Here is a 72,089-nt window from a genome sequence, read left to right as displayed (position 1 = left end):
TCTTAAATTTACCAAGGCTTGATTTGTGACCCAAGATATGATGTATCCTGGAGACTGTTCCATGAGCACTTGAGAAAACCATGTATTCTGTTGTTGTTGGGTGGAATGTCCTATAAATATCAATTAAGTCCATCTTGTTTAATGTATCATTTAAAGCTTGTGTTTCCTTATTTATTTTCATTTTGTATGATCTGTCCATTGGTGAAAGTGGGGTGTTAAAGTCCCCTACTATGAATGTGTTACTGTCGATTTCCCCTTTTATGGCTGTTAGTATTTGCCTTATGTATTGAGGTGCTCCTATGTTGGGTGCATAAATATTTACAATTGTTATATCTTCTCCTTGGATTGATCCCTTAATCATTATGTAGTGTCCTTCTTTGTCTCTTGTAATAGTCTTTATTTTACAGTCTATTTTGCCTGATATGAGAATTGCTACTCCAGCTTTCTTTTGGTTTCCATTTGCATGAGATATCTTTTTCCATCTCCTTACTTTCAGTCTGTATGTGTCTCTAGGTCTGAAGTGCATCTCTTGTAGACAGCATATATATGGGTCTTGTTTTTGTATCCATTCAGCCAATCTGTGTCTTTTGGTGGAAGCATTTCGTCCATTTACATTTAAGGTAATTATCGATATGTTTGTTCCTATTCCCATTTTCTTAATTGTTTTGAGTTTGTTATTGTAGGTCTTTTTCTCCTCTTGTGTTTCTTGCCTAGAGAAGTTCCTTTAGCATTTGTTGTAAAGCTGGTTTGGTGGTGCTGAACTCTCTCAGTTTTTGCTTGTCTGTAAAGATTTTAATTTCTCCATCAAATCTGAATGAGATCCTTGCTGGGTAGAGTATTCATGGTTGCAGGTTTTTCTCCTTCATCACTTTAAATATGTCCTGCCAGTCCCTTCTGGCTTGCAGAGTTTCTGCTGCAAGATCAGCTGTTAACCTTAAGGGGATTTCCCCTGTGTGTTATTTGTTGTTTTTCCCTTGCTGCTTTTAATATGTTTTCTTTGTATTTAATTTCTGACAGTTTGATTAATATATGTCTTGGCGTATTTCTCCTTGGCTTTATCATGTATGGGACTCTCTGTGCTTCCTCGAGTTGATTAACTATTTCCTTTTCCATATTAGGGAAGTTTTCAACTGTAATATCTTCAAATATTTTCTCAGTCCCTCACTTTTTCTTTTCTTCTTCTGGAACCCCTATAATTCAAATGTTGGTGCATTTAATGTTGTCCCAGAAGTCTCTGAGACTGTCCTCAGTTCTTTTCATTCTTTTTTCTTTACCCTGCTCTGCAGTAGTTATGTCCACTATTTTATCTTCCAGGTTACTTATCTGTTCTTCTGCCTCAGTTATTCTGCTATTGATCCCATCTAGAGTATTTTTAATTTCATTTAGTGTGTTGTTCATCATTGTTTTTTTCATCTTTAGTTCTTCTAGGTCTTTGTTAAAGGTTTCTTGCATTTTCTCTATTCTATTTCCACGATTTTGGATCATCTTTACTTTCATTATTCTGAATTCTTCTTCAGGTAGACTGCCTATTTCCTCTTCATTTGTTAGGTCTGGTGGGTTTTTATCTTGCTCCTTCATCTGCTGTGTGTTTTTCTCTCTTCTCATTTTGCTTATCTTACTGTGTTTGGGGTCTCCTTTTTGCAGGCTGCAGGTTCATAGTTCCCGTTGTTTTTGGTGTCTGTCCCCAGTGGCTAAGGTTGGTTCAGTGGGTTGTGTAAGCTTCCTGGTGGAGGGGACTAGTGCTTGTGTTCTGGTGGATGAGGCTTGATCTTGTCTTTCTGGTGGGCAGGTCCACGTTTGGTTGTGTGTTTTGTGGTATCTGTGGACTTATTATGATTTTAGGCAGCCTCTCTGCTAATGGGTGGGGTTGTGTTCCTGTCTTGCTAGTTGTTTGGCATAGGGTGTCCAGCACTGTAGCTTACTGGTCATTGAGTGAAGGTTGGTCTTGGTGTTGAGTTGGAGTTCTCTCGGAGATTTTTGCCATTTGATATTATGTGGAGCTGGGAGGTCTCTTGTGGACCAGTGTCCTGAAGTTGGCTCTCCCACTTCAGAGGCACAGCACTGACTCCTGGCTGTAGCCCCAAGAGCCTTTCATCCACATGGCTCAGAATAAAAGGGAGAAAAAGTAGAAAGAAAGAAAGGAAGAAAGGAAAAAAGAAAGAAAGAAAGAAAGGAGGGAGAGAGAGAGGGAGGAAGGAAGGAAGGTAGGAGGGAGGGAAGGAAGGAAAGAAAGAAAGAAGATAAAATAAAATAAAGTAAGGTAAAATAAATAGTTATTAAAATAAAAAATAATTATTAAGAAAAAAAATTTTTTTTTTAAAAGAAAACACACACACACACACACAAAAATGTATGGATAGAACCCCTAAGACAAATGGTATATGCAAAGCTATACAGACAAAATCTCACACAGAAGCATACACATACACACTCACAAAAATAGGAAAAGGGGAAAAAATCATAAATCTTGCTCTCAAAGTCCACCTCCTCAATTTGGGATGATTCGTTTTCTATTCATGTATTCCACAGATGCAGGGTACATCAAGTTGATTGTGGAGCTGTAATCCGCTGCTTCTGAGGCTGCTGGGAGAGGTTTCCCTTTCTCTTCTTTGTTCTCACAGCTCCCAGGGCCTCAGGTTTGGATTTGGCCCCTCTTCTGCGTGTAGGTCGCCGGAGGGTGTCTGTTCTTCACTCAGACAGGACGGGGTTAAAGAAGCAGCTGCTTCAGGGACTCTGGCTCACTCAGGCTGGGACGGGGGTTAGGGAGGGTCACGGAGTGCGGGGCGGGCCTGCGGTGGCAGAGGCCGGCGTGACGTTGCATCAGCCTGAGGTGCGCAGTGCGTTCTCCCGGGTAAGCTGTCCCTGGATCCCGGGACCCTGGTAGCGGCGGGCTGCACAGGCTCCCTGGAAGGGGGATGTGGATAGTGACCTGTGCTCGCACACAGGCTTCTTGGTGGCGACAGCAGCAGCCTTAGCGTCTCATGCCCGTCTCTGTGGTCCACGCTTTTAGCTGCGGCTTGCGCCCGTCTCTGGAACTCCTTTAAGCAGTGCTCTTAATCCTCTCTCCTCGCGCACCAGGAAACAAAGAGGGAAGAAAAAGTCTCTTGCCTCTTCGTCAGGTCCAGACCTTTTCCCGGACTCCCTCCCGGCTAGCCGTGGTACACTAACCCGTTCGGGCTGTGTTCACGCCACCAACCCCAGTCCTCTCCCTGCTCTCCGACAGAAGCCCGCGCCTCAGCTACCAACCCCGCCCACCCTGGCAGGTGAGCAGACAAGCCTCTCAGGCTGGTGAGTGCCGGTCGGCACCAATCCTCTGTGCGGGAATCTTTCCGCTTTGCCCTCCGCACCCCTGTGGCTGCGCTCTCCTCCGCGGCCCCGAAGCTTTTCCCCTCCGCCACCCAAAGTCTCTGCCTGCAAAGGGCCTTCCTAGTGTGTGGAAACCTTTCGTCCTTCATAGCTCCCTCCCACTGGTGCAGGTCCCGTCCCTATTCTTTTGTCTCTGTTTATTCTTTTTTCTTTTGCCCCACCCAGGTACGTGGGGAATTTCTTGCCTTTTGGGAGGTCTGAGGTCCTCTGCCAGCGTTCAGTTGGTGTTCTGTAGGAGTTGTTCCATGTGTAGATGTATTTCTGGTGTATCTGTGGGGAGGAAGGTGATCTCTGCATCTTACTCCTCCACCATCTTCCCCTCATCCTCCAGTCTTCATTCTTGAACTTCTTTTCTGAGAATTCTGCTCAGTACCATTTTTTTCCTCTTTTTTCCAACTTGGAAAACTCTATTTGCCTCACAGAGGGTAAATGACATCTAAAACTGTGGTCAGTACCTGTTATGAGTCACACGATGCTCACTGATTTTTGGAAATCACACATGAGATCAGCCAGCTTGATTCCATTCCCACTTTATTTGTTTGAGATTGAGCTCTTCTATCAGAGCTTGGATGGTGGTATATGTGTTCTTTTGAGAGGTATAAGTATTTTCGAAAGAGGTTGTTTTTACTGTTGCAAGGCATGTTTGTGTGTGGGGGGTGGCAGGGTCCGTAAGTTTATGTTTGATTCTGTCGGTCCACATAACAAGGAGGGCAGCTCTGTATGCCTTTGTAGCCATGAGATGTTTGAGAGCTTAGATAACAAAGGTGACTGTCCTGCAAGCACAGTCCTTTAATTTAGGTCTTTACATAACACTGTTAAGGGAGCAGGAAGAAAAAATCATTTCCCCTGCCACACAGACACACAAACTAAAGACAAATGCATGAAACTTTCAATAAAGGAAAGAAAACAGAAACAGAAAAATATACAAGTAAGTTTCATAAAAAGTGGATATCCACTCAGTGCAACAAATGTTTTTGAAATTTTTCCAGTTATTTTTTGTCACTATAAAAAATAACCAAACTTTAGTACTGTATAATAATGCATATTTATTTTCCTCTTGAGTCTATGGGACAGCTGGATGATTTTGTCTGGGTGTGCCCATGCACCTGTAGTCAGTTGGCAGTTCAATTTTGCTCCATGTGGTCTCTTATCCTCCAGGAGGTTAGTCTGGGCTTATTCTTATAGTTGAAGCAGGGGTCCAAGAGATAACGGAAGTGTGCATGTTCTCTTGAGACCTACACTTGGAACCCCCACAATGTAATTTTTGGCATATTCTATTGGCTACAGCAAATCACATCACAAAGCAAGTTCAGATTCAAGGGTTGGGTAAATAAACTCTGTCTCTTGATGGGAGTTGGTGCAAGGACATATTGAAAAGGGCATGCATCAGGAAGGGGTAGAGAATTGATGCCCATTTTTAGCAATCAATATGCACAGGGATTTTGAAAAATAAAAGTTCCCACCTGTTGATAACACTGATGAATACAGGCTCTTCTTAATTAATAGATTGGCCATTTGGCTATAAGATTTCCACAGTTTTTCACTTCATGTTTCAGAAAGCTGAAGTCTACTCAATGAATTGTGTTCATGGTATATATTTGTAGTCCTACAAAAAATAAGAGGAGGTAATGTTCTAATTTCCCAAACATAACTTTGTGCTTGGTTAAAAACAGTGATGATGTGTGAAGTTAAAATGGTTTTAGCTCTTTCTCTCTAACATTGAGAAATGTGCACAATAATAGAATTAAATAATAGGAAAGGATCTGAGATTCCAAATTGCCCAATTTCATCAATGAAAACACTGCACTAGGACCCAGAGGTATGTGACCATATCCATGACTTTATTTTTCAAAAATATTACATCCAAAAGCATAAAATAAAAGCTCCTAAAAATATAAGAAAAAAGAGATTTAAAACAAGATTATGGTGATATACTTACAGATAAAGTAAAACTACAAGTGAGCAAAGGCATAAAAGGTCTGAAGATTATAGTCAAAAGCTCAATTGTTTTTGTCAATTATCTCTAAGCTTTCTTTGTGTTCTACTTCATTATTTTCTGTTTTTTATCTTTATTATTTCCTTCCTTTTTCTTTATATTTACTCTATTTTTCTTTGTCCAGCTTCTTTAACAGAATTTTTAGCTCATTAATTCCCAGTCTTTCTTGTTTTCTACAAATATGCATCTAAGGATATAAATTTTCTTCACATTTTTTTAATATGTCCCACCACTTTGTGCCATGTTTTGGATGATTTTTCTCACATCTATATTCTGATTCACTAAGTCTTTGTTCAGCTATGTCTAGTTTACTCTATAACCATTTCATTTTCTAGTATTTTAGTTTTAAAATTTAGAATTTCTTTTTGGCCTTTTAAAGTGATATCCTAAAAAAAATGACATAATGGGTAGTCTCAACTAGTGTATGTAATTCTTGAATTGAGTTTGGAAACTGTGATCCTGGTTTGGCTTTGTTTGTTTTCTGATGAGAACTTCTTAATATAGTGAATAGCCAAATCTAGAATTAGAGTCAGCCTAGGCCAGAAGGATACTTGGATTTAAAAGCTGTTTGAAGTTTTTGGGCTATAATGCCAGCCTCTGTTGTGATTAGCTATGAAACTAGGTCTCACAACTTAGAAGTCTCTTGCTGTTATTATTAACTTTTAAATGTTTTATTCTAGGTTTTATTTTTTAAAATAATAATATTTTAGAAGTTGTACATTCTCTTTCTTCTCACGTAGTGGTTTCTACTGAGCTAGACAGTATAGATGTAGACCCATAAACCTTAAAATCTGATGAGGTCAGTCTCACAGCTATTATAAACCTCTGTTCCATGGAATTTCACCATTCACCTGTTGATAACACACCATGCCCCCATAAGAATGGAGAAATAATTACTTTCATGATAATTATTTGTGGGCTACAAGATATAGGATAAGGACAGAATGAAAGGTGAAACTTATAGCAACTAGAATGTCTATTGTGGAGTGGGCAAAAAGTCCTGTTCTTACTTTATAAATTCTATTATTTCCTATGTCTTTAAACATTTAAAAACATATTTATTTTAAAGACCCTTTAAGATTTAGTTTTATGTGCTCTAGTTCTTCCCTGGTGAATTCTCCATTTGTTCCATTTGCTGATTATCTCTAGTGATGGTGTGTTTCCTTTGTGTGCTTTATTATTTTTATGAATGAGCTCATTTCTGGTGAAGAATATTTTACTCAAGACCTCTCTGATTGACCTAATTTGCACAGGCATCCCTAAGGTGGTTCCACTATGGTTTCTGCTGTAGTTCTGTTGCATTTACTGACTTCAAGTTAGTTTGTATACTAGTGTTTATACTTAGATTTTATGTACCATTTAGCTTTGCATATATGTGCAACATGGCTAAGGGCTTCAAAACTCTCTCTGGCAACTCTCCCACCTCCCACAGCCTGGACCATAACCATAGGTAGTGGCTGAGTTTTGTTGGACTCTGTTTAAGGATGATGTGTCTTTCCTGGCTCCTGGTTTTATAACTAAACCCTAAAGCATCTTTTTGGCCTACACGTTTTCAAAGGCCACATGGTTTCACTTTTGCTCAGCCCCGTGGCTTTGGGTATGAATTTTCTTCTCATTTATGGCACCTGAATTTTTCACTCTCCTGTTTTTAGACTCATATATGTTTTTATTTTTATTTTTTAAAACATATTTTAAATATCTGGAGTAAGATGGGGTTTTGCTATCAAATCCTTGTGCTAATTGCATAGAAATTCTATTGATGGAATATTTACAGAGAATGTTATTGGTCAAAACTATAATATATAAGTAGTATTAATAGTGGTGGAGATAAAGTGGGTAAAGGGCTAGGGAATTGGGGGTTTATTTTAGAGGGCCATCATAGACAACACTTCTGAAAAGGTAATATTTGAACAGAGGCCTGAGTCAAGGGAGTGAGATATGCAAAGATCTCAGGGAAGGGCGTTCCAAGCCGGAAGATAGCACATGCAAAGAGCCTGGGTCCAAACAAGCTTGCTGTGCTTGGGAAGCAGCAAGATATTCTAGTGTCCCACAGCAGCATGAGCAAGCTGGACAGTGCTAGGAGATGAAGTCATAAAGATGGAAGATCACGTAGAAACTTGTGAGCCATGATTGTTTGGGAATTTGGATTTTATTCTTGTATGATGGGAAGTCACTTAAGGGTTTTTAGGAGGGAAGACGTATGATTCTATTTATTTTTGTAAAGGACATTTTTGATGTTATTTGGTGAAGAGACCGTAAGGGCACAAATTGGAGATACAGAGATTCATTGGGAGACTATCTTTGTCCTACACGTAAGTGGTGATGGCAGCTGAGATCAGGATGGTAATGGCAGAGATGCTAAAAAAAAAGATGGTCAGATTTGGGATGCAGTCTGAAGGGATTGACTGGACATGAGGGGTATAAAGAAAAGAGTAATCTAGGATGACTTTTTGATTTTTTCCCTGAGCAACTGGTTGACTGGTAGTGCCATTTGCTGAACTTTGCAAGGGTAAAGGATGTAGAGTTTAGTGTGTGGCATGATATACTTGAAATATCTATTAGACATCCAAGTAGAGATGTTCAGTAGACAGTTCCATACACAAGTATGACACTCAGGAGAGAGGCTGGGGCTAGAGATCTATGTTTAGAACCCATCAGCTTATAGCTAGTTTTTAAATTCATGGACTGCATGAGATCACTTAACAAGCAGATATTAAATAAGGCATTCTTAATATGGGATCCATGGATCCCTAAGGGGTCTGTGGATAGAATTCAGGGGGTCTGTGAACCTGGGTAAAAAACTACATCTTTATTTTCATTACCTTCTGAAATTAGCATTTCCTTTCTTTATAAATGTAGCCTATAAACCATAGCAATATTTGCAGTACGTGTGACTTTGTCACCAATAGAAATCAGAGACCTTTTTATAGCATATTTTGGCAGTTGTAGATATCCTAAAGTATAGCTTCCCTGGAAACTCATCATTACTACTTTGAGATTGCAATGGTTATGGAACCTTCCACTTGATCTCATAATTTAATGCTTTAAAAAGAATGTCACATATCATAAAATAGTTTTTAAGGTATTTTGACAACTGTATTTTGATGTGATTTTTCCCATTATAATTCTATAAATTTTATTTTATGCCTTTAAAAACATCATCCTAAGAAAAGGTCCAGAGTTTTTACCAAGGTGTTAAAGGGGTTCATGGCACACAGGAGTTTAAGGATCTCTGGAGAACTCCAACAGTTAGTGGTTAAACATCTAAGGAGGAAACAGCAAAGGACACTCAAATGATTGAGTTTACATGGAGCCAGCTGGATTATATTTTGTGTCATTAGGCAGAATAAGTACTCAAATAGAAACTAACTTTAGTTATAGATGAAAAAAAATTAAATTTACATTTTTGCACACCATAGGTTATTGCCCATGAACTATTGGAGCATACTATAACAGGATACTTTGATGCTAAAGGAAAATATATTTCAAGGAGAGAGAGGTCAGCTGTATCAAATGCTGATGAAATGGACACTTGTATTTGACTAGATGGGAGGTAAGTTGCTCTTAACTGAATAAGAGCAATTTCAGTAGATTTTTGTAAACCAAAATCTGGTTTGAATGGGTAAAGAAGAAAATGGGAGATGAGGAAATAAAGAAAGCAAGTAAAGGTGTCTTTTGGGGGATAGTTTTGCTATAAAGGGGGACAGAGACATTTCGAGAGATTGAAAGGGTATGTGGAGTCAAGCGAAATTTAAAAATTTTTTTTAAAGATTGGTGATATTACATCAGACTGATGGGAATGATGATGAAAATGATGAGGCAGGAGAGAGATGTATCACTGAAGAAGAGATAGGGGATGGAATCTGGTGGAGGTCTTGGTTTTAGATTGAAGCAGGAGCAGTCCATCAATTATGACAGGAAATCAGTCAGTACCATTAGTTAGGTTTGTTATGGCTTTCTGATTGTGTATATCTTTTCAATGAAATGAGAGATGGTGTCATCAACTGAGAGTGACAGGTGTGGAAAGGTTTTGAATGTTTAAAGAGAGCAGGTGTGGTTTTTGAGATTAGAAGAAATGTAGTGGAACTGTTGAGCAGTACCAAAAGCCCATTGAAGATCTGTGAGTATAAATTTCAAGTGAGGTAAGTGTGCACACTTGTGAGGTTTCCTTCAAAGGTAGCCATGGACTAGGCAGAGGTGAGTTTGGGGTTTGATTTTTCGAGAGGCTACAGGGGGAAATAGAGAATAGGAAATTGTTTTAGTCAGTTCAGGCTGCTATCACAGAGTACAATAGACTGAATGACTTATAAACAACAGAAATTTATTTCTCACGTTTCTGGAGGCTGGAAGTCTGAGGCCAGGGTACCAACATAGTTGGGTCTGGTAAGGCCTCTCTTCTGGGTTGTAAGTGTGACTTCTTGTTGTATCTTCACATAGTAGGAAGAGAGCTATTCTGGGTTCTCTTTTACAAGGGCACTAATCCTGGTCAGGAGGGCTCCACCCTCATGACTAAATCACCTTCCAAAGGCCCCCACCTCTTAATATCATGACACTGGTGGTTAAGATTTCAATATGTGAATTTTAGAGGAAGACAAACACTCAGTCCATAACAGACATTGAGGGAATTGAGTCTATAAGGGAGTGATTATGATGATGGCATGGGCTTTAATTTGGGTAGTAAGAGAATTGGAAACATGAAGAGGGTGATAGACTGTAACCTAATGATAGGGTCAATGGATTGAAGAATTAATGGAATGGAAGTATTACATGTAAGGATATAGAAAGATAGGAAGTAGTTATCATTCTGGGGTGTCATTCTAGAGATCTTTGTTTTGGAGGCAAAGCAAATATTGCTTGTGACAAGTTCTATGAAGTCATAGATGTCATAATGAAAGGTCTGGGTGACTGAGGTAGAGAAAAACATTACTGGAAGTGAGAAGGTCATGACACAGAGATGCAGGGCAGAATGAATCACCTACCTGGATGGTGAAGCCCCTGAGAATAATGAAATGATAGTGGTGGAGGGAAAGAGGGTGTGAAAAGTTGTGAAATCTATAAGGAACGAGCAGAGATGACTGGGAGGGTGATTGTTGACTGATAATGAGGAAGGACTGTAGATGGAAAACTGTTGGCAGAGTCACTGGGTGTTTTGAGGGGGGAGGGAAAGTGTTTAGAGGCAACAACCTGAGAAGTAAGAAATGTCACAACAAGGTCAAACTGTAAAGAGGAGGAAAAGCAAGTTCATAAAGATAAAAGCTGATATTAATTAGAATGAAACCAAAAATGGAGTAAGAAGGATACATAAAATGAAAAATAGATTCCTACTATATAACTTCCGAAATAAATCAACCAATGGCAAACATAATTAAGGAAAAAAAATTTTAAAGTGCAAAAATAAGGATGAGAAACCAAATATAGTCATGGATATAGAGTAGAGTAAGAGAATAAGAAAATATTATGTGTAACTCTCTGGAAATATTTTTTAAAAATCTAGTGGAAATGCATGATGCCTTAGCAAAATATCAACTAAAATTGACCAGAAAGCAAGTAGAAAACTTGAATTGATTAATTGCCATATAAGTGTGTGTAAGATCATGATATACCATTAAAAAAGGCAAGAGGTTCAAGCAATTTTACAGCAGATTTATATATCCCTTAAAGAAGAGTAGATTTCTTAATTGTTTAAATCATTCCAATTATAGAAAAAGCAGGAAAGTTCACAGATTCATTTTATAAAGTTAGCAACATCTTAATACCAAAAATTGATAAAGATAGTTCGAGAAAAGAGAACAATGGGCAACTTACACTTAGAATAAACTTGAACAAATTCTAAGTAAAATATTAGTGGGAGTGGTATTTTTAATGTGTAAGACTCATAAGGTAACTGCAGGAAATGATTTACTCTTTCCTCACTGTGGTGCTAGGATTTCTCCTGCCTCTTGAGAAATATCCAGCATGTCCCATGATTTTTTAAAAAATTAATTAATTAATTGATTTTTTAAAAAAATAATTAATTATTTTTTTGGGCTGTGTTGGGTCTCCATTGCTGTGTACGGGCTTTCTCTAGCTGCGGTGAGCAGGGACTACTCTTTGTTGTGGTGTGCTGGCTTCTCATTGTGGTGGCTTCTCTTGTTGCAGAGCACGGGCTCTAGGTGCATGGGCTGCGCCAGTTGTGGCACGCAGGTTCAGTAGTTGTGGTTCACGGGCTCTGGAGCACAGGCTCAGTAGTTGTGGCACACGGGCTTAGTTGCTCTGTGGCATGTAGGATCTTCCTGAACCAGGGCTCAAACCTGTGTCCCCTGCATCGGCAGGCAGATTCTTAACCACTGTGCCATCAGGGAAGTCCATGTCCCATGATTTTATAGCTATTTTCACATAATAAAAACTCCTTATGCCACTTTTGACTCTAAGAATAGTCTAATTTCTATAGTTAGAAGTTTCAGACTTGTATAATAATAAAACCTCTAAACCCTATTTGAAGTGAAGACTACTCTTCTTCTCAAACTTGGGCTACTCCAGACATCTATGAGGGAGGACAGTGGTAGGGCAGACACACAGCCGACTTTCCTTCCTCTGGTGCCCTTCTTCCCTTCAACCACCTCTGCTCTGTGGTCATAGGGCACTTCTTTCAGGTTCTTGCTCCCTGCATTTTTCAGGTGTAAGCCAAGGTTAAGGGCACACATACCAAGCAATATAGGAATGTATTTCTCTTACAGAAATACATTATTAATGTGTACTCTAATAAAAAAATATACAACAATAAAGGTAATTGTTAGGGATCTTGTAGTTATTTGTACCATAATTTCCATTAAGGCAAGAACTTTGGTTGCATTTTATATCACTGAGTGAAGGATACAAAATAATGTGTGTTACTATTATGATCGTCAGAGAACATCTAGTGAACATGCACCTATGTTCAGAACAGAAAACAATGTTACTCTATGGTAAACCAGATGAATTTAATCCCTGAGACACTAGTTCATGCTAGGCAATTAGCAAAAAGAGTGGATAGAACATATAGTAGAAGCTAAGATTCATGCATAGTGCAGAATTATTCAATAGCTAGCAGAGTTGGTGAAGATACATGGAGAGCCACGGCAGTTGGGGGAAGCCATTAAGCAGGTAAGGCTTTTATTTTCAATGGTGTGTGTGACTGACTAAGTGTTTTATATCCATCATATCAAGTATACATTAATGTTTGTATTCATAGTATTTGCTTTGGTTTGGGCTTACACATGGGCAATGAAAGTCTTCTCTTAAAATGTAGCACATGTAAAAACCATGCAGTTTGATTGAAATTTTGTAGTGCAATATAAAACAGTACTCAGGTTGCCAGTAGATGGAACCATAGATTTTAGAAATTCAGATTGAGATTTCCTTCTTAGTAAACAATGATAATATGACAGCTTTAAGAAAGCATAACTTAAAAAAAAAATACACTTTCCTGGACCCATATCAGTCGACTAAAGAGCAGCAACAAAAGTAAATTTGTAATAAGGCAATTCAACTTTTGAAGTTATCTCTTTAAAGGTAAGTCTTGGGAAAAAACATTAAAAATTTTTGTACCTATAATGTAATGCAAATGTTAAGGTCTAGAAAATAACTCTTTACGTATCTGTCAAATAATATATGTGATTCAGGTAGTGAAGTTGGAAGGTAGTATTTAGCAATTTAAGTGCAACATTATTATGGGTCACATCACTTATTTTCAAAATTTTAAGTCCTTCTTTGCTTGACTGAAGAGTAGGCTGATGACTTATGTGTCTGGTATAGTTTTCATGCTTAATTTTGTATTATCTCAAGTCTTACATGATCAATACAGTTTAAAAGAAGTGAGTTATAGAAGAGGCTGTTATGTCAAATAATCTGATTTCAATGGAGATTGTGTCTTTTAGTGTCTGAGGTTTTGAAAGATGATGTGTGGGGAGGGGCTGGTTGCCTCCAAGTCCAGTCCATAAATATCTGGTCAAGATGTGGGAGAGCTGATTAAATGTGATATTGCTGACCAAGTGTTTCTAACTGCAACATTGTCAATTGAGTCACATGTTTCCCAACTGGCCTCTGGAGTATCCTCACTTATTTAAACTCATGACTTTTTACCAGCTCTGTGTTATTCATCCTCCCTCTGCCACCCCATTATCTGAATATGATTCCTAGTCTTGTGACCTTCAAAGGCAGGTGGAGACATGTCATCTCTTACATTCTCTTTGCCCAAATGGTGATATGAAAAGTCACCTGGAACCTGGCTCTTTTGGTTTCAAGGGAGACCACATCCTTGAAAAATAACTGAGTTAGTAATAACAGTAAGAAGGGTAAATGTTTAGAAGGCAACTGTGTTTAAACAAGAAAATTAAAAGCTTTTTCCCACTTTCTTCTCCACTGTGATCTCTACATTCTTTCTCTAATTTTCTCCCTATAAAGCACAGTTGATTTTCATTCACGGTACCTATGTTCTAGAAGACTCTCTATGAACTCTGAATTAGCAAATACTGAATCATTACTCTGGGGAAGAATATAGGGTTAGGTTCCTGTGACCTCCTGGTCATATTTTCAGCAACCCATCATTACATAACCTTGTTTTATGTGCATTTTTATTTAAAGACATTTGTTTAATATACAGAATTGATCCATTAACATTGAGCTCATGGCTAACAGCACTAAACTCATGCTGGAATGAGGTTTAACTGACACATGTATTTTCTCCAGAAGGCACATCACAGCCTTCTTGCGATTAGGAATACAAGACACCACTTCAGCGCTATGCTTGGGGGGCATCTTAAACAGGGAAATCTCCAACAGGAAGCACAAAACTGTGAAAAACATGGCACACTAAATAAACTGAGAAAAGAACACTTGTTTGCAGTATTTGAGCTGAAACAAGAAGGTTGATTTTTTTTTACTTTAGCTGGGAATATATGGGCTGGATAACTCAAATATTTTGCTGTTCTGCACATCTTAGCACATGACTGTGAAAGTGCTGTGAGTATTGATTTGGGGGTTACAAATAAATTCTAGTGAGTAGGTGAAATTGCAAATATGGAATCTGTGAATAATGATGATCAATTGTACCCTTATCATTGGTAAATCGCTGCTAAACATCTCAGTATTCTTGCCTCTAAATTGTCACAGTGAGTTTTTGGTTTTATATAACTATAATGACACTCTCTGTCCCACTCACCTGTAAAACAGATGAGGCATTTGGGACATTGATAGATTAGGAATAGGTTTTACAGCATGTCCATGACAAAGCCAGGACTAGAACCCAGATCTCAAGATGTGTGGTCCAGTGATTGTTCAGTCAGGTCACATGACTTTGAATGCTTCCAGTATGTGGGAGTTTCCTTTCTTCTCTATCAAGGGGGTGTCCTGAGCCTGATTTTCATTGTCTGGGTGCTCTGGTAGAAGAAAAGGGAAGTAGTAATTTGAGGAGCATCCATAAAACCCCCATTCACCTTCTGACTTTAGTGTATGAATCCCTTTGTAGATTAAAATGTAGATTCTGCCCATTAAAAATTCAAATGGGTATGATGTTGAGCAAAATTAAGAACATGAGAATTAATGAATATACCATATGAGTTAGCTCTGGGGTAATTAAATTGAGGCCAGGTGAAGCTGATTGAGAGGTGGCCCTTAGTAAAACAGGCAGTGGGGAAACTTCAAGAGACTAACAACCTGGAAGAGAGCATGGCAACTCCTACACAGTCTTCTTCCCTGGCTGTTACCTAAATGAGACAAAAGTGGAAGCCACTAGAAAAACTGTCTTATCAAAGCTCAGGAATTCTTAACATCTACTTGAAGAAATAACCCCCTCTGGGATTTCCTTTCCAGTTTGGCAGCATCTACCGCATAATAGTTCTATTTGATTCTTATCCTTTTCTCTTTTTGTGAGGATCTCCCTCTTCTGCCCCTGGCTATGGGCTTCTTGGTTTGGGATGTAAACCCTGTTTTATCTTGTTTGGATATTGGTAACCTCATTGCTTGGAATTTCTTTTCTACTTTTTGGATAAAAGCTCACCTCTTATATGGAAGCAACTTTTTATAATTAGAATGTTATTATTTCTCTAAATTTTCTCAAAAGCCAGTCTCCTACTGAGATTATTCAAGATGTGTGTGTGTGTGTGTGTGTGTGTGTGTGTGTGTCATACGTTTAAAACATGCTTCCTAAATTTCTCTAAAAGGAAGTACTGAACATTACCAGTAAATGTGCTGTGCTGTGCCCCAACGGCTATTGGTTTACCTGGAACAGTCCTGGTTTATGCCTATTGTCCCAACATAATTATTCATAACACCTCCTCTCACTTATGGATGACAAATTATATGGTTATGCTATAGATAATACCAATGTAAGAAATAAAACAAGGAAGTACAAATAAAGTTGGCATTTCCAAACCTCCTAGATCAGGTTTACACGCAATATCAATTAGTGTTTAATTGGCTGTAGTTTGTGTCATCCTAAATTATAAAAAATATCTTTGTTTCCTTTAGAACTTCTTTGATTTCTAAGACTAATTGTGTTATAAGACTACTAGACCTTTTAGTACTTGGTGACTTATTCTATGCTTTAAATATATTTTTTTAACTTCAAAAGTAACATAAGTTTATTGCAGAAATTTTAGAAAATGAAACAAGCTAAAAGGAGAAAATAAAAACCACCTATCATATTTTCACTTGAATAATCACTGTTAACATTTATATTATATCTTCCATGTTCTTTTCGTCTAGAAATCATATGTCAGACATATTGTATCACATAACCATATGTATCTTATAGTTAGAAAAACAGAATTTTCGGGGTCTGCTGATTTTTAACTTGCTTTTCCACTAACAATATATTATGATTGTTTTTCCATGTTATTAAATATTCTCCTACAAGAGGAAATTGATCAGAGTGTTGAAAAGTATTCATTTGAATTTACCATTATTTACTTACCTAAGTGAAATCTTAGACTTTTTGAGATCCTTCCTAAAAGAAGGTAGAACAATGGGGCAAGAGCTTAAATTAACATTGGCTGGACTTTAGATGGTCATAAGAAAGAGCTTTCATGCTGGGATTGCACTGGGAGACAGTCCTAGATGGTTGCATTGTTTACTTGCCTGAAGGTAAGGGGCCTAATGAAATGATTTCTTGAGATTCATTTCCCTCCCTCATTTGTTATTTCTGTGATGGTTTAATACTTATAGGTAGGAAACTTATGTCCGATTATTTTTATTTAAGATCAGCTCTATTATTATGCTTCTTAATAGCAGCAGTACATGTTTTGTGCATCCTTAATGATTTAGTACAAATTTAATTAAATGCTCCCTTTATTAACTATATATCTCAAATTGTGAAATTGTTGGCATTCACTAAGTGATAGGTTACACAAATATCAGAATTAGTTATTTTAGGCAATGAAAAGATTGCTTCATTTTCATCATTTTTGTTTGGCTTCTAGTTATTTTACTATAGTTTATTATTTTAAGATTATTAAAATAATACAAAAATAGTGAACTTAAAAATTCACTATAAATAGAAAATAATACACCCTGTATATTCAAATCCAGGTCCAACAACTATCAACTTTCCCATGGTACTTGTTTCATCTAGCCTCTTTTCTGTCATGAATATTTGATGCTATTGAGGCATATTTACAGATAATAAAATGCACAAATCTTAGTGTATGGCTTGATGAATTTTGACAAATGGAGCCACCACTGCAATCAAGGTTTAGGACATTTCCATAACCCCAGAAAGTTCCCTGGTGCTCCTTCTCAGTTAACTTCTACCTGTCCCTCCCCCCTAAGCCCCCCACCCCCAACCCACACGAAACAGGCAACCACTATTCTGAACTATCACTGTGGATAAACTATGTCTGTTTTTAAACTTCACATAAATAGAATCATATATGTAGTGTGTGGTCTTTGTGTCTTGCTTCTTTTTGCTTAGCATAAGTGTTTTTTTTGTTTGCTTTTTTTTGGTTTAGATTTATTCATGTTGTTGGGTGTATCAATAGTCTGTTTATTTTTTATTGCTGAGTAGCATTCTGTTGTGTGGATATATCACAGTTTTTGACCCATTCCTCAGCTAATGGCTATTTGAGCTCTTTTCAGTATGGGGCTACTTTATAATAAGCTGCTCTGAACAATTCTGTACAGATTGTTTTGTGGACTTAAGCTTTATCTCTCCTGGGTGTCATCTCCTTTGTTGGCACTATTTTTTTCTTATATAATTTCTTTCATTTTTGCTTAAAGAGATTCTAAGGAGTGGGTAGAGGACAAATTTTTGGCAGGTAGGCATTTACCAAAACAACTTACTTGAGTTACTTTTTATATCAGAAAGCACTTTGTATTGAGATGATAGATTATTCTAATAATAGTCTATGATCAAAACTTAGGATTTTGTGTCAGCAAATTACTTTTGGAGGTTTATGAATGAAATGCCCCCTGTGAACATCTTCTTAGCTGAATTGGCTTTAAGAGAATTACCAAACAGCTCAAGCGTTAAACATTCATTAAAGGAATTCATTAAAGGATGGGAAATTCATTAAAGGATGGAAAACTCTATATAAGTACACAGAGTCTCTATTTGTGGATCACTATTCAAAGCACCAACAAAGTTTAGTGTCAATTTATGTACAGAAATCGGTCTTTCTCAAGTTTTTCTTATCCATGATTTTTCTTTTAGCTTAGTGAACTTTCAAATAAATAGCTATCTTAAATATTTGAAAAATGGTCTCTATTTTGTTTTATTTATTTATTTTTAATCAGGAAGTAACTTAGTTGGTCCTTGTTTCCTTGTTCTTCTTTCATGAAGTCTTCTTTCTCCATACACCACTCTCAAAGTTTTCCTCTTTCCATCTTTTTCCAGGGGCCTTTGTAAAAATTTGGATATTAATTAGGAAGTTTAAACATCTGTCTTTCTGAGAAATATTTCTATTTCATCAGGGGTCAACATATTTAGTCAAAGGAACCCCAGGGATGAAAACTTCAGGGTGATGAAGATGATCTGTTTAGGAAGTGTCCAGTAAACACTTAGTTAATTTCAGTTAGTGTGTGGGAGTGTCACTGTCTGGTTCTGCTTTTTAAATTAGACCAAGTAGATGACAATTGTGACCACAGACCACAGGCAGCCCTGCAGGCGGCCTTGCATCAGAGACCCAAATGTTAATCACTATTCTCTTTTTCATCATTACTTATGTACATATATTAAAAATATGAATATGGGTGGAGATCATCTTGTGGATATTAACAATAAATAATAAAAGATAAACACATAATATAATTTAAGAAAGTGATACTGTGAAGAAAACTAAATCAAGGAAAGGGGACAAAAAGTTTGAGATGAGGAGTCAGGGATCTCTCTGGGAAGGTGGCATTGAGCCCCTGCTGAATGCAGTGAGGGAGCAGGCTTGTAGAAGTGAGTAGCATACTCTTCTGAAGTGTGAATGCACAGTGTGCAGAGGGAGCACACCCAAGTGAAATGTGGGAATTAATATGAATTTCTGGTATAAGAATGAATGAAAACAAAGGCTGTGAGATGAAAACAAGTTTTCAGAATTTCTGGGTTTTTAAAAATTACTTCTAGAATACATTCCTGTATTTATATGCCAATACCTGTAGCTACAGAAATATATGGTTTTGCTTGTTTGTTTTAACATAAAAGGTTTTCCTATCAATATTTTTCTGCAACTTGTTTTACTCATATCTATATTGTGGATGTTACCATGTTAAGATTAATGCATAAAGATCTACCTCACTCTTTTTTAGCTACTACATAATATTTGATAGAATAAGTATACTATAATTTATGTATCCATTCCTGTATTGTAAGTTTGTATCAGTCACAATACTTGTAATAGATAACTAATTGATAAGCTTTCCAGATTAAAATACAGGAAACAGGATTAAATTTGAATTTAAAATAAACAATGAATTTTTTTAGTATAAGTATGGTTCAGATACTTATTATGTGTTTGTATGAAATTCAAAATTAACTGGGCATTCTGCATTTCTATTTGCAAATCCAGCAACCCTACCATTGGATTGTTACCAGCTTAAACAATAAAAGGAAAAAATTTTTTGACTTAAAAAAAAATTGAAGTATAGTTGATTTACAATGTTTCAGATTTTCAGCAAAGTGATTTACCTATATATGTATATAATTTTTATATATTTTATATATTTTTATATAAATAATATATTATTATATATTATTATTACAAGATATTGAATACTGTTCCCTGTGCTGTCCAGTAGGTCGTTGTTGTTTATCTGTTTTATATATAGTAGTGTGTATCTGTTAATCCCAAATTCCTAATTTATCCCTCCCCCCTTCCCCTTTGGTAACTATAAGTTTGTAAAAGGAAAATTTTAACTCGCGTAATTAAAAAGTGCTAAAGCAGTGCAGGGTTCAGGCCCAGTTTGATGAGAAATTCAGCTCTTTTAATTTGAAAATCTCTCAGCTGTCTCCTGTGTTTTGGCTATATTTTCAGGCTGAACTTTCTTGTGCTAGCAAGATAGTTTCAATGGTTTCAAGCCCCATATCTGGAAACCATGCCATTTAGAGGAAGAGAGGATGTCTGTGTCCTAGACTTCCCTGGGAACATCCTGAGATTCACTCCACTTAGACTGGGTTAGGTCACATGCCAACCTGTCAACTAAGTACTGTGACTGGAGAGATGGAATATTCTGAATGGCTTAGGTTATGGTTTGCCCTCCACACCTAGCACTATGGGCAGAATGAACTTACTCTGAATCACATGAAACCCCAAAGGAAAGGGAGAGTTAGGGATTTTGGATAGGTAACCAAGAGGTTCTCACTGTGGTCTATCCCTTTGGTTACCCAATATCTATTTGTACCCTTCTTCTCATATATATTGATATTTTCAAAGTTCTTAAGACTACATAAAATGAACTCAACCCATTCCTGAAGTAAACAACACAAAATCTGTTCCAATAACTACATCATCCTCCAAACCAGGATCTGTAATTGATAAGCAGAGTTCAATATCAAGCCCATATCCAGCTTTTCATGGTTTGGAGACCAGTAACTCACAGTGAGACATGCGTCCTAATGCAGCCAGTATACAGTAGATAGTGATGTAGAGAGAACAGCATAATTATGGTAAAAACTCCCATTCAGAATAAAGAAGGATGGGAAACGATGAAGTGGCATTGCATATATTCTCACCTGCTTTTAAGGAATAGTATGGATTCCTTTCCTGGCATTGGAGTGACTACCTTGGTTAGCCAATAAGGCAGGCCATAATCCTCTCTGAAAAGACTCTGCTGTCCCTTGTCTTCTATGGTGTCTAGTCCTGTCTTTTGGGAGGATGTCTCTAAGCCATTATTATTTCTAACCATAGCTCATATGGATTTCTGGAGGCTGTAACATTTCAGTAGCCCAGTTCTACTTGCTGCCTTTGCCTTAAGGACTAAAAATGCCCTAAGATAGAAGTGGAGACAGGAGCCAAACTCCCAGTGTGAATCTGGGAGAGTGGTGAGGCTTCTTCAATTAGGTAAAGAAGTTTAAATATAAAATGCCACAGATCACTCCCAGAGTAATTCTTATGGCAGCCCTAGGAAACTACTATAAGTTTTATACTTTTATGTAATACAATAAATAATATTTTATTAATGTGACATCTTTATTGAACATAAACATTTCTCACTGAATTCTCTGCAAATTCATTAACTCATCAAAATGTATACTTCTAAAAATTTCATTTTCAATTGATATAAGTGAAAGCAACATCGATTGCTCTTGGCAAATGCAAGATTGTAAATAAGTTTTGATAATTTCTCATTTTGAGGAGGATATTTTGTTGATGCAATGGTCACTGAACCTGTTAAGAGTATTTTAATGCTGTGAAAACATTGGGATAACTTCTGGTAAATTACCTCAAAGTATAAATTTTTGTGCACCTATTAACTAATGATTCTGAAGGAACATTTTTTTCTAAGTAGGTTTAACTCCTTGTACAAATCAGTTTTGTGTAACTCTGAATTTAGTTTTAAATGTAAATTTATACAATGGCATTTTAATGTTTCCTCTGTTATTTCTTGGGCTTGTGGAGGCTGAGCAAGAAACTGAAAGTGGTTTCATGATTTGTACATAATTCAAGATGACTTCTTAAGCACTGTATCATTGTATATTCAATTTCAAGAAAAAAAATATTTAAAAAATTGTCTTCACGTTTAAAAATTTGTTGTCTGAAGCTTTGTATGAAAATTGTGCTTTTTCCCCCATTAAATGTGACAATCTTTACATTTAATTTCTATTTTTAAGCCTGTGAATATTTGTTTTAAAAGACTGCTGAAATTTTCAGCACGTGCTGCATCCTCGTATGCGTGCATAGCTGTCCAGACTATTTCCTCTGCTCACAAGCACACTCCAATGTTCCACCAGATTTCACATACAAAACACAAGTTCAAAGAAACAAAAATTATGAATTTCATTAGTGTGATAGCAGAACATTAAGTGCAGGGCCCTTCCTCAGGTGGGACCCTGTGTGACTGGGTCCTTAAAGCTGGCCCTCGGGGAGGCTTCAGACACACTCCATTTGCCATCTTGGCTCTCTTAAGGAAAGCCACCCTCGCACTGCGTTTGCATCTGAATTGACTGATCCTAGTCTGTATTTTACAACTGAACACAAGCCAGGCTCAACGGCAGGAAGGAATAATCTAGTACAGTGTTGCCTTGATTCTATGGCTAGGGCCAAACGGATTTTTAAATCTCTTATTAAGAATCGGAAGTCTCCTTACATAGCTGCCTTTTCTAACTTGGAATGTGAAATTTACGTTATTCAGGAAATGCTGATGAATGTGCATAAATAAAGTTCACCCTTTATTTCTAATCATCCGGTCTTTGAAAATATAAATCAACTTCCCAATTATACCTCCTTAATCAGTTTCTGTATGATCTATGTCACTTCTTGATGACTTTTTTTTTTTTCGGTACGTGGGCCTCTCACTGTTGTGGCCTCTCCTGTTGCGGAGCACAGGCTCTGGACGCGCAGGCTCAGCGGCCATGGCTCACGGGCCCAGCCGCTCGGCGGCATGTGGGATCTTCCCGGACCGGGGCACGAACCCGTGTCCCCTGCATCGGCAGGCGAACTCTCAACCACTGCGCCACCAGGGAAGCCCTTGGTGACTTTTTTTTTTTTTTTTTGTCATTTTCTGCACCTGTATATCTTGTGTTTAGGCATCTGGAGGCGATATTTTATTTGGGTATCTGAATGTATCAACAAGCTCATAACAATGGTTGAAATTCTTAAGTTCAGAGATTCAGATCTAGATGCTTACCTGAAAACTTACCTCGTACAGTTTGGCCTCATTTTGGAAGAGAAGTTTTATAACACTTTTTCTTTCTAGATAGGAAACAATGATGAGAACATCTTGTTAGGTATTTTCTTTTTCTTTTTTTTTTTTTTAACATCTTTATTGGGGTATAATTGCTTTACAATGGTGTGTTAGTTTCTGCTTTATAACAAAGTGAATCAGTCATACATAAACATATGTTCCCATATGTCTTCCCTGTTGCGTCTCCTCCCTCCCAGCCTCCCCATCCCACCCCTCCAGGCTGTCACAAAGCACCGAGCCAATATCCCTGTGCCATGCGGCTGCTTCCCACTAGCTATCTACCTTACTGCGTTTGTTAGTGTGTATATGCCCATGACTCTCTCTCGCCCTGTCACAGCTCACCCTTCCCCCTCCCCATAACCTCAAGTCCGTTCTCTAAGAGGTCTGCGTCTTTATTCCTGCTTTACCCCTAGGTTCTTCATGACATTTTTTTCTTAAATTCCATATATATGTGTTAGCATACGGTATTTGTCTTTTTCTTTCTGACTTACTTCACTCTGTATGACAGACTCTAGGTCTATCCACCTCATTACAAATAGCTCAATTTCGTTTCTTTTTATGGCTGAGTAATATTCCATTGTATATATGTGCCACATCTTCTTTATCCATTCATCCGATGACGGGCACTTAGGTTGTTTCCATCTCCGGGCTATTGTAAATAGAGCTGCAATGAACATTTTGGTACATGACTCTTTTTGAATTTTGGTTTTCTCAGGGTATATGCCCAGTAGTGGGATTGCTGGGTCATATGGTAGTTCTATTTGTAGTTTTTTAAGGAACCTCCATACTGTTCTCCATAGTGGCTGAACCAATTCACATTCCCACCAGCAGTGCAAGAGTGTTCCCTTTTCTCCACACCCTCTCCAGCATTTATTGTTTCTAGATTTTTTGATGATGGCCATTCTGACTGGTGTGAGATGATATCTCATTGTAGTTTTGATTTGCATTTCTCTAATGATTAATGATGTTGAGCATTCTTTCATGTGTTTGTTGGCAGTCTGTATATCTTCTTTGGAGAAATGTCTATTTAGGTCTTCTGCCCATTTTTGGATTGGGTTGTTTGTTTTCTTGTTATTGAGCTGCATGAGCTGCTTGTAAATTTTGGAGATTAATCCTTTGTCGGTTGCTTCATTTGCAAATATTTTCTCCCATTCTGAGGGTTGTCTTTTGGTCTTGTTTATGGTTTCCTTTGCTGTGCAAAAGCTTTGAAGTTTCATTAGGTCCCATTTGTTTATTTTTATTTCCATTACTCTAGGAGGTGGGTCAGAAAGGATCTTGCTTTGATTTATGTCATAGAGTGTTCTGCCTATGTTTTCCTCTAAGAGTTTGATAGTTTCTGGCCTTACATTTAGTTCTTTAATCCATTTTGAGCTTATTTTTGTGTATGGTGTTAGGGAGTGATCTAATCTCATACTTTTACATGTACCTGTCCAGTTTTCCCAGCACCACTTATTGAAGAGGCTGTCCTTTCTCCATTGTACATTACTGCCACCTTTATCAAAGATAAGGTGTCCATATGTGCATGGGTTTATCTCTGGGCTTTCTATCCTGTTCCATTGATCTATCTTTCTGTTTTTGTGCCAGTACCATACCGTCTTGATGACTGTAGCTTTGTAGTATAGTCTGAAGTCAGGGAGCCTGATTCCTCCAGTTCCTTCTTTCGTTCTCAAGATTGCTTTGGCTATTCGGGGTCTTTTGTGTTTCCATACAAATTGTGAAATTTTTTGTTCTAGTTCTGTGAAAAATGCCAGTGGTAGTTTGATAGGGATTGCATTGAATCTATAGATTGCTTTGGGTAGTAGAGTCATTTTCACAATGTTGATTCTTCCAATCCAAGAACATGGTATATCTCTCCATCTATTTGTATCATCTTTAATTTCTTTCATCAGTGTCTTATAATTTTCTGCATACAGGTCTTTTGTCTCCTTAGGTAGGTTTATTCCTAGATATTTTATTCTTTTTGTTGCAATGGTAAATGGGAGTGTTTTCTTGATTTCACTTTCAGATTTTTCATCATTAGTATATAGGAATGCCAGAGATTTCTGTGCATTAATTTTGTATCCTGCCACTTTACCAAATTCATTGATTAGCTCTAGTAGTTTTCTGGTAGCATCTTTAGGGTTCTCTATGTATAGGATCATGTCATCTGCAAACAGTGACAGCTTTACTTCTTCTTTTCCGATTTGGATTCCTTTTATTTCCTTTTCTTCTCTGATTGCTGTGGCTAAAACTTCCAAAACAATGTTGAATAAGAGTGGTGAGAGTGGGCAACCTTGTCTTGTTCCTGATCTTAGTGGAAATGCTTTCAGTTTTTCACCATTGAGGATGATGTTTGCTGTGGGCTTGTCATATATGGCCTTTATTATGTTGAGGAAAGTTCCCTCTATGCCTACTTTCTGCAGGGTTTTTATCATAAATGGGTGTTGAATTTTGTCAAAAGCTTTCTCTGCATCTATTGAGATGATCATATGGTTTTTCTCCTTCAATTTGTTAATATGGTTTATCACGTTGATAGATTTGCGTATATTGAAGAATCCTTGCATTCCTGGAATAAACCCCACTTGATCATGGTGTATGATCCTTTTAATGTGCTGTTGGATTCTGTTTGCTAGTATTTTGTTGAGGATTTTTGCATCTATGTTCATCAGTGATATTGGCCTGTAGTTTTCTTTCTTTGTGACATCCTTGTCTGGTTTTGGTATCAAGGTGATGGTGGCCTCGTAGAAGGAGTTAGGGAGTGGTCCTCCCACTGCTATATTTTGGAAGAGTTTGAGAAGGATAGGTGTTAGCTCTTCTCTAAATGTTTGATAGAATTCGCCTGTGAAGCCATCTGGTCCTGGGCTTTTCTTTGTTGGAAGATTTTTAATCACAGTTTCAATTTCAGTGCTTGTAATTGGTCTGTTCATATTTTCTATTTCTTCCTGATTCAGTCTTGGCAGGTTGTGCATTTCTAAGAATTTGTCCATTTCTTCCAGATTGTCCATTTTATTGGCATAGAGTTGCTTGTAGTAATCTCTCATGATCTCTTTTATCTCTGCAGTGTCAGTTGTTACCTCTCCTTTTGCATTTCTAATTCTATTGATTTGAGTCTTCTCCCTTTTTTTCTTGATGAGTCTGGCTAGTGGTTTATCTATTTTGTTTATCTTCTCAAAGAACCAGCTTTTAGTTTTATTGATCTTTGCTATTGTTTCCTTCTTTTTCATTTATTTCTGATCTGATTTTTATGATTTCTTTCCTTCTGCTAGCTTTGGGGTTTTTTTGTTCTTCTTTCTCTAATTGCTTGAGGTGCAAGGTTAGGTTGTTTATTCGAGATGTTTCCTGCTTCTTAAGGTGGGCTTGTATTGCTATAAACTTCCCCCTTAGAACTGCTTTTGCTGCATCCCACAGGTTTTGGGTCGTTGTGTCTCCATTGTCATTTGTTTCTAGGTATTTTTTGATTTCCTCTTTGATTTCTTCAGTGATCTCTTCATTATTAAGTAGTGTATTGTTTAGCCTCCATGTGTTTGTATTTTTTACAGATCTTTTCCTGTAATTGATATCTAGTCTCATGGCGTTGTGGTCAGAAAAGATACTTGATACAATTTCAATTTTCTTAAATTTACCAAGGCTTGATTTGTGACCTAAGATATGATCTATCCTGGAGAATGTTCCATGAGCACTTGAGAAAAATGTGTATTCTGTTGTTTTGGGATGGAGTGTCCTATAAATATCAATTAAGTCCATCTTGTTTAATGTATCATTTAAAGCTGTGTTTCCTTATTTATTTTCATTTTGGATGATCTGTCCATGGGTGAAAGTGGGGTGTTTAAGTCCCCTACTATGAATGTGTTACTGTCGATTTCCCCTTTTATGGCTGTTAGTATTTGCCTTATGTATTGAGGTGCTCCTATGTTGGGTGCATAAATATTTACAATTGTTATATCTTCTTCTTGGATCGATCCCTTGATCATTATGTAGTGTCCTTCTTTGTCTCTTTTAATAGTCCTTATTTTAAAGTCTATTTTGTCTGATATGAGAATTGCTACTCCAGCTTTCTTTTGGCTTCCATTTGCATGGAATATCTTTTTCCATCCCCTTACTTTCAGTCTGTATGTGTCTCTAGGTCTGAAGTGGGTCTCTTGTAGACAGCATATATAAGGGTCTTGTTTTTGTATCCATTCAGCTAATCTGTGTCTTTTGGTGGGAGCATTTAGTCCATTTACATTTAAGGTAATTATCGATATGTATGTTCCTATTCCCATTTTCTAAATTGTTTTGGGTTCGTTATTGTAGGTCTTTTCCTTCTCTTGTGTTTCTTGCCTAGAGAAGATCCTTTAGCATTTGTTGTAAAGCTGGTTTGGTGGTGCTGAACTCTCTCAGCTTTTGCTTGTCTGTAAAGGTTTTAATTTCTCCATCAAATCTGAATGAGATCCTTGCTGGGTAGAGTAGTCTTGGCTGCATGTTTTTCTCCTTCATCACTTTCAGTATGTCCTGCCACTCCCTCCTGGCTTGTAGGGTTTCTGCTGAGAGATCAGCTGTTAACCTTATGGGGATTCCCTTATGTGTTATTTGTTGTTTTTCCCTTGCTGCTTTTAATATGCTTTCTTTGTATTTAATTTTTGACAGTTTGATTAATATGTGTCTTGGCGTATTTCTCCTTGTATTTATCTTGTATGGGACTCTCTGTGCTTCCTGGACTTGATTAACTATTTCCTTTCCCATATTAGGGAAGTTTTCAACTATAATCTCTTCAAATATTTTCTCAGTCCCTTTCTTTTTCTCTTCTTCTTCTGGAACCCCTATAATTCGAATGTTGGTGCGTTTAATGTTGTCCCAGAGGTCTCTGAGACTGTCTTCAGTTCTTTTCATTCTTTTTTCTTTATTCTGCTCTGCAGTAGTTATTTCCACTATTTTATCTTCCAGGTCACTTATCCGTTCTTCTGCCTCAGTTATTCTGCTATTGATCCCATCTAGAGTACTTTTAATTCCATTTATTGTGTTGTTCATCGTTGCTTGTTTCATCTTTAGTTCTTCTAGGTCCTTGTTAACTGATTCTTGCATTTTGTCCAATCTATTGTCCATTCTATCTCCAAGATTTCGGATCAACGTTACTATCATTATTCTGAATTCTCTTTCAGGTAGACTGCCTATTTCCTCTTCATTTGTTAGGTCTGGTGCATTTTTATCTTGCTCCTTTATCTGCTGTGTGTTTTTCTGTCTTCTCATTTTGCTTATCTTACTGTGTTTGGGGTCTCCTTTTTGCAGGCTGCAGGTTCGTAGTTCCTCCTGTTTTTGATGTCTGTCTCCAGTGGCTAAGGTTGGTTCAGTGGGTTGTGTAGGCTTCCTGGTGGAGGGGGCTAGTGCCTGTGTTGTGGTGGATGAGGCTGGATCTTGTCTCTCTAGTGGGCAGGTTCACGTCTGGTGGTGTGTTTGGGGGTGTCTGTGGCCTTATTATGATTTTAGGCAGCCTCTCTGCTAATGGGTGGGGTTGTGTTCCTGTTTTGCTAGTTGTTTGGCATAGGTTTTCCAGCACTGTGGCTTGCTGGTCGTTGAGTGAAGCTGGGTGCTGGTGTTAAGATGGAGGTCTCTGGAAGATTTTCGCCGTTTGATATTATGTGGAGCTGGGAGGTCTCTTGTTGATCAGTGTCCTGAAGTTGGCTGTCCTACCTCAGAGGCAGAGCCCTGCCTCCTGGCTGGAGCACCAAAAGCTTTTCATCCACAGGCTCAGGATAAAAGGGAGAAAAAGTAGAGGGAATTAGTAGAAGTATGAGGAAAGAAAGAATGAAAGGAGGGTAGGAAGGAAGGAAGAAAGAAAGAAAGAAGCAAAGAAGGAAAGAAGGCAAGAAGGAAAGAAAGGAGGGAGGGAGGGAGGGAGGAAGGAAGGAAGGAGGGAAAGAAGGAAAAAAGACAGAAAGAAAGAAGATACAGTAAAAATAAAATAAAGTATAATAAAGTTATTGAATTAAAAACTTCTTATTCAGAAAAAAAAAAAAGGGACGGAAAGAACCTTAGGACAAATGTTGGAAGCAAAGCTATACCGACAAAATCTTACACAGAAGCATACACATACACCCTCACTAAAAGAGGTAAATGGGGAAAAATCCTAAATCTTGCTGTCAGAGACCACCTCCTCAATTTGGGATGATTCGTTGTCTAAAGGAGGGAAGGAAGGACGGAAAGAAAGAAAGAAAGAACGAAGGTAAAGTATAATAAGGTTATTAAAATTAATTATTAAGAAAAAAAATTAAAAAAAAAACATGGACGGATAGAACCCTAGGACAAATGGTGGAAGCAAGACTATACAGACAAGATCTCACACAGAAGCATACACATACACATTCACAAAAAGAGGAAAGGGGAAAAAATCATAGATCTTGCTCCTAAAGTCCACTTCCTTAATTTGGGATGATTGGTTGTCTATTCAGGTATTCCACAGATGCAGGGTACATCAAGTTGATTGTGGAGCTTTAATCCGCTGCTTCTGAGGCTGCTGGGAGAGATTTCCCTTTCTCTTCTTTGTTCTCACAGCTCCAAGGGCTAAGCTTTGGATTTGGCCCTGCCACTGCGTGTAGATCGCTGGAGGGCGTCTGTTTTTTGCTCAGACAGGATGGGGTTAAAAGAGCCGCTGATTGGGGGCTCTGGCGCACTCAGGCCGGCGGGGACGGAGGGGCACAGAGTGCGGGGCGGGCCTGCGGTGGCAGCCGGCATGACTTTGCACCAGCCTGAGGCGCGCTGTGCGCTCTCCCGGGGAAGTTGTCCCTGGATCCCGGGAACCCGGCAGTGGCGGGCTGCACAGGCTCCGCGGAAGAGAGGTGTGGAGAGTGACCTGTGCTCGCACACAGGCCCCTCGGTGGCGGCAGCAGCAGCCTTAACGTCTCCCGCCCGCCTCTGGGGTCCGCGCTTTTAGCCGCGGCTTGCGCCCGTCTCTGGATTCCGCGCTTTCAGCCGCGGCTCGCGCCCGTCTCTGGATTCCGCGCTTTCAGCCGCGGCTCGCGCCCGTCTCTGGGGTCCGTGCTTTCAGCCGCGGCTCGCGCCCGTCTCTGGGGTTCGCGCTTTTAGCCGCGGCTCGCGCCCGTCTCTGGAGTTCCTTTAAGCAGCGTTCTTAAACCCCTCTCCTCACGCCCCAGGAAACAAAGAGGGAAGGAAAAGTCTCCTGCCTCTTCTGCAGGTGCAGGCTTTTCCCCGGACTCCCTCCCGGCTAGCTGTGGTGCACTAACCCCTTCAGGCTATGTTCAAGCCGCCAGCCCCAGTCCTCTCCCTGCGCTCCGGCCTCAGCTCGCAGCCCCGCCCGCCCCGGCGGGTGAGCAGACAAGCCTCTCGGGCTGGTGAGTGCCGGTCGGCACCGATCCTCTGTGCGGGAATCTCCCCGCTTTGCCCTCCGCACCCGTTGCTGTGCTCTCCTCCGCAGCCTCGAAGCTCCCCCCTCCGCCTCCCGCAGTCTCCGCCCGCGAAGGGGCTTCCTAGAGTGTGGAAACTTTTCCTCCTTCACAGCTCCCTCCCACTGGTGCAGGTGCCGTCCCTATTCTTTTGTCTCTGTTTTTTCTTTTGCCCTACCCAGGTACGTGGGGAGTTTCTTGCCTTTTGGGAGGTCTGAGGTCTTCTGCCAGCCTTCAGTAGGTGTTCTGTAGGAGTTGTTCCACGTGTAGATGTATTTCTGGTGTATCTGTGGGGAGGAAGGTGATCTCCGCGTCTTACTCTTCCGCCATCTTCCGCCTTCCTTGTTAGGTATTTTCTTAACATTATAGGTTTTTTTAGTGATGAAAGACTATAAGGATATGCAATCTATATTATTTAATCTTCAAAACTCTTAACATTACATGCTGTAGTACAATATTACAATTACTAGTTATAAAATGTAACCACATAATATCTACATTATAACTGGAGGACTAAATATCAACAAGTTAACAAATTACCCAGATATTCTTTATGCATAATCATAGATCTTTGAGTGTCTAATTATGCCTTTTGTTTGATTTGAGATGGTTGTATGTAGAAATATTTGGTAAGCTTGACTTTCTGCCAAACCAAAGAGGTTCAAACTTACTTGAGATATATAAGTGACTTTTGTTTACTAAGTGTCTGTTATTAAGGCAGAACCCACTGCTTAATCATAGGTTTAGGACAGGAATATAAACAGAAACATAACTCATGCGTGTGCCCATTCTTTCTCCCAGCTCTGGACATTAGTCAAACTTCAGTTTAGCATTATCAAAAATACAGAGCACACTGTCCTGAAAAACCCACTTAAAACAGGGCTTATATTGGTTTAAGCTTTATTTATTATCTTTTAAGAAACTTTTGATATAGTTACTATTATTAGTGAGAACTTGGGAAAATGGAATGAAATTTAACTTTTTTTGTGCTGAGGAAGGAGGCAAAATCTATTAGATTAAAAAAATCTAATGGGGAAGATCCACTTTTCTGTTCGATTGGTATTTTTGCACTTCTCCTTTAGAAATTATTGTTTTGGACAAAAAAACTACCCCTGTCTTTATGTGCATTTCTCATTTCTCACATGGCTCACAATTTAAAATTATTTTCTTTTAAATATTGTTTTTACATTTAAAATGATTAAACATATATTGGTCTTTGAAACTGAAGAAAGCACTGAGCCTTTCATCTCTGGGGACTTTGGTTTATATCTGTCTCAGTTTAAGCGGAAACAAGTTTGATCTTGTCCCCTGCACCTCTCCAAGGTTTTAGGGTGAGCAGTAATTATAAAGACTGAAACCACTCTGAAATATGTTAGCATTTCATTCTGCTCCATGAAGAATAGGTATAAAATACTTCATTGTGCAGCCAAGGAAGATTAGTATTTTTATTGAAAATTATTATATCATAGCCTTAATCAAAAGAAAAATGATGAACTTCTGTAGTTTCTGTTACAAGCTATTTTGGAAAATGAAATCAGAGTATTAAGTATGAAACTTTTTACAACATTGTGAAGGAGAGACTGGTGCCTGGTGATCTGAGAGATCTCTCTACTCCTCCTTGGGAGAGCAATTCTCTATCCCTCAGGTCCCAAGCCCACAGGAAGTCTTTTCTTTATCACTTATCAAATCCCACTCTAATAAACTGCTGACCCTCATTCCCCTGGAGTTTCATATTGAAGATTCCAGTTTAAGGTCACATCCAGCCTTAGAATATTACTATTTTAATAGGATTAATAGACTGAAGCCAAAGAATGAAGCTAGGGAGTGGGAAGGTTTGGTAGACAGAAGGAGTGAGCTCTGTTGTCCTCAGGGGATCCTTTGAATCTTATTGAAGTTCATACAGGGACTTAGTATTTTAGTGTGTGGACAAAGAAGGGACCAAGGACAGCAAACAGTCATTTTCACCATCTCAACTCATTCTCCCATCTTCCTCCTCAAAGGGCACAGAGCATCCGTGGGGACAGTAGCAGCTTTGTTGCTTCTTAGCTGTAGTAACTTGCAGGATGATTTGCTGTCTTTTTCTTGGGCTCAGGTATCTGTAGCCTCCTGGAGTGTCCTTGACCTACAAGGTCCTCAGGATTGCCTGGGCACTTAGCGTTGTCCAGTTTGCTCCCATTTCCTCCATGTAACTGTAGCAAGTTTCTCTCAAGATCTCTGTAGCCAACAGGAATCTAGCTTCTTGGGGAAACTTCAGCTTCTTTGCTGAAGCCCTGAGTAGTTCCCCTGCATGAGTCAGGTACAGACTTTGAGAGTGTGGGAGATCCTGCTGGTCTCAGTGCCACTTCATGTGGGTAGTTTACAAAATTTAAAACCTAAATTTTTTCATGAACTCGATTTTATCCCTCCACCATGCAACTGCGGGAGAATACCTCATATGTGATAAAAAATGCTCCAATTTTAATGCTGGAGGTTTCTTTAAATGCCTTAATTCCCATCCTGTTTTGTCATCTCAAAAGGAAGTTCATCTCTTTGCTGCCCCGTGGTCTCCAGGTGCATTTACATGTGCTGATAGCAGATGAGAGAAATGGAAATGAGGGCAGAGGCCTCCACGGAGAAGCTGCCCTGGCCTCTGAATGACCTGATATCCTATCTATTTAGAACATCAGGCTTCAAGACAGTGACTCTTCATTACTAGAAACTCATGAAGCTAAGAATGACATTTATTGGCAATGGGAAATAGAGCTGTCACATGGACCAGGATGCCGGAGATTTATGTGGCTCCTCGCTCTATTTATTTTCCATAGGAAATCACTGCTGTACAGACTGGAAATGCTTACATTCACAGGGTGAGTTCCCTCTCTTTCTCTGTAACTGACTGACTTGGGAATTTGAAAGTTGTCTTGGGAGCAGATCATCAGAACAAGGGGAGTTAGAAGAACAAAAGATTAATAGCATTGGGGTAAGGCACAAGTATACAAGTAGTCAGATAGAATCAAATATGTTGGCTTCATGCTACATCCATTTCTCCCTGAGGAGTAGATTTACCATTGGGATTAGAAACACACCAACTTCAATGGCTAGATCTTCTCTTGGATTGTGCTTTGCTGGGCACTGACAATAAACGTTCCTATCTAATTTGTCCCTATTTTGATTGACATATTCATTCATTCTTTGAATGTGTTAATGTGTCCATCTGGTTATAGTCATCTGTTGGCCTGAAAACCAATCAGGTAACTTGATATAATTGAGCGCAGTCTCATGGTATACTGCTCTTATGTTTATCTCCAAAGAAGACCAGTTATTTCTAAGTTCTTAGAAACACCTTACTTTAGCACCCATGTAACAGAAAACACTTGGAAGCAAAAAGTAAGGCAGATTTTCAATTTCAATAAATATTTCTTAATTACCTACCATGTTTGATGCAGTACATTAGCCATGATTTTTAGCATAATTATTTTATAGTAAGTACTTTAGCTGTTTCTAAAAAGAAAAACAAAAAAACAAAACCTTTATACTAATCCCTTTGATGAATTAAACTAGAGTATTTCCTGGAGGGTTTCCCAAGTTTGGATTTCTTCGTCACCAGAAGATATGCTCTCAAGCATCATCTTAAATATTTCAAAAAGTAAATTTAAAATCTAAAACAGCCTGCTCACATGACTTGGGAAAGTCATTTGAATGAGATCATTTATGAGCCATTTATTGGTGTGCAATTCTATTAAATTTATGGTGGCCAATTATAATCATGAAAAAAAGCCAAAATACTTTTCTAGTTATATTTTTATAGCATTTTCATTTTGATCTTTAGCTCTTTTAGTAGTTAGTCAAATTGTGCTTACTAGAGAGTGATCAAAGGATATTTGAGACAAGATTTTGGTTTCCACACTCTATTGAATATAAATTTGCTGGTTTGGGTTTTAAAATCCTTTAAATAATTTGAAAATATTCCTTATGTATTATTATGTGAAAAAAGCAGTTTTCACAACAGCATGTAATAATATGACTCCAATGTTGTAGTATATCTGTGTTTATAGGTATGTGTATATACCTAGTTGGGAAAAGACAGAAAGCTATTAAATAAAATATAAATCAGTAATTTTATTTCCAGCTGGTGGGGAATATGAGTGAATATTTTAGTAACTACCCCTCCACCCCAAGTTTCATGTCTAAAAATTTATTTAAAAATATAACTGGAATGTTCTGCTTATGCTAGGATGGCAATAAGTTAAAAAAATACTCTAAGAGATTTATTCTTTATTCTAAAATAACAGTGTATTCAGCTGGTCTCATTAAAAAAATTAATTTGGGGTGCTTGCTTTTTTCCAGGGGCTTCTCTCTTTGTGACTTATTAAAGATATTAATGCAAAAGACACTTTTCTCCTCCAGCCTTTGAGCTAGCCACCAAGATATTTTATTTTACTTTTTGTTAATACAGAAAACAAATTAAAGATATTTCTATATTTTCTCCCATTTCGCTTGTCCAGTGACATCACTGATTAAAATCTCCATTCTTTGAAGGAGAAATTTTGAATTACTACTAACTAGAATAATTCATCTGCTGGAGAAATTGTTGAGGGGCCAACCTCCTTTTTAGATTCTAGCTAGCTTGCTAGATAAAGTTGTCATTACATTTAACTTGGTCTTTAATTATAAGCAGATGGATGAATTATTTTAATTGCTGCTATATATCTTAACAGTAGTTCATGCATTGACACAAAGTGAAGAACATCAAACAAAAATTAAATGCTAGGGCAAGAAAACAGCCAACCTTCAAGGGAAGCAATTGATCACAACCTGTCATCTTTAAAGGCCAGAAGAATGCAAAATAAACACTTGGGATTAGTGTACTAAATATGGCTCATCAGTCTTCAGCTCTGCCTTCTGATAATTCATCTATCTCATTTATTTTAATGCTTTATCATGTATCCACCCAGCTCTGTAATTAACCTTTCAGGTATTCTCTTTTTCTTCCTGCCTTTGAAATTGTGTGTGGTGAGATTCTGCAAGAAGAGGATATTATTACCAGCCCGTACAAAAGAAGTGACTCTTGCAATGATTCTGTTTTATAGCTTACGTGTTGGAATTCTTGCTAAAACTTAGGGGGCATGTTAAATCTGGTTTAAAGAGAAAACCTTAGCAAATTTATTATGTTCTTTTAAATGGAGAGTTTAGTTTGGCTATAGGTAAACTGTTTGATTTTATAGGAGTCTGGATCTAGCTTCATTAAACTCAAAATGCTGGTTTGAGTTATTAAAAATAAAAAGTACCAAAGTTAGCTTCTGAATTAGTCATTAAATACTAACATTTTATTGATTTGTTTCTGAGTGAAGTGTTTATTTTTCCTTTACTAAAAAGAATACCATTAATAACATGTGTTTTCTCCCATAGCAATGAGTATACTGAGATTATATAGTAAATTATGTTTGGGATTTATACTCTGCCATAAATTTTGCTGTAGAACTGGAATTTTCCCACAGATCTATTATAGGATGTAGATTTATTAATTTATTCATCAGTCTCAGAATACTAACAATGCTGAATCATTTTGATTACTTATTACTAAGCATTGAAAACCTAAAACAATGCATGCAATCCAAATAGGTGCACTGTTTTTTTACCTAGATGTTGTAAATTTGAGATGGTTTCTAGCATTTTGGGTGTGAACATAATGTCAAAATACTGAGTTATCATAAGCTTCTTTACAATCCCAAGAGTGTGGGATTTTTTATTTTTAACTTCACTTTAGTATGATTCATTCACTTTGTAGGTTATCTAAGGCAAAGATTTAACTCTGACTTACTGTTGTAATGTCTCTAGGCTAGTTCCCTTTGCTGAGTGTTGAAGAAGAGTTCTGGTGGGCTTGAACCTTTCTTGGAATTAACTGAATACCAAGATGTTTTGGAATTTCCTGTGACAAATCCATGTTCCAAAGTTAGAATGGATTTTTGTTTTAAAGATTCTCTGATGTGTTAGTTCATTTATGCAATTGCTCCTTTTTGTGGTGAGGGTTGACTACTTTGGAAGAAAATATTCCAAATATGGGGCTATCAACAATGGTATACGGGCTTTAGACCAACAGACTGGAGGATTTTGCACACAAATGTTGAGAAATACTTGTCAGCAGAGAATCAGGTAAACTTATATACAGTTTGTTTGTATATGATCCTAAAGCAAAGATTTCCGGATTTGGAAGCTTATATGACCCATCTAGCAAACTCATTTTCCTTCTTTGTTTACAAATAAAAAATATTAGTGGGAAACTACTAGTGTCTTCAGTAATTATTACAGCTCTATTACTAGTTTCTGTGTAACCCTCATAAAATCTGTTAACCTCTTGCAACCTACATTTCCTCAGTTATAGAATGAAAATTCAATAAGACAAAGTGCATGGGATATAGTACGACTTGATCAACTTGCTTCTCTCCCTCTCACCCTCTCTCCCTTCCTTCCTTCCTTTGACCTTTTTTATATGTGTATCGAGGAAGAGAAAACCAACCCCTGATGGCCGGGAGCTAGTCTGGGACTCACAACGAGACCTTGGTATTCTCAAGCTTTAATAATTTTACAGAACATAGACATCAGACAAAGCCACTCTGGGATCCTGATGGAGCATGTCAAATCAAGGCAACTCCATAGCATGCCAGAGCACAGACAAAAACCACATCTCTAAAATGGCTCACTCTGACCTGCTCCTCCTGATACCTATGCTTATGTAACCTCCTTCCAAATGTGGCAGAGCTGCTCCCTGTGACCAACAGCACATGGTAGTGACAATGGCGTGTGATTTTCATGGCTAGGTGATAAAAAAATCATTGAGGTTTCTGTTCTGGTCTCTTAGATTGCTTGCTCTGGGGGATACAAGTCACCATGTTGTCAGGAAACTTGAGCAGTCCTGTGGAGGGGTCCACGTGGGAAAGAACTGAGGCCTCACGCTAACAGTGACACTAATATGTCAGCCCTGTGAGTGGGCCATCTTGGAAGTAGATCCTGCAAGATAGGGGACCTGGCAAGACTTCAAGACTTCAGATGACAACAGCTGTGACACATTTGGACTGCAACCTCATTAGAGACTACAAGCCAGAACCACCCAGCCAAGCTGTCTCCAAATTTCTGACACCTAGAAATTGTGAGAGATAATAAATGTTTATTGTTTTAAGCCACTAACTTTTGAGGAAATTTGTTGCACAGCAATAGGATAGTAATACTCCTCACCAGAAATCCATGCCTTCCTGGAGATGCAGGGCAGTCTGATGTGGCTCTCCCCAGTTCAGTGGTGTTGCCACATAAACAGAGAGTGCTGCACTGGTAGATGTTTAACAATTGGCTCTCCCCAAAACAAACAAACAATGCCCTGATTTTTAGTATCTGCCAGTTTCTGTGGTGTAAATATTCCCACCATGGCCAACTTCAAGCTACCAATGTGACATCACTGAACATGGAATTGGGAAGAGAAGAATAGGAGCATATAACTATATAAAATTTCTACAGATACAATATATGTCAATAACCTTAAGAGCATAGATAATAGTAAAATGCAGTAAAATAGGAGAGATGAGGTTTGAATATTTATTACTTTTACTTTTAATATAGTTTATTTTGTTGCAAGCTTACATAATTTAAATTTCAAATGTGGTTATATATAATAATCAGCTCACAAAATTCCTGAATGTATAACAACTGGCTCTTGTGGCTTCAGCACACCACTGTCAAAGTGATTTTTTGAGTGACAATATTTATTTGGGTTCTTGTCTAGTTGAATCACCATTTGGGTAGTGATAAACCACATCTGTAGTAAATTTCATTCACATCTATAACAAATTGTGATTGGGGCACCTTGATGGAATAATTTTAGCCGTTCATGACACACAGTTGGTTGCAGTCATTATCCTGGAAGGAGCTGGACCTGTTATTTGCCTCTAGTTTAAATTCTAAATGTTGGAAGTACCAACAATTGGCCAGCATGGCATGCAGCTGTATGAAAAGAAAACAACTGACTTTCACATTTTAGGGGCACACAAGTCTTTTACTATATGTTTTGGACACTTTTTACTGCTACATCTGTCCCGCTTTGTGGGGTCATTATTGTCTTCCACTTTTCTGCTTCTAGATCTTTACTTAGCTTCTAGGAGACAGAACAATTTACTGATTATGAATATGGGCTTCAAAATTACGATTGTTTCCTGGCTCCTCAAAGTAATAGCTGTGTAAGCTTGGGCACATTACTTAGCCTCTCCGATATTCAACTTCTTTATCCATAAACAGGGTTGTTATGGGAACTCCATGAGATTGTGTCTGTAATATGTTTAGCATAGTTCCTGATCCACATAATGTATAATACTATTAGCCATTATATATTCAAAATAACTGGCTAATTCACTGACACGATCTCAGGCTGACATGAGATGTATTGTTCAGAAGTTCCTTTGGATCGTTTTACATTATAAGTTCCTTCTTAAAATCCTCATTCTGTTCTAAAAGTATCTTCCTAAAATGCTCAATCTGAGAGCAGGTGGTGAAAGAAGGAGGGGGCAGGCAGAGTAACCCCATGGTGGTCCAAGAAACTTCCAATCTCTGATCAGGGAATGCACTGGAAAGGGAAGCACCTCCTGGGCAGGACTAGGGTCATCCTCTTAATGGGAAAAGAGGCAGAGTCTTCTCTTTATGGAAACACGAAGATGGAGAATCATTGTTTGGTGGTTACTTTCCCTGTGCCCTCCCTGTGTTTCTCTTAAATAACATTAAAAGCAAGACCCATCAAGCCAAGGACTGCAGGGTCTTTTGTCTTTGTTAGAGCTTCTTCTTAACCTGATTTTGGTGAGGGAAGGAGGTATTTATTCTGAACTATAACAGGCTCCTTGGTTTAGGTGATACCCCCCTAACCTATCCCCCCTGGGTCTTCCAGTGCTAGTCATGGAAAAGTGACACCATGTGTCACCAATTATCCAAACTGTCCTCCCATTCACTCCCCTGAGTGACTCTGAGCTGGATCAAACATGGATGTGAATCTCAGCTCTACTCCTTACCTTGGACAAATCTCTTAGCTTCTCAAAACTTCTGTTTATTAATCTGTAAAATACTGTTAGGAATGATTTTACTTCTCAGGGTTTTCATGAGGGTTAAATGATCTGTAAAGTCGCTGCATATAAAGTACTTAGTAAAGCCTGATATTTTTCACAGATTAATCACACATATGCAGGAAACACTCCTCAACATGGATTTTTCTATTTCAGCTATTTTCTATTAATTTCACCAATCAGTTCAACTTTTTTCCTTGCAAATATACATTCTAAATAACTTAATAGATTGCACTGTTGACTGCAATATTCTGCTTAATTCTCTAGAGTGTCAAGCAGTGCCAAAAGCCAGCAGAATGTATTTTTTCAAACATATGACTACAGGGGACAATGATGTTGTACCTCGCATTAGGCCAAGAAAATTAAAAAAAGAAAAAAGAATAACGCCATTCATGCTCCAGAAGGTGATGAAAGACAGAGGAGAGTGGTGACACAAAGCTGACGGCAGTGGCACACGTCTTCTGACGATGCCAGAAGAACTGACAAGCCGACTGGACAAGAGAGACACTCTGGGCCAACCCGGCAGCTACTTGAATACCTTGTTTCTTATCTGTCTCCTTGGAGGGGAAGCTCAGAGGAAGCCTTTGACGATCTGATGCCTGGGCTCAAACTAATCTTTGTCATGTGGTGCCACATCACAGCACTGCCCACCCTTGACCCTCCTACCCTCCCTCTCCATTTCATCCTAAAAATATAATTATTTCCACTGAATTTATTCCCTCCCTCCCCCACATACTTTGATGAATCAATCAGTTGATGGCTATAGATACAAATCAGGCTTGCTAACTAATTGGAAACCTTCCAGGGACATATCAGCAATGGTAATTTGGAAAGTAATATGCCATGGAGTGTTGTCATAAGGATAGTGTTTTTTGTTTTCTTCCATGTAGCAGCCTGGTTTCTCCTCCTCTGGATAACTTTTTCCATCTGAGATATCTCTATAATTATGAAGGCTGGACCCCTTAAGCTTTGTTAATTACTTACCAATTGATAAGTAATTTTTCTGAGCATCTCTGGATTTCCAGGTTGAGCCAGAACAGGCATAAGGATAAAGATGGTACAGTCCCTGTGGTCACGGGGTTCACAAGAGGACAGACTATTAAACAGACTGGTTTAATACTGTTTGCTGAGAAATGTGATCAAACTTTACAGAAGGACTGTGTGTGTTTGGAGCAGGAGAGTCAGGCATGGCTGCTGAGAGGGGCTGATTCACAATCTGGGTTTTGAACAGTGTGATTATTCCTCATTCCTCTCTTCACTACTCCCCAGACCCATTCTCCTCCCTTCTTTGCCCAGGAAGCTGACCCCTGCTGTGGTGGATACTGTAATATGCCACCCAGATTCCCATTTCAGGAATGAAGGGCTTATTTCCTCAGTTTCTGGAAGACAAGCTTCAGGTGTTAGCCCTTTTAGGTGATTGCATCTCCTGGAGAAAACTGCCTCCTGTGTCCAATGACTTATCGTTACCAAGATACAAAACCCAGCCCTACCTCGCTCGCTCCATCTTGAGAGAAACTTGTAGGATCATTCTAGCTCCAGAGCTCACCTGGGCTCACCTGAATCACAGCCCACCTTCTCCTCTGCCCAGTCCTGTTTCCTTCCCCTCCTTTGCACAGATGGTCATACTAGGAATACTCCCTAGTAAATGTCCTTCTTGGTACTTCCTATCTCTGGTGAACCCGACCCTTGATATCTGTGGACTGCCGTGCTCAGGTTTCTGAGCTGGCTGGATTCTTGATGCGTTCAGCCAGTGGCATGTGATCAGAGGTGGGAGGAGAAGGTGTTTACTCCATGCCTCCTCCCTGCTTCCATGCTGTTCTCTGGCAGTAGCTGGTCCCTTGGGACTATGGCTTCTGCCCAGGCAGGCCCTCCTCCTTGGTGATGGCCCTCACTGTTTCCTCCCTTTCCTCCTTCAGGCCTAAGAGTGGTAATGTTTCCCTCTGCTGCTAGTCTCCAGAGGTCTCAACATCCCTAGGTGGTTTCTTTAATCCTACTTCTTAACCCAAAGAGATCCTTTGGTTCAATCTTCAGTTGAAGTAGTAGTGTGCTGGTAAATGTTTAACAACTGGATCTCTGGAAGAAACAAAAAGCTCTGATTTGTAGCTTTTGACAATTTCTGTGGAGCAAATATGTCCACTACAGCCCAACATGATGATATTAAACACAGAATTGGAAAAAGCTGCTAAATAGTTCCACTATACAGTAGTCCCTCCTTATTCGAGATTTAGGGCTTTCTTCAGTTACAATTACCCTTGGTCAACTGCAGTCCAAAAATATCAAATGGAAAATTCCAAAAATAAACAATTCATAAGTTTTAAATTGGATGCTGCTCTGAGTAGTGGGATGAAACCCCATGCCCTCCTGCTCCGTCCCACCTGGGATGAGAATCATCCCTTTGTCCAGTGTCTCCTGCCCATTAGTCACTTAGTACAGTGGTCCCCAACATTTTGGGCACCTGGGACTGCTTTCATGGAAGACAACTTTTCCATGGACCAGCGGTGGGGGGGAGGGGATGGATCCAGAATGATTCAAGCACATTGCATTTATTGTGCACTTCATTTCTATTATTATTATATTATAATATATAATGAAATAATTATACAACTCACCATAATGCAGAATCATTGGGAGCCCTGAGCTTGTTTTTCTGCAACTAGATGGTTCCATATGGGGGTGATAGGAGACAGTGATGCCCGAACTCTGTCTGTGAATATACCGACACAAAATGACCAATTCAGTTTTCCTAATATGTAATCATTCAAAGAATTGAATAGTTCTGCAGCTGTGGTGTTGGTTGGCAACAAAAGTACACATAACATATCCTCATGCACATCCTCCTGAAAAATATATCACACAAAAATGAGCATTGTTGCCTTGTTATCAACATCAGTAGACTTGTCAACCTGGATTGCATACCACAGTGACTCATTAATCCTCTCTAATAGTTGTGCCTCAATATTCTCTGTTATTTCATCAATTCATCTAGTTATGGTGCTCACTGAAAGAGGAACATGTGCCACCTTTTGAACTGCGGCCTCTCCTAAAATTCATGACAAATGTCCTTAGCAGCAGGCAGGATCAACTCTTCACCAACAGTAAAGGGCTTCTTAGCTTGAGCAATGCAGTTAGCCACTAAGAATGATGCTCTCAGTGCGGACACATTTGATGAAATGGTGACCTTCAATAATTGCTTCTGTTCTTTGTGTTCACATTATTTTCTTTTGAAAAACTCCAAAGGCTTATTTTTTAATGCAGAGTGCTTTGTCTCCATGTGACAAAGCAGTTTTGAAAGTTTCATGGTTTCGTTGGCTAGCTGGTTCCACATATTATACAAGGTGGGCTTTGAGAATGTGAATGACTTGTTGCAATGAATCTGTAATTTAAGTAGGACTCTTGGTATTTTCTTTCAATGCAGTTTTCTTTTTGTTGGCAGTCTTAGAATCTTCTGCTGTCGCATCATTGGGTCTTTCCTCCTTTTCAAAGAATCTCTCTAGTGATATTTGTTTTTTACTCGTTTTGACTAGGGTTAGCTTGTGGGCTTACCAAAACTGTGACTGAGACAAGTGCGCAGTGCAGGAAAGAGGCGTGGACAGAAGTGGTAAATAAAATAATGGGCGGGCTACGTGTGGACTAAAATAAGTGTCGGATTCTGACTTAAAGCCTGCCACCAGATGTGGCTGTACAATTGTAGTACATCAACTCACTTGCCACTATAAATCCTGCCACCAGATGCAGCTTAATTTTCACTTGCCACTTACTGATAGGGTTTTGATACGAGTCTGCAAGCAATTGATTTATTATGGCTTCTGTGCAGTCAAACCTCTCTGGTAATGATAATCTGTATTTGCAACCACTCCCCAGTGCTAGCATCACTGCCTCAGCTCCACCTCAGATCATCAGGCATTAGATTCTCATAAGGAGCAGGCACCCTAGATCTCTCGCACGTACAGTTCACAGTAGGGTTCACACTCCTATGAGAATCTAATGTTGCCACTGATCTGACGGGAGGCAGAGCTCAGGCAGTAATGTGAGTGATGGGGAGTGGCTGTAAATACAGATGAAGCTTCGCTTGCTCACCCACCGCTCACCTCCTGCTGTGCAGCCCAGTTCCTAACAGGCCATGGACCAGTCATGGTCCATGGCCCTGAGGTTGGGGACACTTGACTTAGTAGCCTTCTGGGTTATCAGATTGCATGTCATGGTATCACGGTGCTTGTGTTCAAGTGACACTTATTTTATTTAATAATGGTCCCAAGGCACAAGAGAAGTGATGCTGGCAATTCAGATATGCCAAAGAGAAGCTGTAAAATGCATCTTTTTAAGTGAAAAGGTGAAAGTTCTTGACTTAATAAGGAAAGAAAAAAGTCACATGCTGAGGCTGTTAACATCTATGGTAAGAAAAATCTTCTATATGTGAAATTATGAAGAAGGAAACAAAATTCATGCTAGTTTTTCTGTTCCACCTCGAATGCAAATGTTATGGCCACACTGTCTGATGAATACTTAGTTAAGTTGGAAGAGGCATTAAATTTGTACAGAGAATATATTGAGAGAGACAAAGACCAGATTCACATAACTTTTATTACAGTATATTGTTACAATTGTTCTATTTAATAGTTATTCTTTTAAATCTATTACTGTGCCTAATTTATAAATTAAACTTTCATAGGTATGCATGTATAGGAAAAAAACCCATAGTATATGTAGTGTTCAATACAACTGGCAGTTTCAGACATCCATTGGATGTCTTGATATATATCCCCCATGGATGAGGGGGTACAACTGTACAGATATGGTAGATGTAAATAATCTCAAGATTGTATGCAATAGTAAAATAATGAGGAAGGCATAAGTTTTAAATATTTATTGTCTTTGTTTTTAATATAATTCAAGTAATTGTAGATAAGTTAATTGAAAATAGTGACTGTGTTTAACACCAAGCTTGCAAAATTCTTAAGAATTAATCATGTTCTCCTATGAGTCAGTATAAATTGGCTCCAGCATAGTATTGAATTGAAGCATCTGAGTAGAATTTTGTGTTATGTTGTGACTCTGCTTGATACTGCTAAGTAGCAGTTAACTGGGCAAGTTATAGGTGAGGCTGAGAAATGAGTGGTAAGGGGTGGGGTTGAAGCTGAAGTGTGAGTAAGTGAAAGGGCAGTTAGGAAGTGTCTTAGACCAGCGTATGAGTGTGCACCAAGGTGTGGCCACTAACCAGATTCCAAATTTCCTAAACAGTGGGAACCACAAATTGTCATGAATCTTCTGCCTTTTGTGACATCTCTGTCCCTTCATGACTTTTGGCTACTTAGCTACATCATGAACATAAGAAAGGAAGGGCAATCTGGAGATAGGGTCTCAGAGAGGGGATTTGGTTTTTCAAATGATCTTTGCCAAATTTCCAGGGGAATGAGGCCACGGACTCAAGAGTGAGCTCTGTGTCTCGGGGGTGTGGGTGTGGCTGGGGGTGTGTGCTTGAGCTGGAAAGAAGAGAATGGAATCCTGTTGGTTAGAAAAGGTCAAAAGACATTGAGAGAAAATGGGAAGACATTGAGCAGACGGGAGTGAACTTGCAATAAGTTTCTTTTCCTTTTAAAGCAAGTTCTCAGCTAATTTTTTGTTACTACACTTACCCTGAAAATATGGAAAGAATCATCAGTGTTTTGGCAAATCCATTTCCAACAGAACCAGCCCAAAGAATGCAGAAGTAGGGAGAGAACTGATTTTGAAATATTATTACTGCTCACATTTTCTGGTAGGCTTGAGATCACATTTTGACACATGTCTTGGCCGTGTGTTGTACGTTGGAAGATGTATTCTCAGAGCATCCATAACTGTCTTCTAGATAATGATGAAGAGCCTCTTGAGGCTGCATGTTCCAAGTCTGATATCAACTGTGCCAACATTCCAAAAGGAAGTGAAACTTCTACACCCCTTCCGTGCTGAAAAAGTTGCCTGGATGGTTTTCAATCTGTGAAGTGTCTTCTATATAGTTGAGAAGGAATTGTGGTTTCCCCTACCTGGTCAGGGATGCCATTTCTTCAGAACTTGTAGGCGGACAGAGTTCTGGTCCTTGCCCCAGACATTCTTAGGGCAAGAATCCTGTGCTGAATGAATTCGACAGGTAACTCATGATTAAGAGCTAACTAGAGACATTTCACTAAGAAGTGAGTGGTTGTACCCTAACTAATGATGGGTATGTGTTAGGATCACATTAGAAACTGTCACATAAAAACAGAAACACTGTTTCTATGATTTTCTCTGAATGAAACCTGAATACCATTTTAGTCCCTGGAGTCCACACAATTTTAAAAAGTTCTACTCTTTGAATCAGTAAAAACAATTCCTTTGGGGAAAGGCTTTTGTCACATACATCTTGTCATGGGGCAACTTTGCATTTTGAAGTCCTTCTTCCCTTCTAGGGAAGCAAAAATGGAATGACAGTGAATGGAATTGCATTTGCTTTTTCTGATACATGGTTTTTATAATCAAGAATGTTTGAATATGTTCTGTATTGTGTGTGGCATTTCATAACATGTATCTTTTTTGCTTTTCCTCTTCAATTTCCAATACAACTTCTTCACAATACCAATAGCAGCAACTACTATGATTTGTGTGGAGTTTTACAACTTGTGTAATCATTTTTTTTAAAAAAAATATTTATTTGGCTGTGCTGGGTCTTAGTTGTGGCATGTGGGATCTTTAGTTGCAGTATGCATGCGGGATCTAGTTCCCCAGCCTGGGCCCCCTGCTTTGGGAGTGTGGAGTCTTAACCACTGGATCACCAGGGAAGTCCCCAACTTGTATAGTCCTTTTTTTTTTTTTTTTTTTTTAATAATGAAGGCTATTTTAATTTTATTTATTTATTTTTTGACTGTGTTGGGTCTTCGTTTCTGTGTGGAGGGCTTTCTCTGGTTGCAGCGATTGGGGACCACTCTTCATCACGGTGCGCGGGCCTCTCACTGTCGTGGCCTCCCTTGTTGTGGAGCACGAGCTCCAGATGCGCAGACTCAGTAGTTGTGGCTCTCGGGCCTAGTTGCTCCGCAGCATGTGGGATTTTCCCAGACCAGGGCTCGAACCCGTGTCCCCTGCATTGGCAGGCGGACTCTCAACCAGTGCACCACCAGGGAAGCCCTTGTATAGTCTTATACTCACACTATTTCAGGGAATTCTCACCATGACCTGGCAGAGTGTTTCTGTTAGCCATCAAATTTTATGCTGAGGGTCCTGCATTAGAGAGTTTTAGCACCTTGCTCATGGTTAAACAGCTTGGAAATGATATAGTTGAATTTCTGCCACCATATCCCTCACATGCCTACTTACAAATCCTACCAGACACATAGGTATGGACTGTTCCCTCCCACTCATTCAGGCTGACCATATCTGTGGGCTGTTTTAATGGAGGTGAAGCTCTGTACCTGTCTCTGCCTCCATTTTCATGGTTGAAGACATTGGTGCTTTGTGACCAATAAAGACACTCTAGATGCTGAGAGGAGGGAGGGACCCCTTTACCTAAATGCAATGCCATTTAAGGTCTCTGTCTCCATCTTTCTCAGCTACATCAGCGAAATGAATTTCTGTGAAAGTGCCTCCATGAACCGTATCAGACAACCCTATATTTGTTATTTTCTCCCAGTCCTTGCAAACAGTCTGATAGGCAAGAGCTCAACTTCAGTTTAACAATAATCCTGGCACATGTCCCTGTGGCTGCTGTGTTGAGCCAGGGCTGGGAAGGCACTAGGTTCTCCATGGTCCTGGGAGGGAAAAAGTTGAGCTGATAAATTACCCACTGAGAAAAGCTGGGAAGTGGGAGGTCATGGAGCAAACAGCAAGTAGGAGGAAGGAGGCTTACATTTATTGAGCACTGTCTGAATACCAGGCATGGTGTTTTACCGAATCATTTCATTTAATACTCAAAATTATTTTATGAAATAATTGCTATCATTATCTTCAATTTGCACGTGACAAAACTGAGAATGGAGAGATTAATAAACTTGCCCAACAGCTAGGAAGGGGGGTGGGGAGCGAGGATTTGACATCATCTGCTCACAACAGCACTACTCTGTCCCTCAAGTTATACTCCAGTTCAGAATTGTGGTACAAAGAGATACAGTGTGAAGCCCTAGCAGGCTCTTCAGGGCTTTCCAATGGACTGATCTCAAACCTGCCCATGTTTCTGCCTTCCTTCAGTGCTTTGGTCCAGTCATGGTGGCTGCCATGTAGTTTATCGAACCCTGTGATCTCTCTTCCTGTGAGCCTATTTCTTACACAGTCTTTCCTTTCCTCCATTCTCTTGGATAATCTTGCTCATCCTCTGTGTCTCAGCTGCACACAGGAAGCCTACCAGATCCCCCCAAATCTGGACTAGGAGCTCAGGACACCCAGAACATCTGTATGTTCCCCAGTGGAACACACACTATAATTTGTACTCGCCTCTTTCCTTTATGACAGGATAAGCTTCATAAAAGCAAGGACTGCCTGCCTAGTTTGCTGTTTTATCTACAACATCCTAAGTTGAAGCGTGTTCAGTAATAGCTCACTGCACGGTGGGTGAGGATCCGTTTGCCCCCTGGCCTTTGTGCTATGCCATTTCCTCTGCCTAATCTTCTCTTTTTCTGGTTAATTCTTATTTTGCTTTTGTCTCTGTTAGGTGTTCCCTCCTTCTAACCCAAGTTGGGTTAGCTGCTCCTCTTGGTGTTTTGTGGTGTCCAGTTCTCTCAAGCTCATCTTTCATCACATGTTGTCATCACTGCTTCTCACTAATTATGGACTGAAAACTCCTTGAGGACAGAGTTTATATTCTAATAATTGCAGTTTTCCTATTAAGCAATACACTGCTTAGTGCAGTGTGATTACAATTTATAGGATGAATAGATACATTATTTTGGACACAACTAAATAAGGGACTGTGATACTAGCAAGACTCATTTATCTAACAAATGCTGATTCCATTCCAAGTCTGTGCCAGGCATACACCAAATGATGAAGATACAATAATGAACAAAACAGACATGTTCTCTGCTCTTGTCTTAGAGCCCAATGGTAGTGGTGGGAGTTGCTGGAAGGAGGTCCAGCTGAACTTAACTGATGAGCAGTCCTGTTGTAGTGATAAGCAGCCTTCATAAAGCATTGTATAGAATACCATCATTTCCTTCTTGGATTAGGGTTGAGGACTAAGGAGGTGCATACATTTTGTATCTTACAATTTCTACAGATCTCCTAGTTTTAATGCATCTTTTACTATTGTTGCATAGTCCTCCCTAAATATCAGATAATACCCCATGACCTAAGCTGAAGTAAAACATGCAGCTCTTTATGCAGTTTTGTCTTCTTTCAAATGTTTACTATCATAGCAGCCTCCTTCTGGCATGGTTTGGTATCATCTTGCCTGAGTCAGCAGGATGGAAGTTATGACTTCTTAAAGCTCTTATCTCCTCAATGCCTTTTTCTGATTGTTCAAAATAAGTGTGAAGTTTGCACTTTTTAAAGAACTAAGCAGGATGTGATGATGAAGAACATTAGCAGACCTAATCTGACTGACAAAGATGTTTTAAAATTGTCCATTCTCGTGAAAATATTGTTTCTGGGCCCCTGTTAGAATTAGTGTAAGAATCCTTAAATCTGCCTTTGTTATTTATAGAAATTCATGTTTCTCAGTATCAGTACAAGTTGGAAAAGTCTGGGTGGGAACTTCTGCTGATGTCTGTTCTACCTGCCCTTTCTTTACCTCCCCAAATCTCCTTCTCCCCATGAACATTTATGCCTTCTCCCTTTGGGGTTTATGTTCCTCTGTCCCTGTTGTTTACATACATTTAAAGGAAAGGAAGAAATGGTTTTTCTATCTTTCACACCACCTGAGGGACCCTTTTGAGTTCCTTTTCTCACACCACATTTGAGATCAATCTCTCCTGATTTTAGATGGACAATGGAGAATTATACAAAGAGCTTCAAACCTAATTCCAGCCTATACATTCAGGCTGAAACACAAATAACATGCCATCTGAGGCACTAACCAGTGACAGGGGAGCATTTTTGAGAGTGAGCACCATTTTTCTCCTTAGCTCAGGTTTTCATGGTCATGAAATGATCAGAATGCATGGAATAAAAAGAACAGAAAAGCCAAAGTGGACATTCAAAATTCTTTCTTTGAGGTAAAAATTTACATATAGTGTAATGAAAAGATTTGTATATAATTATTTTTTGCTTTTTAAAAAAGTTGTTATTTTATTGAAGTACAGTTGATTTACAATCTGTCAGGTGTACAGCAAAATGATTGTTCTATATGTATATATTTGTGTGTATATATATCTTTTTCAGATTCTTTCCCATTATAGGTTATTACAAGATTTTGAATATAGTTCCCTGTGCTATACAGTAGGTCCTTGTTGGTTATCTATTTTATATATAGTGATTTGTATCTGTTAATCCCAAATTCCTAATTTATCCCTCCCCCTCTTTCCCCTTTGGTAACAATAAGTTTGTTTTCTATGTCTGTGAGTCTATTTCTGTTTTGTAAATAAGTTCATTTGCATCATTTTTTTTAGATTCCACATATAAAAGTGATATCATATGATATTTGCCTTTGTCTGACTTACTTCACTTAGTATGATAATCTCTAGGTCTATCCATGTTGCTACAGATGGCATTATTTCATTCCTTTTTATGGCTGAGTAATATTGCATTATATGTGTGTATATATATATATATATATATATATACACACATATATATATGTACGTGTGTATATATATATACACACACCACATCTTTAGCCATTCATCTGTCGATGGACATTTAAGTTACTTCCATGTCTTGGCTATTGTAAATGGTGCTGCTATGAACATTGGGGTGTATCTATCTTTTTAAATTAGAGTTCTCATCTTTTCCAGATATATGCCCAGGAGTGGGATTTCTGGATCACATGGTATCTCTGTTTTTAGTTTTTAAGGAACCACTATACTGTTTTTCATAGTGGCTGCACCAATTTATATTCCCACCAACAGTGTAGGAGGGTTCCCTTTTCTCCACACTCTCTTCAGCATTTATTACTTGTAGACTTTTTGATGATGGCCATTCTGACTGGTGTGAGGTGATATCTCATTGTAGTTTTGATTTGCATTTCTCTAATAATTAGTCATATTGAGCATCTTTTCATGTACCTGTTGGCCATTTGTATGTCTTCTTTGGAGAAATGTCTATTTGGGTCTTCTGCCCATTTTTTGATTGGGTTCTTTGTTTTTTTTTTGATATTGAGCTGTATGAGCTGTTTGTATATTTAGAAATTAATCCCTTGTTGGTCACATTGTTTGAAAATATGTTTTTCTCATTCTATATGTTGTCTATTTGTTTAGTTTATTATTTGCTTTGCTGTGCAAAAGTAAGTGTATAATTTGATAGACTGTAACAGATATATACATCCATGTAACCAGCACCCCAATCACAATATAGAACATTTCCATGATCCCAGAAAGTTCACTGGTTCCCCTATCTAGACAATTCCCAGTCCCCATAGGCAACCATCATTCTGTTTTCTATTGTCATATATTAGTTTTGCTTGTTCTTAAATTTCATGATAGTGGAATCATACAGAGTATGCTCTTTTGTCTCTGGCTTCTTTCACTCAACATAGTGTTTTTAAGATTCATTCATGTTGTTACATTTTTTCTATAGTTTTTGTTTGTCCATCTTTGAGTTGATGGACATTTGGGCTGCTTCCAGTTTGTGCTGATTATGAATAAAGCTGCTATGGATATTTTTGTATAAGTCTTTTTGTGGATGTTTTCCGTTATCGTGGATAAATATCTAGGAGTGAAATTGTGAGGTTTCAGGATAGATCTATGTTTAAGCTTATAAGAAAGTAAAGTTTTTCAAAATTCTTGAATTGTTTTGCATCCCTGTGGGTAGTGCATGACAGTTCCAGTTGCTCCACATCCTCACCAAACTATAGTATTATTTTTTAAAATCTTAGCCTTTCTAACATGTGTACAGTGGTACATCTGACAGTGACTTTAATATGAATTTCATAGTGATACTGAGCACTTTTTCATGTGCTTATTGGCCATTCATATATCATCTTTTATGCAGTGTCTATTCAGGCTTTTGGTGCTCATTTAAAAAATTAGATAGTTTGCCATTTTATTATTAATTTGTAGGAGTTTGTTATATATTCTGGGTACAATTTCTTCCAGTCTATGGCTTTTTTCATTTTCTTAATGGTGTATTTAAATAAGCATAAGTTATTAATTTTGAGATCCAATGAGGAAATTTTTATAATTAGAGGTTTGTGTCTTAAGATTTCTTTGTATTAAATTTAAGACAGTCTTTAACATTTTCTATAGAGAAGATATTGTAATTATAACTTTTATATGTAGACTTATGACACATATTGAATTAATTTTTGTGTATCGTATGAGGTAGGGATTGAGGTTCATAATTTTTCCACCCATTTACCAAATTGTTGAGCATCATCAGTTGAAAGGCAATTCTTTTCCCCCATTGAATTGCTAAGATGGGCATTATTATTCACTCCCTGGAGAAGCAAATTTTCATTTGTCAGTAATCTTTCAAGGAAGAACACCTCAGTTTATCATCTTTTGTTTTCAAGATATTTGAAGATCTTCATATGCCACCATTTTTACATTTGCATGGTAATCAGATAAACTAATGAAGTAATGAAAAAGTCAATCGAGGCCATCTTGTCCTTTGAGATTTAAATAAAATTGGCTTGAATCTCAATTCCCAAGAGACATTAGAACTTCCATGGCTCACCACCTCATATATTTCCCTTCCTACAGCTTTTGCATTAATTTATTTCTGTGCATTCCTGTACTTATTATCCATGCTCCTATCTGAAGTCAAACTTTGCACTTAAAACACCAAATCCCACTTCATTGCTTTTGAAAGTTTCCCAACTCTTTTCTGACACATCATTTACTGAATCATTTTCATTAGCATATAATTACACTATTTTTTCCATCCTAAGAAAAACCATTCTCTTGTTTTCACTCCTCCAACTGAAAACTTTCTTTGTTCCTCTTTGCAGAAAATTCTTTTAAGGGCTGTCTACATTTGAAGTCTGCAATTCCTCTCCTCCTGTTCTTTCTTAAATATACTCCAATCAGGTATACTCCTTCACTATTCCACAGAAACTGTTGTTGTCAAGGTCAGAAAGGATAAGCAAAGTCACCAATGACAGCAATTGCTAAAAACCAATGGTTAAGTTTTTAGTCTTCATCTTACTAGACCTATCATATCAGCATAGTTTGACACCATTCTTCACTTGATCATCAGGACACTCTGACCTGATGTTTTATCTCCTACTTTGTTGTTTTCCTTTTCAGTCTCCTTTGCTGGTTCTTCCTTATATCTCTGAAGTCTTAGGGTTGTAGTATCCTGGGCTTAGTCCTCATTTGTCTTCTCTATTTGCATTCACATCCTTGTGGATTGTATAGTCATATGACTTTAAATACCTTCTACATGCTGAAGACTTATAAGTGCCTCTTTCAATGATACCCCTGACTCCCCCACCCCCCCATTCCCCAAATGAAAAACTTGCTTCATATAATCATGTTTCTCTGTCTTTATGGGGTCTCACCACCCATCTTGGACTTTGTTATGAACTGAATATTTGTTTCACCCCCTCCCAAAATTCCTGTTTTGAAGCCCTGACTCCCAATGTGATGGTATTTGGTGGTGGGGCCTTTGGGAGGTAGTAGGTTTAGATGAAGTCATGAGGCTGGGTCCCATGATGGAATTACTGCCCTTATAAGAATAGGAAGAGACCACAGCACCCTCTCTCCCAGGTATATGAGGGCACAGGGAGAAGGTGTCCTTATACAACCCAGGAAGAGAGGCCTCAGCAAGAACCAAATCTGCCAGCACCTTGGTCTTAGACTTCCCAGTCTCCCGAAATGTGAGAAGTAAATGTTTGTCGTTTACATCACTCAGTTTATGGTATTTTGTTATTGCAGCCTGAACTGACTAAAACAGACTTCCTCCAGAATTTCAACTCTTCTGTCTTTATTAGGAAACAAAGTTAGCTTTCTACTCATTGATCAGCATTGCCCACTGTAGCTTAGAACCTTCATATAATACCACCTCAGCAGGCCAAGGTCTGACTGTCTGTTATGTGAAAATACTTCCTTCATCTGTAAACATATGGATTTGATAACAGTCATTAGAAAAGTGTGGCCTGGCAAGGCTGAGCCCATTCTATCCTGATGAATAATTTATATAAAGTAACATTAAGGGAGGGGGGTTAAATCATGAGCCATTCCCATGTCTTGAGAAGTTTCACATGTTAATTATTTGTAAAATGTCTGTCAGATAACAGGAGGCAGCGTGTCTCTCAGCATCCCAAGTGAAAAAGGAAAGGCAGTAATTGGGTAGTATAACTGTCAGTCTTCCTGAGTGAAAAAGGGAGATAAACCACTGTGCAAGGACCCTTAGTTTGGGTGCTTCCAGACATGAATCCTTAAGCAAGGAAGTGAGGGCAAATGGCTTATTTGAAAGGTGATCCCAGGAAGCACTTTTGTTCAACATTTTAGGTTGTTTCCAAATTTTTACAACAACAATTAATTCTAAACCTACATATATGTTCACATGTGTGAGTATTGTAGTAATATACATTTCTGGAAGTGGTCTTTGTTGGCTAAATGTATGCACAATTAAAATTTTGAGAGGAGCCACAAAGTGTTTTCTATACTTACCTTAAAAGTGTTTGAGGGCCCATTTCTTCACCCCCAATTCAATATTGTATATTGCTAATCTCTTAATTTTTTTATTTTTATTTTTTGCTAACTAAGGAGTTAAAAAAGTAATCATTTTAATTTGTGTTTTCCTACTGCAAGTGAACACATCTTTTATGTTTATTGAGTAAGGTTATATCTCCTTTTGTGAACTGCCTATTCACATTCTTTGTTCATTTTTATATTGGCTTGTTTTTCTTTTATAAATTGGTGTATAGGAGTTGTTCATATATTCTGGATATTAATCCTTTGTTTGCAATATATGTAACAATATTTTATCCCTAAGGCCATACTGCTTTATTCATTTCTAAATTTAGCACCTGGATCACTGTCTGCCTCTCCACTATTTCTCTTGTTATTAATCTTGGCAGCTCCAATATTGACATAGGGGATTCCTTCTATCACCCTGCCTCCTCAATTCCTTGATCTCTCTTACACAATGGTCTTTTTCCTTCATCCTGCCTCAGCCACCCATCATGGTCATTACATAGACCTCGTCATCCACAGCAAGCCCTTCTGAAATCTCACTTTCGAATCTCCCATACTCTGGGTACAGCTTTTACCCTCCCATCTCACCTTTCCTTAGGGCTCTTTTCATCTGCCATTTTTCATCATTTATTACTCACTGTTTCAGGTTCTTACTTCTCTTTTTATGTAACTTAGATCTTGTGGTATGGAATTATAATCATTCTCAGGAAAACATCCTTGATGCTCTGATCTCTCTCCTCCATCATACTCCTCTGCAAAACTCCACCCTAGTTAAGCCCAATTATCTATTCATTTCCTTCTTACACTCAAGCAGCTGAACATGGCTGGTGAAAATCAAATGCCGTTGTCGTTTGGACTCACTTCAGCCGATGACCACAAATCTCAAATGGCACTCAATTCTTCCAGGCAATTTCCACTATATACCCCTGGTACATTAATTTTTAACTATCAGGAATGAGTATTTCATACCTTCTTTTCAACATCCCTTCCTCATTGCATCTTAACTTGTGAAATTGCCTCATATTGTAGAGAAATTAGATGCATTATAATGAGAATGACACCTTCTAAGTATGAAATTTGCAAATCTATTTGCTTCTCTACCATATGCTCTGATGTGTAAGATATTCCTGCTCCCATCTTAGACCAGACCTCTCTTCCATACTCTTGCCTCCTCAAACAACTTACTTCTAATTTTATTCTAATTCTCTCCTTCATTATAAGTTTGTCCACTTCTATTATTGGAAGTCATTTGGGTTGTTCCCAATTTTTTTGTCATCAAGAACAATAATACTATGAACTTCCATTATACTATATGTAATATAATATAAAATAGCACACTTATGCAAAAGTGTGTCAGGCAGGGTAAATAGCTAGGAATGGAACTGCTGGGGGTAGCAGAATTTGCTAGTGCTCAACAATACAGGGAACCCCTGCATTTTGAAAGTTTGCTTTATGTCACTTCACTTTTATGAAAGACTTACATTAATGTTCTCATTAATCAAAAGAAATCTAAAGAGGATTTTTGATTTTACAAAAAAAGACAAAAATGGAAAATAGTACACTCAGCATCTATTCTGCAGCAGAGCCATTATAGAGGCAGCCCACAACCAGAGAAGCTAGAGGGACACCACAAAGCTCCTTCCTGGGAACTGTACTCAGCATATCAGCATCAAGCCACCATAGTTTTGCACTGTGTCCGTGAGCACCTGTGCTTTATCTTGATTTATTGTGAGCATTTGTTAGCAAGATGAGTCCTAAAGTAACTGAAGAAGGTTTATGCCACTTCAGCTTACAAAGCCTTCATAGGAACAGTCTACTTGGATAGCAGGGGAGATCTGTATCTGTGTTCTTTGGTTCTTCTGGTGTGTGGATTGTATTATTTCAGATTCTCTTGCAGTTAGATAAGGCAAAGGTCTTAGTTCTGGCTCATGGATGTAAACGAGTGATGTCTGCTACTTCTAGGCCTGCCCCATGAAGATCTCCTGGCAGCAATCCTTACTTTCCCCATGTGACTGTGTGGATTAGTTACCACCACTTACCCTTCCCTCCTTGTTGTTCACATGATTGTCTTGTGAACAAAACATTAACTTTTACTATATCAAGTTTATCACAAAATTATAACAAAGTTAACTCACCCTGACCGATACACTGGGTCATGGAGAATAAAATGTTGAATTTGGCTAGGTAATGACAAACTGTTTTTCAAAAGGAGTTCTATGAGTTTACACTCAGCCAGCAGTTTATTAGATTTTCTTTTGCTCCATGTCCTTTTGCTCCATGTACTTGGTGTTTTCCAAGTTAAAAAATTTTGTCAATATTATGAATTTTAAATTGTGTCTCAGTTTGCTTCTAGTTTTTATTTTTCTAATTACTAGTAAGTTTGATCAACTTTCTACATATTTATGGGGTTCATATTTCCTCTCCTATTGTTTGAGTCATTTTTCTATTGTTACCTTTTCTTGTATTCGTTTGTAGAAATTCTTCATATAGCATGAAAACCAATCATTTGTCAATTGTATGTGCTGCAAATGTCTTTTCTCAGTTCATGCCCTATCTTTTCCCTCTCTTTATGGTATCTTTTGTTGAATAAAAGCTCTTTATAAAAGTATTTGAATATATCAATATTTTCTCTCATGGGTTGCCTATTTTTGCATCTTGTTTAAGAAGTAATATTCTATCATGAGGTCATACAGATACTCTTCTGAATGTTTTTTTTTTAATAGATCTTTATTGGAGTATAATTTCTTCACAGTACTGTGTTAGTTTCTGTTGCACAACAAAACGAATCAACCATATTCATATATATGTCCCCGTATCCCCTCCTTCTTGAGCCTCCCTCCCCTCCTCCCTATCCCACCCCTGAATGTTTTTATTTTGCCTTTTACATTTAGGTCTATAATCTATCTGAGATTTATTTTTTTATACAGGTTTAGGTTGGGAGGAAATTTTTTCTTTTCCTAATGGATAGTCAATTTTCTTAGCATTAGGATCTTCAGTAAAATTGCCTTATTTCTTGTATTATTCTTGCCTGGTTTTCTACTTGATGTTTAGGATGGGATAATCATGTAAAATAAATTAGTATATGTGCCCTCCTTTTCTGTTCTTTAGAACAGGAATACACATCACCTGTTTCTGTAGATAAAGTTTTATTGGAGCACAGCCATGCTGATTCTTTATATATTGTCTATTGCTTCTTTCACAACGATGGCAGAATTGACAGTTGTGATAAAAATGGCATGGCCTGCAAAACCTAAAGTATTTACTCTCTGGCCCTTTAAAGAAACGTCTAGCACATGGTCAGATTCCACACATGTTCCTTGTGTGCTTGGAAAATTGTATATTCTATTTCTGAGAACAATGCTTTCTCTATATTCATAGTGGATGGATGAAACAATAATTATTACTAATTATTATTAATATGAAACACTTGAATAGCAATAATTACTTATTTTTGTAGCTATAGCATTTACTGAGGGAGGTATATTAAAATATTTTACAATGATGGTGGATTTTTCATTTTCTCCTTAAGGTTCTCTCTGTCTGCTGACTCATATTGCAGATTTTGGACTCACCAGCCTCCAGAAATGCATACTGCATGTGCCAATTCCTTATCGTACGCACACATGCACACACACACACACACACACACACACCCTATTGGTTCTTTTTCCCTGGAGAACCTTGCCTAATACACTCCTCAGCTTTTTTTTTTTTTTTAACTCCGAATGCTGTTATTGATTCACACTCTTCAAAATCTCCTTTTTGCTAATGTAATAGGGAAGGTAGACATGTATTCTCATTTCCACATGGATCCAATCTTTCCTATATCTTTTGTTACTTTTATAAACAACATCAATTAAGTTTCATATCCATTTCTTGCTCAGGTGTGTAAGTAACTTTATTTATACTACTTTGTATATTTCTTATTTCATTAATTTTGCTTCTGATTTTACAGTCAGATTCTCAGATGATTATTCCATATTCTTGTATGGGACCTTAGAATTGTGTTCACTTGACTCCAAATTTTGTGATTATTGGAAAACATCTGGACGTAGAGAAGGTTCCAGGGTCAACTGTAATTTAATTATTTTAAAACTCAGTTAAGCTCTCAAACTCTCTAAGATATACCTACTACATAGTTTTTAATAATTTAGTACCTATATATTCTTTTTAAAATTTATTTATTTATTTACTTACTTTTGGCTGTGTTGGGTCTTAGTTGCTGCGCTCGGGCTTTCTCTAGTTGTGGCAAGAGGGGGCTATTCTTCATTGTGGTGCATGGGTTTCTCATTGCAGTGGCTTCTTTTGTTGCAGAGCACGAGCTCTAGGCATGCAGGTTTCAGTAGTTGTGACTTGCAGACTCTAGAGCACAGGCTCAGTAGTTGTGGCTCACGGGCTTTGTTGCTCCGCAGCATGTAGTATCTTCCCAGACCAGGGATCGAATCCGTGTCCCCTGCGTTGGCAGGTGGATTCTTAACCACTGCATCACCAGGGAAGTCCCCCTATATTTTCTATAAATAACATGGGTTTTGAAATTAAACAGTCCTGAATTTGAGTCTTGCATGTGCTACTTTTGAAATCTGTGTGATCTTGAACAAGTTGCTCAGTTGCTTTGAATGCAATTCTCTCATCTTTGAAATGGCATAAATAATAGTTATTTTACAGGGTTGACAAAAGAATCAAATAAAACAGTTGATTGGGCACCTAGTAGAGTACTTAGAACATAATAGAGTTTAAATAATTTGTACCTAATATTGTTATTACTATTACCATAATTATTTTCATTCATTTATTCATTCATCAATTCAATAGATGTTTATTGAAAATCTACTACATATCAGGCACTATCCTAAGTACTTAGAAAACATCAGTGACCCATACAAGATCTGCGCTTTCATGGAATTTATGTTCAAGTGGATTTATTGCTATGGAATGGGATTGTGTATGATAAGATACTTTGCAAGCTATTGTGTCAGTAACGAACCATCTAAAACTTGTGTCTCCAAATGAGGTGCACAGTCTGCAGATTGACTGGGTGGTTATTCTGGTCTTGGCTGGACTTGCCCACACATTGGGAGATTTGCAGGTTGTGTTTGATCTAGGATGGTCTCAGCAGTTATAACAGTTATAACAACTCAGACCCTCCCTATGTGTCTTACCCTCCATCTTAGCCCTGGAATGTTCTAATAGTAATGGCAGAGGAGTAAGAGCAATTGTGGACACATGGAAGTGCATTTTCAAGCCTTTGCAACATGCCTGTCAACATCCCTTTGGCCACATCAAGACCATTGGCGAACCAGCATCAGAGTTGAAGGGCACTGCAAGGTTACAAAGGGCATGGGTATAGGGAAGGATGAAGAATTGGGGCCATTAATGCAACAAATCTACCCCACCTGTAAAACATAATTGGTGTACTGACTATTTGTCAGTGTGGACACACACATAAGAAATTCTTTCCCAAGACTACTAGATGAAGTTATAAAGAAGTAGTATGTGACACATATTTCTACATGTATGGCTATTCTGCCATAAGCCCAGTATTGCAAACAAAATTTAAAAGAAATATACTAGCTCAATATTATTCAATACCATGGAGCATGGCAGGCTAGGGTACAAGAACTATTGATTTAAAGAAAACTACTTAATTCAAAAGGCTTAGAAAACTTTACAATATGTAGAGCTTATGGGCTATCAAAAATATTTGAAGTTGTAAGAACAAAGTATGGAAGATCAAAGGACATAGCTTAGCTCAGGCAGCAGTAGTTTGGACAGGCAGGTAGGAGCAAGGTGTGCACTGTTTCCAGAGGTCAAGGCCAAGTGATGGGTCAAGAAGTTCAAGACAGGCAGGAGAATCTCTTAGGTGACCTGACTGCCAGGAGCTTGTGACATCCCCTTGATAATGAATCATGTCTCAGACCCAGATAGCTGAGTGGGACATTTAGAACCTAAGCCATGGGGTCAAGAAAACACTTGGCTGGGAAGAGAGACCATATGAAGACTGCAGAGGGTAGATCCAGACAACATCTTTTAGTGGGGGTTCCTTCATCTTTTCACTCATAAATGTAACTCTCAACTCACTTCTTTAATGACTACCATGTGCATACATTAGCTTCTTCCTCCTTGATTATCCACCAGTGATATATGCATAATCTGCTGCCCACACTCCTAAAGTTTTATTGATGTTGTTGCCCCTCCCTAGCATTTATCTCCAGAATGGAAGTTTTAATGGTGCACCTCTGCACAGGCGTGCCTCCAGTGACTTCATTTGACATTTTGGTTAGTGGCCAGGAACAGTACTGATTCAAATCTATCCTCCTGTTCTCTTGATAGCCAATATATTGAAATAAGAACTAGAGGGGTGGGATAGGGAGGGTGGGAGGGAGACTCAAGACGGAGGGGATATGGGGATATAAGTATACGTATAGCTGATTCACTTTGTTATACAGCAGAAACTAACACAACAATGTAAAGCAATTATATTCCAATAAAGGTGTTAAAAAAAATCTACTCCTCTGTGTTGTCTCTCAACATTCAGAATTTTTCTTAATAACAATTGTTTGTATCTCAGAGTGAATGGTAAAACAAACATTTTACTCACAAAGTGTTGCAGATAGATCATTCCCTCTGCTCCCCCACCTCCAAGAATGAAAAGCTCTTTATGTGCATGGAGATGGTTTCTCTGCTTTCTATTGACCAGACAATGGCCAAACCAAGATGGAAGTTGCAAATGAGAGGAATCATTGTGTTGTGTCCATGCTAGGGGAGGCCTCCATCACACAGAAGAGGGACAGGTTTTGGTCCTCACTTGGAATTTCCATAGCTAAACTAATGATGATTGAGTACATAATGGGTCACACAAGGCTGGGTTGTAGTGACCAGACTTGAGGTAGAAGTACGGAACAGCTGGAATAGCCCCAGACTAGAAGCCAATATCTTAGGGTAAAAATGTAATGTGATTACACACTTACTTGCTATTGGTTGAATTGTGTCTCCCCAACCCCCAAATTCACATGTTGGAGCCCTAACTTCCAATACCTCAGAATATGACCTTATTTGGAAATAGAATTGTTGAAGATGTAATTAGTTAAGATGAGGTCATACTGGAGTAGGATGGTTCCTTAATCCAAATGACTGATGTCCTTAAAAAAAAAAAAGGAAATTTGGTGATAGATGCATGCATAGGGAGCATGCCACATGAAGACTGGGGTTTTGCTACCACAAGCCAAGAAACATCTGGGGCTCCCAGAAGCTAGAAGAGGGTGAGGAAGGATCCTTCCTCTACAGGTTTCCGAGGGAGCATGGCCCTGCCAACACATTGACCTGAGACTTGTAGCCTCCAGAGCTGTAAGACAATACATTTCTGTTGTTTAAGCCACTCACTTTGTGGTACTTCATTATGGCAGCCCTAGGAAACTACCACATTACCCAAAGGCTGCTGACATTAGGGTAATGCATGCTATGACATTACCCAAACACAGGAGTGTTGGTCACTTGATGGACAAAGACTGATTCTTTTTGGAAATTTATTTTGGTCAGAGCATCTGTTCTATGCTGTTTGGAGATTCCCCAGGCATGCAAAAGTGGATACTGTTTGTGTCCTGTCCAATCTTCTTTACTAGACTGGAAGCTATTTCCCAGCCACTGTGTGTGTTGTTGGTTTTTTCAGAGGATTGCCCCCAGCCAAACACGACCCCCTTTATCAGGGAAGCTACTCCCCTCCATCCCCTTTTGCTTGCAGCCATAACAGGGCCTAACTCTGGGATGCCATTTGTGCTGCTGGGCTCCCCATGGGGTCGGGATGAGGCTAGACCCCACCTGAGCCCATAGTTTTGCTCAGCTCTGTGACCATCCTGCTCCCCTCACTCCTCTTCTGAGAGCACACTCTCTCTAAATCCCTGTCATGGCTCTCCTCCTGGTGAATTTGACCTTAGACCTCAGGCTGCACAGTCTTCTTTCTTGGAGAAATTGGAAAGAGCAGGGCCAACCTGTTTCCTATAGGAGATTAAAAGGAAGGAAGACATGGTGCAGGACAGGGCCCAGTTGAATGAGGTCAAGTGCTAAGGCATGGCACCCTCAGTCCTTGAGGTGGTGAAGTTAACGTGTGCACCAATTCTTTTTCATTGGCGGCTCTTATAAGTGTCGTCAGCCAACAAGCTTGTCTGTCTCTGTGGTCGTTATGGGTATGTTGACCTTGTTCCCACAGACAACTTCTCATTGATTCCATCTCGAACTTTCCAAATGAGGGCCCTGTGTGTGAGAAGACTTGTGAAAGACACCCTTTCCCAATTAGGTGAGTGATGGCAGCAGCCTAGCCAGGCTTTGCTCCTCATAAGTGTCCTTGTCTGCCCTATTATTATGGCTTTGGCACTTACCAGCAAGACCCATTCAACTTAACAAAGAAACCATTGGTGACTTCCTTACCTCAAGCGAACCCTCTGGGTGACTCAGACACTTTGCTCGCATAGGTTAAAAAAGAGACGGACTATTTGGGATTTGACAAAGGCAGTAAGAGGTCCTAAAGATGGAAGATAAAAGAACAGAGAAATCAGAGGAAAAAATCTGGGCAAGAACGATCTGGAAGGTATGTTTCCTTGGCATATTTTCTTTTCAGAGATTCCTTTTTATCTGTTGTCAGGCCCACTGTTAAATGGGCCTGATTAAGTGAAAACTCATAAATTTAACTTTAATTTTTAAATAAGTAATATGAAGTTATAGCTCAAAATTCTGAGTTCAAAATATTAACACGGTGAACAGTTAGTCTCATTCTTACCCTGTCCCCAGTCACTCAGTTCCTCTTCTTAGATGGAAGCTTTCTTATAGTTTCATAAGTATCCTTCCAGTGATAAGATATTTCATGCATTTGTAAGTGTGTATGTGTGTGTATGTACGTGCATGCACTCATTCCCACCCACACAATAGCATCTTTTATGTCCTGTCCTGCTTCTTGCATTATGCGCTGAACATTACACCTTGGAGTTCATTCAACTTTAGTAAAAAAGGCCTCCCTATTGTTTTTACAGTTGAATATTATTCTACAGTATGGATATTTTTAAATTGCTTTCAATTTTGGATTGCAATTAATATCCTTGTTGTTGTATTGTTTCACATATATGTGAGTATACCAAAGAACAACAGGCCTAGAATTAGAACTGCTGGATCAAAAAATATGTGCACTCTAACTGGTGACATACGATGCTAGACTGCTTTCCATGAAAGTGGTACCAACTTATAGTCTTATGGAGCTATAAGTGCATGCTTGTTTATCTACACCAAGGGTAGACAAGTTATGGCTGCCTGTTTTTGTAAATAAAATTTTGTTGGAACACAAACATGCCCATTGTCTATGGCTGCTTTCAAACAGCAGAATTGAGTAGATGCAAAAGAGAACATATGGTCCACAAAGGTGAATATATTCACTATATGTATTTTTACAGAAAAAGTTTGCCAATCCCTGCTGCATACCCTGTAACACAGAAAAAGATCAAACTTTCTGATCCCTGCCAATCTGATGTAAGAAAAAAGATGTTTCATTAGAGATTTCTATTCCTCATTTGATGAGTGAGGTTGGATGTTTTTTCCTACCTCCTTTTCTGCAAACCTTGTATTTGTATTTTTTGCCTTTCTCTTGAGGAAATTAACTTTTCTTCAGGGACATGAGTAGCAAATACCCCTGTTTGTTGCTTTTATTTAGATTTTGATATGTTCTCTATTTTTGTCATGCAGAAATGTTTGACTTTATATAATTGGATATATCAATCTTTTCCTTAGCGATTTTAGATTTTCTATCATATTTATAAAAATTTTACCCACTGTTCTTTTATTCTTTACCTTTTAATGTTCATACATTTGATCCATTTATAATTTTTTGTAAGCTATGATATAGTGATGCACCCTTATTCCTTTTTTTCCAGAAGGCTAGTTGCTTGAAATCCATTTACAGAATAACTCATCTTGGGAAAACTTATTAGAAACACCATATTTATTGTGAACTAAATTACACTTTGGGGGCTCCATTCCTGAATGTTTTATTTTATTCACTTGATCCTCACTGTTTTAATGATTCTAGTTTACAATATATTTTATTATCTGAAAAGGGCTAGGTTTCCCTCATCACTTTTATTTTTTAGAATCATTTTTCCTGGCTCTTTTTGCTTTAATTTTTTTTTCCCATATGATCATTAGAATTACCTTGTATAGTTTTATTTATTTTTTAATAGTTTTTTGAAAATATTTATTTGGCTGCTCCGGGTCCTAGTTGCAGCACATGAGATCTTCATTGCTGTGTGTGGGATCTTTAGTTGTGGCATGCGGGATCCAGTTCCCTGAGCAGGGATCGAACCTGCGGCCCCTGAATTGTGAGCTCAGAGTTCCAACTGCTGGACAACCAGGGAAGTCCCTGAATTAGCTTGTATAGTTTTATATAGGATTTCATGCTTTCTTTTTCTCTCAAACTTGTATCGTGAGAACAAATTTAAACCTAAATTAGTCTGTTGGAGGATGAGACACCGAGTGACTCATCCCAGCTGAGAACATTTGAGACCAGCCAATCCCCAGCTGACTGTGCAGCTGACCAGCACAGGATTGAGTTCATCAGATAATAGCTAACCTTTCCTGGATCAGTGGAATTGCCCAGACAACTTATAGATTTGTGAGAAAAAGTGAACATTGTTATTGTTGTATGCCATTGAGGTTTCTTGCTAGCTGTTGTACAGTATTGTGGTGATAACAACTGATAAAAGAGGAGCTGAGACCACCTAGGGAGACAGTACATACAGAGACAAAAAGAAGGCCTAAACTGGAATCCTAGGGCACACCAATATTTGGAGGCCAAGAGGAGGAACTCAGGATTTGGTCTTACATTCAGTTATCCTCTTACTTCTAAATAATAATACTTATATACAATGTCTTACTCCAAAGAAGTAGCAACATTTAAAACGTATGAGCAATGGCCTGCACAAAAACTCTGGAGAGTGACAGATAAAATTCTTTCATTCATTTATTCATAAATGTTTAATAAGTATCCCTTCATGCTAAGCATGTGACAATGATACAGTACAAGTGAGTGAAGAGCTCAGAGACCAGTGGGACAGACCATGTACAGACACTTGCAGACATACAGACATGTTCTGAAAAGTATTTTAACAGGGGTTTTAAACAAGGTCCATCTAATCTTTAACTCTGGAGAAGTTTAATTCCAGTTTCAAAGAGTTGCATTCAAATCAAGAAAAACCAAGAACACAAAGAAAGAATACATTGAATTTTGACAAAAAGTCAGAAAACTGCTTTCTACTACTGGCTGTGGCTGAGACTAGACACAATCCGTCATTGACAAAACCCTTTTGCTCTACATGTCTCAGCTTTCTCTGCAGTTTGGTGTAACTGAATTCTAGGTGCATGAATGTCTCCTTCATGTGACCTTGGATTCATTTGCCTTCTACCTGTTTGATGCAGAGGAGCCCATGACCTTTCAAGTCACATGTTGAAGATGACAGAGCAACACAATAGAAGGAACCTGGGTCTCTGATTGGCTAGAAATCAGCATGTCTTGGAATTATACTACCTGCCCCTCAGGGACACCCATATGCACTTAACATGAGCAAGGAATAAACTTCTGTCATATTTGAGCCATTACATACATTAGCATTTGCTGTAGCAGCTAATGATATCCTAACCATATACTTGCATAAGGAAATTGTACTAAAAACTGCTATGTTTGCTGACATTGTTGGAACAAGCTTTTATTACAGGTTATCAAATATTTGACCCCCCTAAATTCAAACCAGGTAATAACAACCCAAGTTATTTAAATAAACTACAACATATAGACAGTAGATGCAGAGATGTTCTAGAGTGGAAGGGTTGTTCTGGGTGAACTTAGTTTGAGAAGTCTCCTTAGAAATGTCAATCATGATTAGCACATTGGAGGAAGGAAGAGACTGTTATAGTAAGGAGGAAGAGGGGAATTCCAAAGACAGGAACCATTTTGCTATTATTTTTGACATCAAGGATCCAATGAACTTTGATTATTATCTATGGAGTAACACACATGTTAATAAAGTCTTACAGTTAAGTTACTGTAAGAGACCACCTGTGGTGCCAGACCACATCCCTTTAGCCTAATTTGAGTTTTAGCTGCAGTTGTGGTGGGTGGGTAGTTCCTCCAGCAATCAGCACCCCCTTCAAACATCTCCTGGTGTGTTGCCGATTCCTATCCCAGGACATTCTCCTACCCCTGGAAGCTCCAAGTGAGACCCCAGCGTATGGGGTTACTGCACTTAGGGTCAAATCTTAGCCAATGGGAAGAGAAACAGGAGGATTGATGCTCCATCTTTTTATCTTGTAGGTGGACAATCTCAGGAATCAGTCTGAATGTTTCTCAGGAGGGCCCAGTGTCGGTGGCAATTTCGACAATGCCTCCTTCCTGTTTCACCCACCTCCTCACACCCCATTCCTGGGGACCCTCCCAAATAAACTAGCTGAACCCAAGTCTTTGTCTCAGGGTCTGTTTTCAGGTGAAGCCAAACTAAAGTACTATGAGTAAGAATTTCTGTAAATCCTTTACACTTCTGGAAAAAACAAATCCAATTATCAAATTTTGTCTTTAGAATATCATTTTTATTTTATTTTGTTGGAAGCACAGACTAAAACCCACTCCTAAGACCAGACCCATTTTTCCCTTGGAAGTCCAAGATCTTATGATATTATGTCTAATTGTAAGCTAAATGTTAATATTAAACATATAGACACATATATTATTTATGCCAATTATGAGCAAAGTTCATTGATCACCTTCTGGATTCGATATACTGTGCTTGACACTGGGATTTGCTTTTGTTAGTTCAGCACTATATTCCATTAATTGTGCTCTTTGAGAGCTGGACATATTCTTTGCAAGAAAGCATACCATGTCTCCAGAAAATTTACACTCTTTTTTTTTGGTCAACCTTCCAAACTTATTTTATTTTTTCACTTAGTCATTTCTCTTACTCTTTGTTATCATTACCATGTTCTCTTTTTATTTCTGAATATATTTCCTTTACTCTTTCCCTGACCTCACTCATGATCTGCGTATTATCAATACAGGATATGTCTTGTGTCTCTTAAAGGTGAACTGAAAAACTGTCTTGCATACGTTAGGGGCTCATATTTTACAGTTAATAGAACTGTATTATAAAAGGGTTCATGATGAGTATTTAAGAATTGAATCTCTTTGGTGAGGTGCATGATTTATCCAAATTCTTGTCCATAACAAATAAGCTGAAATAACATTGAGAGTCGCTGGACTCACAGTGAGATCCTAGCTTTCCCTTATTACTGACAACACACTATAAATCTTTAAGAGCTTGCAAGTGATACAAAGATGGCAGAGGTCTCTTTGATTATATTTCTTTTCTTCCTAGTGAATTCCACAGGAGCCACATGTCTCCTCTCCTGACTTCCACTGTCTTAGGTTGCCACCCTGTCCTGCTTTTCCCAAAGTAATTCATGTGTTGGATTCTTTCCTCTTTAATATTGAATAGCACTTGCATATTTTGTTCTGTTACACTTATTTCTCATCAAGCCCATTTTATAGATGGGTAAATAAAATACACAGAGGTTGGTGACTTGCTCAGTGCCATAGGGACAGTGAGAGGTAGAGCTGGCTTTGGACTCAATTAGTCTGACCCCAGAGTCCATGGTCTTCATCATGATACTGTATCCAGTGCTGGCTCTTTTTATGCCCTGCAGGCCCAGAAGCCCTATCTCAGTGAACTTATGCCCCACCAGGGAGCATGTGCACTGCAAGCTGGTTGGTCCAGAAATGGTCAAAAGTCTTAATCTCACCAACATGATGGGTCACTCCATTTCCCTTGGGAGAGGAGTGAAAGGGGGTAGAGGTAGATAGCCAGGTTCTCAATATCTCCCCCAAACCTGAAGTTCCTATTTTATTAACCAATGTCAAAATGCAGAGATGGGGAGAAGATGGTTTCTTCTAACCTACCCACATAAAGATAATTAGATAAGGAAGTATGTGATTTTGTTCTCTGAAAAGAGGGTAATGACAAAGTCTTTTCTTACATAATATCGCCCAGAATTCTTGGTGTTTTCACAGAGATGGCTAAAAGAATTTATAATTTTCTATAGATTTTATTTTGCTCTAACACCCTCTTTATTCTGCTAGATTTTCCAACAAGCCTTCTGCCTCACTTCTATTGGAATTTGTCATATGTTTGCATCTCATCCATCCATCACTTGAGTCAATATGTCTTTGGATGTTCAGAGAGGGTGGCTCAGCTTTTTTGGCATTCCAGCAAATATTTTCAGAGAAAAAGGAGGAACTCCTTGCTGAAGTCACAATTTGCTGACTTGTATCTGTGGAATGACACTCTGCTGCTTTGGCTTATAATTACCTAGGGGTGATAGGTTCATTCAAATGACCTGCCTCTTCCATGAGCTCATCCTGGCAGTACAAAGTGAGACATCCCAGAGAAACAGTCACAGATAATTGCTACAGGAACCTGAAGGTAAATCACGTGCTCCTGTGTAATTAAGCTATGTTTTGACTTGTTATTGGTCTGTGTTCACTCATTGTAGACTCAGCCAGCTCAGGTAGGTGCAGTCACCACTGCTCTGTGGTTGACAGTGTTGTTCTTTGGGGTTTGGCTGAAAATGCCCTTAAAATGATAATACCTGGAGTGTTGACCAGTTGTCCCAAATGTTTTTCAATATCTGTGCTTAAGGGTGTATTCATGTTGTAATGTGGGTTTAGGCAAGGAATGTTGACCTTTTATTTCTCTTCCCTTCAGAATTTTGAAAATTTCAGGTATGATGTATGTAGTACTTTACCTCCAGATTTTTCATATTTAGATTCAAATGACATTTGTTGAGCCCTCACTATGCATCAAGTTCTGCGCTAGGTGTTTTATATTTGCATTCTCATTTAATCTTTACAACAAATTTGTGATAAGATATTGTTTCCATTTTATTGATGAATAAATAGACCAAATGAGGATCAATGACTTGCCCAAAGCCAAACAGCTTGAGGTGGAGAGGGGACTGATAACCAGGTCTTCTCCATGTTTTCCTACTCTTCCACATGACTTGTGAGTGAGGCAACTACTAGAGCCTAGTCATAACTCATTCAAGGTTTTCCAACTTCCCTTTTTAGATTTTTACAAAGAAAATCAATGCTCTTTTTGTTGGTTTGTGTTAACTTGAGGCCGTGATGGAGTTAGTGAAGTACTGAATGAATTTTTAGTGGAAATGCTCAGGGTTCAAGATTCCCCAAGAAGAGTGATCTGCAGCTGCTTGGTGAGATTTCTCAGCTAACCAACATCATAGCATCCTCATGACTCTTTGGGGATTATTAAGTAACAAGACCTGCCTGCCAACTCACCTGTCCACTCAGACATTTGTATTTGTTCCCCTTGATTACTGAATCAAATCTGATCTCTGCCGTCTTGAGTTGAAAATCCTTCAGTTCTATTTCTGGTCACTGCACAGTGGTTGCCCTCCATTTAGAACAGGTGTAGTCCCTAATTCCTCTGCAGACCCTCCTCCCCATTCCTTCCTTCATTCAAGCTCCCAATGTTCCTCTCTGCTGATCTGTATCTTCCACGCTTCCAGGTCCAACCCAAGTCCTATTTGCTCTGGGAAGCCTCACTCAGAGATACTCCTTTCTCTAATACTTGGTTTTCCAATAATGACCTTGAAATTTGAGACCTGTGGGGAGTTCATTCCAGAAGCTGTGAAGAGGAGACACAGGGAGTCCTTGCTCTTCACTCCAGCTACCACTAGAGCAGTCCTTCTTTTATTCTGTTTGATACATAGGGATTCTGCTTCAAAAGAGTATCACATTCTCCATTTTGCTAGTACTTAAGGCCAGAAAGTGGGGCTTGTTAGCATCAGATTTTTAGACTGGAGTGCTGGCTCAGGTCAAAACACCCTACAGGGTTTTTTTTTTTTTTTTTTTTGGAGGAAGAGAGAGATGGCTTTATTTTTCCACCAGGCAGAAGGGAAGACCCAGCAGGTTAGTGCCTCAGAACTGTGCCCCCCACCCCCCATCCTGGGGAATTAGAGGGGGTCTCACAGGTGGAGCTTGCAGTCCAGGGTAAGTGACAAGGATCAAGGTGGTGAAGGTCCTGAATTATTCTTCTTGCAATACTTTAAACCAGTCACTGCTGGCGTCAGGCAGCCCGACAATCGGGTCCGTTCATCTCTGGGCCATTGGCCTGCGACCTCCTTTCTCAATTATGTGTGGAATCTACTAAAGTCCAATGTACAAACACAACAGAATCTTGATTGTCAGGAACTTGCCTCAAAAACTGGGAGCCCAAGATTCAAGCCAGGTATTTCTGGGTCCAAGTTTTGCCTCTGTAGAAATAGCCAGTCATGCTGTCCAGCAAATGGGCCACCCAACCAGGCTGGAAGTGCCCCCATCGCAGCTAAAGACAGACCTCTACCCTCTCTGTGAGGGGAGGCAATTTGAGCCAGAGGGTCAGAGGCTCCGAACAACCAACTGCTCCTCTCAGGGGTCATCCTTGGGGTTCTGCCCACCCCATCTCAGAGCCTGGAGGTATCATCTGTTTTAGGGTACTCACTCCCTGAAAGCACACTAGCTACCTGGGAAGCTACCTGAGTTTTGGAGACCATGGAAACAGAACCAAAATTCACTTCATCCAGCAGTGTTTCTGCCGAGGTAAATCCACAAACTCTATATCAGTGGTTCATTCTCGTGTGTGTGTGTGTGTGTGTGTGTGTGTGTGTGTAAGAATTTGTATTTCTAACAATTCCCTAGATGATGCTAATGCTGCTCGTCTGGGGTCACACTTTTAGAACCACTGTTTTCAATCATTGTAGAAGATAACAGTGCTAATGTGTACAAAGCCAGTGTCATCCACCATCCTCTGGGCCTTCCTCATGGACCCTGACAGCTTTGGACTATTTTTCTTTCATGTGGTCTAAGGCTTACTTACTTATACTTCCATGACCTTTCTCCAAACCTCCATATGAGTCAATATAATTGATTAGTTTCTCTCGACTATGTTACAATGCTGTCTTAGACCTGTATCCTTAAAATTACTCCCAGTCCATCTATCTTCCTAAGAGTTTGGGGTGTTCTCAAACCCTTTTGTCACACATTTTTAGACCAGCTCTTGTTCTCTGACACTCTTTCCACAGAATTGCACATACCTTGAAAGCTAAATCACACATTGTGTGCAGATTTTACTAGTTTTTGTGGGAAGCCATATTTCTTTTGGAGGAGAGAACTCCACATTGTTTTCCTTCACATTTTCTTTAATTCCATTTTCCCACCATACCCAGTAAATGTGAAAAGCAGTGCTTTTCTTCTGCCTATTTTTGTCATGAGGTAATAAAGTGAAAGGCACTCAGTTGTAATTTACCACCAATAGAGATTTCCTGCTTAAAAGTTCAACAAGAGCATGAGTCACAGAGTCATGGACATATGAATATAAGCTGTGACCCATGTCCTGGGAGTAATTGGACCCAGGCTAATGAGGATCAAGGGGCTGGTGTATACAGCTTAAGTTCAATCATTGATGTTTTTTTGCTTTTTCCCTATTATCTTTTGGGTTTCCTGGGGAATTGGCTCAGATCCCCAGGGAATCCAGGAAGGCTTGAAGTGTGGGATCCATTATGGGAGTGGTGGACATGGGAGACTGGAGTAGATACAGCTGGTTTCTATACTTGAAAATGAGATCAAATACTTAAAATATTACAGAAGGTTTTATTTTTCAGTTTAATGGTTTTGAAAGTTCTCCTCAAACCAGGGTAAAATACTTATCATATACTCACCTTGGTATGTGGCTTTGGATGACATTATAAGGACTTCAGTTTTGGTAGATATGCTAAGACAGGTAACTAGGATCTCTAGACCCTCTATTTCCCAATGGATTACCTTAGTTTAATAGGCATTGTGATAGTGGATTGGAAGGTGGAGATTGGTTGGTAACACAGCAGCATTTTAGTTAAGATGTTACAGTGTACTGAAGTTTGTTCCAATCCTGGGCAATTAACTAGTTATGGTTATTCCATCACCAATCACTTCTTTGTGCCACAAGATGTCAAAAGGCTCTTCCTCTTATTTTGTTCATCATGATTAGTGCACCTTGTATCCTCTTTCTTACTTCCTTCCTCCGTTCTTTTCCTCTCTCTTTTGCCTGTCATATGGCAAAGACAGTCAAGTGAAGCCAGCTGGGTGGGTGACAAGGGGGTGCTAGCA

The sequence above is a fragment of the Pseudorca crassidens genome, chromosome 15 (genome assembly GCF_039906515.1).
Source record: "Pseudorca crassidens isolate mPseCra1 chromosome 15, mPseCra1.hap1, whole genome shotgun sequence".
NCBI classification, from domain to species: Eukaryota; Metazoa; Chordata; class Mammalia; order Artiodactyla; family Delphinidae; genus Pseudorca; species Pseudorca crassidens.
Note: the sequence above shows the minus strand (reverse complement) of the source record.